Source organism: Silene latifolia, chromosome 10, assembly GCF_048544455.1.
Source record: "Silene latifolia isolate original U9 population chromosome 10, ASM4854445v1, whole genome shotgun sequence".
Lineage (NCBI taxonomy): Eukaryota > Viridiplantae > Streptophyta > Magnoliopsida > Caryophyllales > Caryophyllaceae > Silene > Silene latifolia.
Genome location: NC_133535.1, coordinates 27,815,522 through 27,887,610, shown reverse-complemented (window position 1 = coordinate 27,887,610; position 72,089 = coordinate 27,815,522). Strand labels below are relative to the sequence as shown.

Genomic DNA, 72,089 nt, shown 5'->3' with positions numbered 1-72,089 from the left:
TAAAATCTTTGTGTCTTTATTTATTAGCTGTTATTTCATTTAATAATACTAGTCAGGCGAGTTGTTTGAGTTAGATCACCCTACTTATAAATCCCTGGCAGGATATCCTAGATCAGTGAAATCCCTGCCAAAACAGTGTGTATATTAATAAACACAACAAAATAAGGTCCTATTTTTTTGGACTGAAATTGTCTGAACTGAACTGAACTGAACTTAATAGAGCTGAACTGAACTGAACTGAACTTAATGGAGCTGAGTTGAACTGAACCGAACCAAACCGAACTGAAATAATAATAATAATAATAATAATAATAATAATAATAATAATAATAATAATAATAATAATAATAATAATAATAATAATAATAATAATAATAATAATAATAATAATAATAATAATAATAATAATAATAATAATAATAATAATAATAATAATAATAATAATAATAATAATAATAATAATAATAATAATAATAATAATAATAATAATAATAATAATAATAATAATAATAATAATAATAATAATAATAATAAGGTTATAATAATAATAAGAGTAATAATATATAATAATTAAAATAATAATAATAATAATAATAATAAATATTATAATAATATTATTCATTAATAATATATAATAATTCCTTACACGTCTACCTCATTATGCAGGAAATGGGATGAGAGAGATTTTAGAGAGAGGAAAAGCTCTAAAATCTAATTAGGGATCTTAATTACTGCAATGGCAAAAAATAAGAACCCTAAATCAAACAATCCTAAATCAATTAGTAATAATAATAGATCATCAAGTACTAATAATAATATTAATAATAATACAAAAACACAAAAACACGTAGTAGATTCTTCTGTTGCGAGTACGAGTAAGGGTAAATCTAAATCACCACATGTTGCTCGAAAGATCAATCTCAGTCTCACGCCGTTAGACTTGGATGTGATCCTAGAGGACAGTGAAGAGGAGGAGGAGGAAGCGCCTGAGAATGATGCTGTACTGCAGAAGCCGCGTCTTCAATTGACATCGGCGGATGTTGAAGGTGAGATTACTTATTGGTCTTCGGCTGTATACTGCTATACTTTAGGGGCAAATCCTCCACCTAGTGTGATTTCTGGATATGTTAAGAGAATTTGGCAATCGTATGGTATTGATCGAGTCTCGTTCTTACCTAATGGTATTTTTTTGGTTCGTTTTAAAACGAAGGAGAAACAAATGGAAGTAGTTAACAATGGACACCTAATTTTTGATAACAAACCTGTCATCGTTAAGGAATGGAGCCCAGATTCTGAATTAATTAAACATGATGTGAAATTAATTCCCATCTGGATGAAGTTGTATGGTTTGGACATTAAATTTTGGGGTACTGAGTGTCTCAGGAAGATTTGTGGCTTAGTTGGCAAGATGTTGCGTTGTGATGAAGCTACCAGTCACAGAACCTTCTTGGGGTATGCCAAAATTATGGTGGAGGTCCAAATTGGACAACAGTTTCCTACTCACCTTGAGTTCCTTGAGAATTAGGGAAGACTCAGAGGGTTTCTGTTGTTTATGACTGGTTGCCTCTGTCATGTACCAAATGTAATGGAATGGGTCATATTGCTGTGAATTGTAGGAAGGTTGAGGGAGGCCAGAGGAAGGTGTGGAAACCTAAGGCTAAACCAGCTACTACAAAAGTGGTAAAACCTATTCAAAAGACTTTTCAGAAGCCAGTTTCCCCTGCTGTTACCACCCCTGTGGCTCAGCATACAACTTCAGGCCCTCAGGTGCAGCAAGCTACTCCAGGGGTTCAGACCCATGTACCTGTTACTCCTGTGGTTGCTTCTGAATCTGGAGACTGTTCTGACCAGAGTGTGAGGCCTGTTGAGGGGGGACCTTCCTTCCCTCGAAGGTTTATTAGCAAGATGCTTAAGAATGATAATGGGGAGGCCAGGATGTTCACTCCCAGGGGGCTTACTTTTATGGATGCTCTGACCTTATCTCTTCAAAAAGCACGAACTGAGGGTAAGAAATTGTTAACTCCTGGCCCAGCTTCTGATCATGGGTAGTTTGGGTTTTTGGAATGTAAGGGGTCTGAATAATCCAACTAAGCAACTAGAAATAAGGTGGTTCTTACACCAGAATAAGCTTGGGTTATTTGGTTTACTAGAGACTAAAATAAAAGGTAGTAATTGGCTTAAGGTAAGGAATAATATTTGTGAGGATTGGTCAATCTGCACAAATAATAGTACTCATAAAGGGGGAGAAGAGTGTGGTTGTTATGGGATCCTACTCTTTATCAGGTGGATATTTTGAATGTCACTGCTCAATGTATTCATTCCAAAGTGGTTGATAAATCTAGGAAGGTTGTTTTCTGGTACACTCTGGTTTATGGGTTCAATAAAAGTCAGGAGAGGGAACCTCTTTGGAAAGCTCTGAAAGGTTTTTCTGCTTTGATTTCTGGGCCTTGGCTGGTGTGTGGTGATTTTAACAGTGTCACTGAAACTAAGGATAGAATTGGAGGCTCTGAAGTGGTTTGGCCTGAGATGGCTCCTATGAGAAGCATGATGTCTGATTGCCAGTTATATGACATGAAGGCCTCTGGCTCTTATTATACCTGGAATAACAAGCATGAGAATGAGTCTAAGGTTTACAGCAGGATTGATAGAGTGTTGATGAATGATCAGTGGTTGAGCACATTCCCTGAGGCTGTTGCTACTTTCCTACCAGAGGGCTTATATGATCATTGCCCTTGCTTGATCAGGACTGATGCAATGTATGTTAATAGGAAGGCTTCATTCAAATACTACAATATGTGGGCTTTGTCTGATGATTTTGCCTCTACTGTGGAGAGTAGCTGGCACACTGAAGTTGAGGGTACACCTATGTTTAGGGTGGTACAGAAACTGAAGAAGTTAAACCCAGTATTACAGCAATTAAATAGAGAACAGTTTAGTGATATTGAGAACCTTACTCATGTCACTGAGTTGGCTCTCAAACATTTCCAGCAGCAGCTTAGCCTGGATCCGTTGAATGAGTTGTTGTGTCATGCTGAAAAAGCGTGTGCTACTGAGTTGAAGGTTTTGATTAAGGCAAGGAACAGTTACCTAGCTCAGAAGTCCAAAGAGAATTGGGTAAAGGAAGGTGATGCTAATACTTCTGTTCCGGGTGTAATTCCAGAGCAGTTACTTGTTACCACCCGTGCTTGTAGAATGACCTCTTTGATTGAATCTTCCTTTCGGTCTCCTGAAACAATGAACAAGCTGAGGGCTCGGCTTTGTACCGAGCGAACTCACTCCGACGCTCAAGTCAGTAAACTTAAAGGGATTAAGCTATGTGTTACTTGGCGAAGTATGTATTGTAGAGAGATAAGAAAGATATTACCAGATGAATAGTGATTCTTAGGTTAAAATGTGGATCCTTTCCTCAATGAGGGTTGAGGAGTATTTATAGACTTTCACCTTTTGTCACGTAGTGGCCAAGTGGCCAAGTGGCTAGCAGGTGGAAAGACTGATCTACCCTCGGCCGAGGGACACATGGCAAGCCGGCGGGCTCTGTTGGCTCGCCGCCGAGGGGTCTTGGATATGAGTTCGCGGATATGTGCCCCGGCTGGCTAGTTGTCCTAGCCGAGGTACAAGAGACAGGCCGACAGGCTGCGTCGGTTAGGCTGTCTAAGTCGTTGACTTGCTGTGGATATCTTTGACCTTGCTCAGTATGTTGACTCGGTCAGCGGGTGCAGAATATGCCCCATCAATTTGCCCCCAGCGTAGTCTATGCCGTGGTATGGACCTTCGATGAGTGTTGAGCGTATTCTGTGCAAGCTTGAAAAATATTCTGCCCCGGCTTCAGCTACCTCGGCTTGGTTCTGCTTAGGCCATACCGTATCATATCCCCTCTCCACATGGATGTGTAATGGACATCAGATGTGAAAAAGAAAGTGGCGCTGGCCGAGACCGAGGTTGTGAGTGCCGTGTGCTTTTGATTTCCCCCAGTCGGTGCTGCCAAGCTTGGTTGAATCAGCGGGCTGTTTGGAAAGTAGATACCAAGGGGTGTGTTGAATAAGATATGTCGATTGGCATTCTGTCAAGGAGCGTGTTGAAGAAGTTTTGTAACTGTTTGTCGATTGACCTTCCATGGCTGCATGCTTGACATGTGTCCCGTTGCTGATTGGTTGACGCTTCATGGGCTTTGCCCTGATTGGTCGGATTGAGTGGGCTTTGCCCTATAAATAGGAGAGTTAGCCCTTGAATTTGGCCTTCCAAATTCATTTTCTCAAAAAAATTTCTTCTTTCTAGCCCTCTTTGACGAAAACTTCTCTCTAGTTATCGAATTACTTTGGCGCAAAGACTTTTCTTCAAGGTAAACAAACAAATTTTTCAACTTTTACCTTTTAAGTTTTTGTTGTGAACATATCTTCTGCTGATGCCGGTCCTAGTAACCGTGCGCCGGGGGGTTCCCCGTCGCGTCTTGATGAGGAGGAGAAACTAGACGCCATCCCGATAAGGTCTGGGGGCCCTAGGTCTCCTTCTCCCGAAGTTGATCCAAAAGCTTTGGAGGATTGGGAGGATGATGATGATGTTGATGTTGACGGCGATGATGTTGGAAGGACTCGTCCTAATGAGGGGAGGCAGTACATCATGGATCACGGCGACGCCTGTAAGGTCTGCCCTGACCGTGCTTGGACCCATAAGTTCGCCAGTTGTTCCGGCGAAACACTTTTCGAGGGCCATTTCTACTTCGGCAGGGGATACAAAATTGTTATCCCTGAAGAGGGTCAGGCCATCTGTTGCCCTCCCCCGGGTTGCACCGGCATATACATCCGGCACCTGGAGTACGGGCTCCGGTTTCCGCTGAATGAATACGTTATAGCCATCATTAGAGCTATGAATGTTACCGTGGCCCAACTGCACCCGTTGGCCATTAGGACTATAGTCGGCTTTGTGTGGCTCTGCCTCTTCAAGGGGGAGGTCCCGACGGTTAATTTATTCCGTCGGCTTCATCACCTTCGGCCGTCATTTCCTTGTCGCGTTGGGTGGTATAGCGTGCAGACGGAGCCGGGTTACGTCTCCGTTGATAAGCTTTCCTCCTGCAAGGACTGGAAAGATCGGTGGGTGTACGTTGAGGTTCCGGAGGATTATCCGCTTCCCCGGTCCTTCCAGCACCAAGTTAATTTGCGGTGCGAGAGTAAGGCAGAGCATGACAAATGGGTCACCCGGAGTAAGCTTAAGATGGATGCCAGCAAGGTCCCTCTTAATGCGGATGAGAAGCTGGCGATGAGGCTTTTTGAGGCGGAGAAGAATGGGGTGCCGAAGAGATGGATTCCCGACGCGAGATCATTCTTCAGGATGAGCTCTGCCATGTCGGCCTCATACCGGCCCTAGCACAGGGTGAGTGGGGTCGGTGTGAGGCCCATCTCTGCTCTCAATGTTTCTGCTTTTTGAATTTTGATTATTTCTTTCACTTAACTCTTGCTTCGTTTCCTTTGCAGACCATTTTGGCCCGGATCTGTCTGAAGATATCCTCCGGAGAATAGGGCTTGCCAAGGACAAGACATTTGTTGATATGCATCCCAAGGCCCTGGCTCGTGATCGCAGAACGTCACCGAATGATCTCATGGATCAGCAGCTGAAGGGCTTAAACGTGGAGGCGACCCAGGCAAAGGTTGCTGGTAACATGCCGCGGCGATGACGGCGTCAACATCAGTTCCACCTCCACTCCCTTCAGTCGAAAAGGAGACGGTGGAGGTCGTTGATATCACCGCCGAGGACGTGGTCACTTTGGTAGTGGAAACCCCTCTCTTCCGTAAGAGGAAAGAGCCCACCGCTGCCGCTGATGCTTCTGCTTCTGTTGCTGCTACTGCTTCTACTGCTGCCGGCAAGGAAATGCGAGCTCCGACCAAGAAGGCCAAGCATGGTACAGATCTATCCTGTGGCTCAGATTTAGCCGGTTCATTAGGCGTTCCTGATGACAGGCTCTCTGGTATGTCCATGTATGTTGACACGGATGCTTTAATTGAATTTTTTATAGATCAACCGCCGTCGTCTACCGGGCACGCTGTTGAACGGCGTGCGAGAAGAAAAGCTGCGCAGGCAAGTGGTCAAGATGCCACCGTTGTCACCTCCTTCCCGAAGCCTACCCCCCTCCAGATTAAGTCGGAGGGCCTAAGTTTGGCCAGGTTGCTGTCGAAGTGGGCTGATACGGCCGGTGCTCTTATTGTGGAGCAAGAGAAGGCCATTGCTGAAGCTGCCCCACAGCTCGAGCGGCTCAGGCTTGAACTCGACGCTGCGAACAAGGAAGCTGAGAGGGCCAAGGCTGAGGCCGAAGAGGCAGTCCGTGCTGAGAGAAAATTTAGGGAGGCCCTGAAAAGGAAGTCCTCGCTGAGAGAGCCAAGGCCGAGGCTGCGGCGGCTGAAGCTGCTAAGCTGCTGGAGGGGCGTGACCACCTTCAGAAAGTCGCCGACTTTCATGCTAAGCAGAGGGACGAATGGAGGGGCATGTTTCAGTCCCAGGGGAAGGTGGTTCGGAATAATGATGTTATCATCGCCCAAAGGGAGGAGGATATTGAGACGCTCCAAACCGTTATCCTCCCTAACATGTGCGCCCAATACCGGGACCTGGCCGAAGAAGCTGCCAGGGAAGTGATTGGGGAGCTCTTTCCTCTTGATGGCTCCTTTCCGTGGCCAAAATTTGACGAGATGCTTGATGACAAGCTTGAAGCTAAGGAGAATGCCGCGGAGGAGAAGGCCAAGGAGGAGGCAAGGGTGAAGAAGGAGGAAGAGGTGGCCGCGGAGAAGGCGGCCCGTGCTGAAATTGCGAAGGCGGCCAAGGAGGAGGCTGAGAGACTGAGGGCAGCTGAGGCTGCTGAGGCTGAAGCTTCCAAGACGGCTTCTGGGTCGCCTACCAAGGATGATGCTGCTAACGTCGCTGATGGCGAGCAACAGCAGCAACAGGCATAGGGAGACGGGCGGTTGTCACCAGGTTCCCCCGGCATCTCGGATAGCTTCAGCTGTTCGGGGGCCAATTATTAAGCCTTTCCTCCCTGCCATCTTTTGGCGCTTCAAATGCTATGTCTGTAACCTTTTGCTTTTCTTTTCCTTGTTTTTAATAAAACTTTGGTAGGTTGTGTTTTGGCTTATCCCTATGGGGACGGCCGTCGTACGTATTCTCCTCACTTGTAATCATTTTTAATAAAACTTGTTATCTTTTTGGGCCCTCGGCTTTGGCCGGGGCTTTGATCACAATCCTTCACTTGTCTTCTTGCGTTATTAATTGAGTGCTTTTTCGTTTTTACCCTCGGCCTGGCCGAGGCAGTTAGAATGCATAACTCAACTGTGTTTAACGTCTTTTTAAACATGTTGGCATGTTGGTCGCTTCCTCTTTCACTCTCGGTCTAGCCGAGGCGTCGAAATTGCGCTTCCCAACCGCCGCTGTGAACATGTTAGCGTATCGACCGTTGTGTCCTCTGCCAGGCCTTCGGTTGGCCGAGGCGGCTAGAGGTTACGGCGCGACAGCGTTCGTATCTGTAGACATATTGATCGCTTCCTCTGCCAGGCCTTCGGTTGGCCGAGGCGGCTAGATTTGCGTCTCAACTGTACTTATACGTTCCTATGGCATGTTGGTCACTTTCGCGAGTACCAACTGCGCTGGTAGTGACTGCCGTGGCGTCTACTTCCTGGGGTGACTGCCCGGCTTGGGCTGTGGCGTCTACCTCGATATGACTACGGAGGGGATAAACACTTTGATGGAAAAATTGGGTGATTCTTCATTAGATATAAACATGCGTTGGGGTGCCAACAATTGTTTTGGACACCTCCGCCGCTACACAAAGTATTTCCTGAGATTGTCAGTGTTCCAATGGCTCATCAAAGGCACACCCTCCATGTCGGTCAGCCGGTATGTACCCGGCCTCATTTCTTCAACCACTTTGTAGGGACCCTCCCAGTTAGCCGTCAATTTACCATGAATGTTTCCTTTGTTGGTGGCGGCCGACTTTCTTAGGACTAGATCTCCTACTTTTAAGTCCCTTTTGGGGACTCTTCGGTTGTAGGCTCTTCTCATTCGGTTTTGATATACTGCTAAGTTGAGGCGTGCTGTATCTCGGCTTTCTTCGACCAGGTCTAGGGAGGTTCTTAAACCTTCCTCATTTTCAACCGGGTTAAAGGTGGCTGTTCTGAATGTCGGCACCGTTGCTTCAATTGGCAACACTGCCTCGGACCCGTAGACTAAGTGGAATGGACTGTACCCCGTTACTTCTTTCTCCGTGGTTCGCAGGGACCACAGGACGCCGGGTAGTTCATCGGCCCATCTTCCCTTTAGGTCTTCAACTGTCTTCTTCAAACCGTTGAGGATTGTTTTATTGGCTGCCTGCCTGTCCGTTGCTCTGTGGGTGGCAGACGGAGGAGTATGCAAATTTGATACCAAGCTCTTCCAACCAGTTCATTATTGTGTCACTCCAAAACTCTCGGCCGTGGTCAAATACCATGACTTGGGGTAACCCAAAACGAGTTATGACATTTTCCCAGATTACCTTTCTTACGGTTGCTGTCGTCTTCGCTGGTACTGCTACAGCTTCAACCCATTTGGTGAAGTAGTCAACGGCGACAATCAAGTACTTTCTTACTCCGGATGCCGTTGGAAATGGCCCTAGTAGATCCATCCCCCACTGTGCAAAAGAAAGGGGACTGAGTACCGGCTGCAGGTCTCGGGAAGGTGCATGTATCACCGGAGCATGCATTTGACAGATGTTGCACTTTTTGGTTTTGGCCCTGGAATCCGCAAGCATGGTGGGCCAGAAGTAGCCGGCTCGGAGAGCTTTGTGGGCTAGTGTTCTTGCCCCCATGTGATGGCCGCAGATGCCTTCGTGAATTTCAAGACAAGTATTAGCTCCGCGTCGGCCGGGCCGACACATTTCAAGAGTGGCCTTATCACGGACCTCTGTACAATTCCCCTTCAAACACCAAGTACCTTCTTTGCGATCCTCTTTATCTTCTGCGAGAGACTGCGGTCCTCCGGTAATTCATTTGTCAATTTGTATTTCATTATCGGAGTCATCCACGTCGTCTCGGTCTCTATGTTACCCACCATGCCGACGGCCTCAGTAATGCTCTTGGCATTCCTGATGTCCACCAAAGACGGTTGGTGACATTCTTGATGGTCGGCGGCAAGTTTTGAGAGAGCGTCGGCTCGGTTGTTCTCGGACACTGGGAATGCATTGTATCGAAAAGATTTCAACTTTGAAGTGTCAGCTTTTACCCTTTCCAGGTATCTTACCATCCCGTCGTCTCGAGTCTCGTACTCTCCTCTGATTTGATTAGCCACTAAAAGTGAATCTGTTTTCAAAATGATGTGCTCCGCCCCGGCAGCCCTAGCTAGCTCGACTCCGGTTATCACCGCCTCGTATTGAGATTCGTTGTTCGAGGCCGAGAAGGTAAATTTCAAGGCATACTCAAACTCGTCCCCGTTTGGGCTGATGATAAGGATGTCGGCTCCTGAGCTGTTCGCCGTGGAGGACCTGTCGGTGTATACTTCCCATACCCCAGGGTGTGATTCTTCTTGGTAAGTGCACTCGGCAAGGAAGTCTGCAAGTGCCTGCCCCTTTATCGAGGGCCTCGGCTTGTATTGAATGCCGAAGCCGGATAGCTCTACTGCCCATTTGATGAGCCTGCCGGATTGCTCAAATTTTTCCAATGCTTTCTCCAATGGTTGGTCGGTTAAGACCGTCACGGGATGTGCGTCGAAGTAGGGTTTCAGTTTCCTTGCGGCGACGACGACAAAGAAAGGCGCTTTTTCAATCGCGGGTAATTTCTCTCGGCGGGCAACAACGTATGGTGACAAAGTAGATTGGGTGTTCTTGTTTGTCTTCTTCCACGATGATCACGACGACGACCGTGGCCGAGGTAATCGCTATGTACGGATATAGCGTCTCCCAAAGATCGGCTGGACGGGGTTGGGAGAGTCGAAGATGAGCTTTCGGTTGCTTGAAAGTTGTGCTCGCTCCTCCCCCAGTGAAGTCCTTATTCCCCTTCAACACTTTGAAGAATGGGGTGCTCTTGTCGGTTGACCGAGAGATGAAACGGGCTAGAGCCGCCATCCTCCCGGTCAACATCATAACCTCTTTTCGATTCCTCGGCTCCGGCAGGTCCAGGATTGCTTGGACTTTGTGCGGATTGGCATCAATTCCCGGCGCCGACAAGTACGCCGAGGAACTTACCCTGCCGGACACCGAAGTTGCATTTCATTGGGTTGAGCTTCATCTTGTATTTCCTTAGTGAACAAAATGTCTCGTGTAAATCGGCTAAGTGCTCATTTGTCGGACTTGCTTTTTACAATAGCATCGTCGACGTAAGCCTCAATGTTTCGCCCTTTTTGATTTTGGAACACTTTGTCCACCAGTCTTGTGTAAGTTGCGCCGGCGTTCTTCAAACCAAACGGCATCATTTTATACATGTATGTGCCGTTAGCAGTGATGAATGCCCATTTAGGCATGTCTTCCTCGGCCATGAATACCTGATGATACCCTGAGAAGGCGTCCAGCAGGCTCAGCATAGTGTAGCCTGCCGTCGCGTCGATTAAACTATCTATTCGAGGTAAGGGATAGCAATCTTTGGGGCACGCTTTATTAAGATTGGTAAAATCTACACACATCCTCCACGCCCCCGATGATTTCCTCACCATTACAACATTAGCTAACCACTCAGGATAAGTACAAGGCATGATAATGCCCGCCGCTAGTAATTTATCTACCTCGGCTTTGATGGCCTCATCCTTCTCGGCTAAGGAGTTCCTCATCCTTTGCTTGACAGGGCGAGCGGTGGGGAGTACGTTCAGCTTGTGAACAATTACCTCCCGGCTCACGCCTGGCATCTCGGCCGCTGAGTAGGCGAAGACGTCTTTGTTCCTCTTCAGCAGGTCTAAGAGAGCGGCCCTGAATTTTGGCTCCAGGTTGACACCGATAGTTACGGTGCGCCCTGGGTCAATTTCCACCTCTTCAGTCTCGACTCCGTCGACCATGCCGACAGTTGCATCCATGTGGTCGCCCTCCTGTTGTAAGGATGGGCTCTTCCCCTTCTCGGACTTCTTTGCCACTTTGAGGGATGGCATGTTGCACCCTCTGGCAGATATCTGGACGTTGACCACCTCGTCCTTCTCGTCCTTTGAGACGAGCTTATGCGCTTCCCCCCGGTCCGAGACATACATCAGTGTCAGGGCCCGGATGGACATTACTGCATCGGCCTCGCTCAGAGTGACTCGGCCTATGAGAACGTTGTAGGCGGACGAGCCGTCAATGACCACGAATTCAGCTAGGACATTCTTAGCCGCATTCCCCTCGCCGAATGTCACTGGCAGTCTGATTGACCCCAGGGGTACCAGGCCGGCCCCGGAAAAGCTGTACAACGGATTGGTGCAGGGGCTCAAGTCCTCAACCTTTCAACCGAGGTTGAGAAAGCACTCTCTGAACATGATGTTCGTGTAGGCGCCTGTGTCAATCAGGCACCTCTTGACCAGGTGGTTGGCTATGTCCAAGTGGACTACAAGTGGGTCGCTGTGAGGGGCGATGACTCCCTCGTAGTCCTTCTTTCCAATTGTCATGTCGGGGATGTTGGAAGCGGGGATCGCTGTTTTGGGCACAAAGTTGATGGCCCGATACTGGCTCGTTCAGTGCCGTTTGTGCCCATGAGCGGACCCACCGTTCTCGTTGCCCCCGATGACAACATGGATCACTCCTATCCGTTCAAAGACGAATTTCTTGTTTGAGCGCCGGCATCGTCTTTTGGCCTTTGGCAACATATTTGCCGAGGCTCCCCTTCCGGATCAGCTCTTCAATGGCATTCTTCGATGCCGGCGAGTTGTCGATTAGGTGGCCGGTGTGGCCGTGGTACTCGCGATCGGCTCGTGTCACCGTCCCCCTCGGCCGGGAGGCCTTTCCCACTCGACCCTCGTTCTTGCTCGGGCGAAGACCTCGGCGGCGAGATACAACCGGGGGTGTGATCATTGTACCGCTTTTGGTAGTACGGTCCCGAACTCCCCGTCCGTCCGGGTTACGCTTCTGGCGGACTGTCGTTTGACCGTGACCTATTATTGTCACGGCGTCTTTCATCGGGTTGTCCTCCGGCGCTCTTACTCTCTGAGTGCCCGGCCTCGCTGGGGCCTACCCAGGTTTTGTGGTATTCCTCCACCTTTATGGCTTGGTCGGCCATCTTCCTGGCGGAGTCTAGGTTTAGGCCGCCGCACTTGATGAGCTCATTTTTTAAGTCTCCTCTCGGGAGGCCTTTCATCAGCGCGAAGGCCGCCAGTTCGCTGTTCAGCTCACGAATCTGCTGAACCTTGGCGTCGAACCTCTTCACATAACTCCGGAGAGACTCGCCTCCCTCGTCGATAGTCGGGAGGTCCGATGTCTCGACGGCCCTCCTTTATTGCAAGAATACTGGGCTAAAAAGGTGTCCCTTAGGTCGGCATAACAGTATACCGACCCATCGGGTAGCCCCTTGTACCAACTTTGTGCCATCCCATGCAGTGTCGTTGGGAAGACTCAGCACCAAACCTCATCAGGTTGCTCCCAAACCGACATGTAAGACTCGAAAGCCTCGGCGTGGTCGGTTGGGTCGCCTTCTCCTTTGTATGATATGGGTGGCAACTTTAGCTTAGTCGGCACCGGGGTCTCTAAGACATAGGGGTTGAGGGGCTGTCTGACCACATGTCGAACGACACGCGGCGATCGGCTTCTCGCACCCCTAGTTCGGCTCCTCTCCCCGTGGCGGGAAGGGCTTCTTCTCCGACTCTGGTGAGTCAGGCTTCTTCTCCGACTCTGGTGAGTCGGACTTCTTTCACTCCTCTGGGGCATGCCTCGTCGGTGCTGCGGCGACGCCGTCCTTCCGCGAGTGCGGGAAGGACTCAGGTCTACCACTAGCACTCTGGGCTCCCCCGGCGTCTTGACAGGGCCAACTTCTTCCAGTGCTCCGTTCAAGTCTCTCGGAGTCACATTCTGGGCCCTGGTCTTCTGGACGGGTGCCACCGCTCTTGTCGGAGTGACAGTGTGAGCCGGCGTGCTACCTATTAGGTCCAGGAGTAGCTTCAGTTTAGCTGCATCAACCACATGTCCCATGATGGTGACTTGGTCGGCGGGCAGCGGCGTGTCTGGTATTATTGGCATCCCGTACTCCGGTTGAATTACTCGGCCGGTGGAGGGCTGCGCAACCCCAGAATTGTGGACGGTATCATCTTGGCAGAACTCGGTTTCGTCGGTCACGAATACTTCTTGTTGTTTCGACATCTTCTTAGCTTTTTGGGTGGGTTTTTGTTTTGTGTTTTTTTTTTTTTTTTTTTTTTTTGTTTGGGAATGAATGTGACTAGCTTCTAGTATCTTTCCCCACAGACGGCGCCAATTGTTCCGGGTGTAATTCCAGAGCAGTTACTTGTTACCACCCGTGCTTGTAGAATGACGTCTTTGATTGAATCTTCCTTTCGGTCTCCTGAAACAATGAACAAACTGAGGGCTCGGCTTTGTACCGAGCGAACTCACTCCGACGCTCAAGTCAGTAAACTTAAAGGGATTAAGCTATGTGTTACTTGGCGAAGTATGTATTGTAGAGAGATAAGGAAGATATTACCAGATGAATAGTGATTCTTAGGTTAAAATGTGGATCCTTTCCTCAATGAGGGTTGAGGAGTATTTATAGACTTTCACCTTTTGTCACGTAGTGGCCAAGTGGCCAAGTGGCTAGCAGGTTGAAAGACTGATCTACCCTCGGCCAGGGACACATGGCAGGCCGGCGGGCCCTGTTGGCTCGCCGCCGAGGGGTCTTGGATATGAGTTCGCGGATATGTGCCCCGGCTGGCTAGTTGTCCTAGCCGAGGTACAAGAGACAGGCCGACAGGCTGCGTCGGTTAGGCTGTCTAAGTCGTTGACTTGTTGTGGATATCTTTGACCTTGCTCAGTATGTTGACTCGGTCAGCGGGTGCAGAATATGCCCCATCAACTTCCTTTCTCCATTCCAGTATAAAGAAGAGAAGAATGAGAAATTGGGTTTTTAATGTTAAGGACATGGATGGGAAGTTATGCTCCACTCCTGAGGATATTAGGTCTGCCTTTGAGAATTACTATCTGAAGTTGTTGGGCACTTCTACTACTGTGCAACATGTGTCAAAGAAAGTGGTGAAGACTGGTAAGCTTTCGATCGTTGTACATCGGATATCCTCCTTAAACTCGTGGATCGATGAAGAGGTTAAGGAAGCAATGTTCTCTATCCCTGGTGGAAAAGCACCAGGCCCTGATGGATTTAACAGTCAGTTCTTTAAGGATTCTTGGAGTATTGTGGGGAAGGAGGTGTACCATGCTATTAGGAATGTTTTTAGGACTGGGAAAGTTCTAAAAGAGCTCAATACTATTGTGCTCACCCTTGTGCCCAAAACTGATATCCCTGATAGTGTGTTACAGTTCAGGCCTATTGCCTGCTGTAATACAGTATACAAATGTCTCACTAAAGTGCTGTGTAATAGACTTAGCTCTATTTTACCTGATATCATCAGTCCTTCACAGGGGGCTTTTATTCAAAATAGAGATATTGTGGGTAATATTCTTATCTGCCAGGACCTCATTAAGCTTTACAAGAGGAAGGTCTGCTCACCAAGGATTATGATGAAAGTTGACTTGCAGAAAGCTTATGACTCTATTGAATGGAGCTTTCTCAAGGATATGTTGTGTGCCTTGAATTTCCCTCCTCTTAGCATTGAGCTTATCATGAGTTGTGTGTCTTCAACCTCCTTCTCATTAGCTCTCAATGGTGAAGTCTTTGGGTTTTTTAAGGGTCAAAGGGGCTTAAGACAGGGGGATCCCCTCTCCCCCCTGCTTTTTACAATCTGCCTAGAGTACCTCAGTAGGCTCTTAGGGGTCCTTGATAGGTATAAAGGTTTCAAGTATCATCCACTCTGCTCAAAAATGAAGTTGACACATTTGTGTTTTGCTGATGATCTGCTCATGTTTAGCAGAGGTGACCTTCAATCTGTTACTCTTATGTTGAGGGCATTTGAGACCTTCTCTATTTCTTCTGGACTGAAGATGAACAATGGTAAGTCAAACTTCTATACTAATGGGATTAGTGAAGCTATTGTGAGTAGTATTGAATCTGCTTCTGGTATGAAAAGAGGAGGGATTCCTTTTAGGTATTTAGGGGTTAAAATTGCCCCCAAAAGGCTGGGGATCCTGGACTGTCAGAGCCTGGTGGACAAGGTTACAGCTAGGATCACTAGCTTGGGTACAAAGCACCTCTCTTATGCTGGAAGAATCACTTTGATTAAATCTGTCCTTAGTAACCTGCACAATTACTGGGCACGGATCTTCATTCTCCCTAAAGCAGTGCTCAATCAAATTGATGCTATTTGTCGAGCATTTCTTTGGCATGGTCAGGAAAACAAAGAGACTCCTGCACTTGTGTCTTGGAAGCAGATTTGTAAACCCAGGAGGAAAGGTGGGTTGGGTCTTAAGAATTTGCACTTATGGAATGTTGCCCTGATGGGTAAATACGTGTGGTGGATTGAGAAGAAGACTGACCATCTATGGGTTAAATGGGTGCACTCCATTTATATTAAACATTCAGCTTGGATTGATTATGAACCTTCTATCTCTACAAGTTGGTCTTGGCGCAGGATTTGTGCTGTTAAAAATCAACTCAAGCCCTGGATGTTTGAGGAGCAATGGAGACAGTCTAACTGTGATTATACTGTCAAGGTGGGTTATAATTGGCTTGTTGATGATGGAGCTGATGTCCGGTGGCATCACTGGACTAGGAACGGGCTGATTTTACCTAAACATGCTTTCTTTATCTGGCTGGTAGCTCATAAGAGAATACTCACTCAGGATAGGTTAATGAAGAGCTGATTGCTGCAAGAAATAGGTGCTTGCTATCTGATACAGATGAAGAAAATATTGAACACTTATTCTTTCAGTGCTCTTACAGTAAGAGGTGTATGAGGTTGTTGGAGGAGTGGCTGCAAGTCAGCATTCCTTTGCACGGTATTATTGACTGGTGGATTAAGCTCAGGGAACGTTCCCTTTTGAAGAAACAAGTGGTGGCTGCTGCAGTTGCACATCTTATGTATCTCATTTGGTATGGAAGGAATAGATGCAGGTTACAGTATGGGCTTCCTTTCCCTGTTGCTTTGATAAAAACAGGTGAAGGAATGTTTGTTAATGAATTTGAGAGGTAGAAAACTTGTTATAGGAACTAATGTAACTAGAGAGTGGTTAACGAGTGTGTGTCCAAATTGTATTTAACTAGAGAGGTTGATAATCTCTAGTTAGCTCTTGTATGATGGGATTTTATTAATATATACACTTACTTTCCCCAAAATAATTCGTTACACCAAAAAAAATATAAGGGATATTCGACGTGGTACCCTCATTTTTTTTTTTTTCTAAGGGGTACCACTCTTTTGCACTAAAAAACTTTGACAGCCAATAATTCGTGGTCATGAGTTCGAAATGCGAAGATTCTTTTCTTTTCAATTTGATCGCGTTTACGAGATATTCGATTTGAAAAAAAAAATATTGTTGCTTTCGAAATTTATTGCAAGAGTTACGGTCGGTCAAACGTTTTTAACCAAATATATTTTGACTGGCTATATTTAATCGCTACGAGTTCATAAAGTAACGATTATTTTTTTCACATTGATCGTCTTTACAAAATCTTTATTTTGAAAAAAAAATTGTAGTTTTCGAGTTCATGACCAAGAGTTATAGATAGTCAAAGCTTTTTAGCTCAAAAGAGGGGTGCCCTATACAATATGAAAAAAAAAAATAGGGGTATCATTAGAATATCCCAAAATATAATAATAAATTAATAAATGTATACAACAACAACAACAACAACAACAACAACAACAACAACAACAACAACAACAACAACAACAACAACAACAACAACAACAACAACAACAACAACAACAACAACAACAACAACAACAACAACAACAACAACAACAACAACAACAACAACAACAACAACAACAACAACAACAACAACAACAACAACAACAACAACAACAACAACAACAACAACAACAACAACAACAACAACAACAACAACAACAACAACAACAACAACAACAACAACAACAACAACAACAACAACAACAACAACAACAACAACAACAACAACAACAACAACAACAACAACAACAACAACAACAACAACAACAACAACAACAACAACAACAACAACAACAACAACAACAATAACAACAACAACAACAACAACAACAACAACAACAACAACAACAACAACAACAACAACAACAACAACAACAACAACAACAACAACTTCACTGCATACACCCTAAATCCACACTCATTTTTCACAGGACATTTACATTTGGGAAGTCTAGATCTCTTACTATCCCAAGGACATTTGCATCTAAGTCTACAATATGCACTCACCTTACCAGCTTCATTATGACACTACCAAAAATCTAGATGCTAAATACACTATGCCTAATCAAAGCTACCCTAAACAGTTGAACATTTCCAAATTTCAAACCTTTACTAAGTACAACAGATTTTTTAAATTCGAAGTGAGGATTAAAAGTTGAATAAGGGTCTACCTCATTATCTGAACCTTACAAGCTTCTTAAATCATCTAAATCATACTCATGTTATGAATCCAAATCTACTTCTAGCTCATCCACGCCCCAGATATGTTGTGCAAGTGGCTGACTTGGTCCTGCTTGTTCTCGAGGATCAGAAACATTCAAGCTATGCTCAACATTATCCAATATGTCACTTCTTCCATTATCATTGAACAATTATTCCACAATATTGCCATTTTCATCACCAACTTGCCACTCAATATGTAGCACCCCCATACTCTAAGTGCCTTACCAGGACCACTTAAGGCATGGAAGTGTTACCATCTCGGTTACCCGAGGCAATGATAATCAAATAGACAATAACGAAACGTACTTTAATAGTAATAAGGTTTAAAGCGATACAACCAAAACTGAAACTGATAAAAGAAAATACAAAGGTTCTCAAATGGTAAACCAACTAGCTAAAGAACAACGTTCGACACAAATGGAAGACTTCTACAATGACTCGTGGCCGACTCAACCCAGCTATCCCATGCGCATCAACCAAACCTGCTCAATAACTGCTCACCACCCCCGAATAGATCACCACAGTTTTTAAAACATTTAAACGGGGTCAGTACTGATTACATAAAAACAACAACAACCACAATGAAACAGAAACACAGACAACTCATACAGCTCAAACCAATCTCCAATCTCCATCTCCAATCTCTATATAATTGACTACACACGAAGGTGTGTAGCCCTGCCAGAGTACCCATCGCAACAAGTACTCATCGCCGCCAGTGGGGGACCGCAGTCGTTCCCACCTAAGCCCCGCTCATCTCCATCGAGCGATAAACCCATGTTCATTAATCTGCGCATCCCTTCTGTGGCGGGTTTCACAGAAGGCGAATCAAAGGCGTGAAGCCACTCCCGCAAGTGACTCCACTCAGCCAGGGACGCACCCCGAAGATCACAAACAGTTATACAACCAATCAACATTATACCATCAACAATCACCAAAACCAATCCAACACCGATATGAGATACAACAACAACAACAACAACAACAACAACAACAACAACAACAACAACAACAACAACAACAACAACAACAACAACAACAACAACAACAACAACAACAACAACAACAACAACAACAACAACAACAACAACAACAACAACAACAACAACAACAACAACAACAACAACAACAACAACAACAACAACAACAACAACAACAACAACAACAACAACAACAACAACAACAACAACAACAACAACAACAACAACAACAACAACAACAACAACAACAACAACAACAACAACAACAACAACAACAACAACAACAACAACAACAACAACAACAACAACAACAACAACAACAACAATAATAATAATAATAACAATAATAATAAGCCCAAATTGTTGATTACACCCTAATATGTTACAAAACTTGAAAATTACCCCCTAATAATTTTTTTTAAAAACTTACCACCTAATACCAAGGTGCCCTGGTATCCTTTGATTTGGAACAAAGTTAACTCACCTAAACATGCCTTTATTGGCTGGATTGCTATCCAGCAGAAGCTTCTGACCAAAGGTAGATTAATTAAGTATGGGCAATGTGAGTTATGCTTGACTCATATTTAGACTCATCAGCATATCTTATATGACTGTGTGTTCAGTGCAATGTGTTGGAGTCCTCTGAAAAGATGGCTGGGGATCAATATGCCTAGTGTGGGCATTCTGGAATGGAGCATACAATGGAGGTGCAGATCACTGATGAAGAAACAGATAGTTCGTTTTTGCTGTTATCCTTGCTTTGGTATATCATATATGGCATGCACGGAATCTTTGTAAAGTAGAACTCAGGGTTTCCCTGCCTGCTCTGGTCATTGCTAGGGTGAAGTTTGATGTAGCTGCGTGGGCAATGCATTACATAGGGGACTAAATTTCAGCAGATGGCTTGGACACCGTGGACTAGTATGTGTTAATGGTCTAAGTTAGATGGTGTCATAGTAATTTGATGTAATGGTGACTATGTACTCCAAACTTTTATATTTATTCTAATATAATTCACATTTTACCAAAAAAAATATGTCTTTTTTTCTTCAATATCAACACCAGAACTGGATTCCGGTGATAAATTCTAGTGAACTTGTGCAATTCTGTCCAAAAGTGATGCTACTTGACTATTATACCCTTTTATTATGTATTCCAATTCACTCTTTACCATTCATTCTTTTTCTATTCATTTTCTCTCTTATTTTTCTTCTTCTTCTTCTTCTTCTTCTTCTCTCCCTTCTCTCACCTGTGATTGCTTGTCTTACAATAAATTTAAAAGGCTCAAATTATGCTTTTATGGTAAAGAAGTGAAGCTATTAACCTCTTGGACGAAAAAGAATCGTGGAAGAAGATTTGAAGCATGCTCCATGATGCGTGTCTTTTATATGATGTTTTACGCCCTATTTTACACGCATTTCAGAGCTCATTCATGTAGTTTATGCTACATTTCTCCCTATTTCCGTCTACTTCTGTATTTTTGTACATTATTGCAGAAATGTGAAGAATCCAGCGGAAATCGAGCTAAATCCGTCCCCGAGTATCCTGCATTGCATTTGACGTGAAGTATTCACCCGAGGAATGAGCTTGGTGCGCAAACCAAGGCCCAAAAGACAAGTCCACGAGATTAAAGAAGTCATGTAGCAGCTCAAGCAGTCGATCGACTACCCACATCAGTCGATCAACCAACCTGCGGGTTCCAGAAGCTACTATTTACTGAAGACCAGTCGATCGACCAGTCCCAGCAGTCGATCGACCAATCTGCTATTCCAGACGAGAATTAAAATACCGTGAATCTTGAAGCCCAAAGTTATGTTAGGTTTAGGAAATAAGGTTACGTTAGTTGCTATATAACGTAACCTAGAAACATCAGATTAATCATCAAGTTTTATCAGTTACATTAGGGTTTATCATTCAGTTCAAATACAATTCTTCATTGTTAGTTTAGTTTTTCAATAAAGTTTACTTTCTTGCAATCGGATTCGGATCCTTTCTCTGCAATTTCTACTAGTATTCTTTCGCTTCATAATTTCAGTCTTATTATCATCCGTAATATAGAAATTGCTAGGTAGTTTCCCAAAGCCGATATTGTCGTTTATGTTATTTATTTGTTTATTCGCTTTTATCATGAATTCCGTAGACTTAATGATGAATCTTATTATTGTTATCGTTCTTAGTATGAGTAGCTAAATCGATTGTGCTAGAATGTAGGCGAATTATGGCGTAGGCGGCATAGTATTAAATTGGACTGAATTCGCGTGTCAGTCGATCGACTGACATACTTGGTTGATCGACTGACCTCGTGAGGTTACCTTTCGTTTTAATTGATTTTAATGTTGTATTTAACGAATCGAATGCATGCGACCAGTTAGATGCTTAATTTATGACTGACCCATTAGATCGAAAGATAGGGAAAGTTGTTTGATCACCAATTAAGATGACTAAACTGTGCTGAGATCGGAAGATAGGTATAGTTTAGACCGTTAGTCACTTCTCTGGACGAGAGTCAGTATTAGTGATATTAGGGACCTATAGCGAGATCGAAAGATGCTATTTGTTAAGAGTGGACCGAGAGGACCTCTTGTTTTCCCGCCTCACTCGTGTTCGATTCAGACCGACTTAATATGCTGCCGCCGAAGCTGTAATGAACCGACCATCCTAATACCCCTTCTTTATATGTTTAATCCGTCTTTCTAGTTTATTGTCTTTATTTACTCTTAGCTGTAGACCAATTCAACTCAACCCCCACAATCGTTACCTTAGACTATAATTAGACAGCTATAAATTACGTCTGCCTCCTTGTGGTTCGACCCTGTTACCACTAGCCTAGGTTAGTCTTAATAGGAAATTATAAATCTTATTTTTAGTACTCACAACGACGGGTATCAAATTTTGGCGCCGTTGCCGGGGAGGCAATAGTTCTAATTTTTAGTTGTTTTAATTTTAGTCTTTCTTAGTTTAAGGGACTTCTGTTCCTTAAACTTTTCTTATATTCTTTTTGTAGTTTCTTCTTATGCGCAGGTCACAGGGTGGTGAACTAGTACCATTCGATCCTGAGATAGAGAAATCTTTGCGCGAGTTGAGACGATCACAAAGGGTATTACCGACAGAGGAAGAGCTGAGTACTCTGTCAAGCTATTACGAGAACGAGCTGTTCGAGGAAGACCTGATCTTCACTGTTTCCACCTCTTGGTACCGAGACGATTACTTCTCCGAAATTCCAGTCATGGCCGAGGAAGCGAGTATAGCAAGTCATTACGAGCCCGACAATTTGCAAACTTATATAACGGGTTCGAATTACCAGGAGATGCCAGGAAGTTCGAACCAAAGCCTCCATACATCAATATGGTTGAGAGAAACCAGTTCGGGGGAGCTGCAAATGAAGATGCAGCTAAGCATATGGAGACGTTTATTGACTACTGCTGTTCCATACCCCCACCAGCCGGTGTGACCCAAGACCAGATCAAGGAGACCATGTTTATCTTCTCCTTCGTGATCTTTGCAAGGGAGTGGTATAGAGATCTGAACCGAGCCGCTCATGGGATCACCGACTGGAATTCCTTGGCATTGGCATTCTACAAGAAGTACTTTTCTGCTTCAAACACGATTGCTATTAGAGCCCAAATCACGAGTTTCAAACAAGGGCCGGATGAGAACTTCCACGAGGCATGGGTCCGATTTAAGAAGCTGGTGCGAACCATACCGCACCATGGTTTCGAAAAATGGAGCTTGTGCAATCATTTCTATAATGGGCTGTATGACGATTAGAGGGCTATTTTGGATGCTGCAGCCAATGGCCAGTTTGCTGAGAACTTGGGAGAGACCAAGGGGTGGAAGATCATCGACGATCTAGCCACCCACAAGGCTGAGTATGGGAATTCGGAGGGAACCAGAGGAGAGCTGCTGAATCTTCCTCTGTTCTTCGCACTTGAAGCTCTCACTGCGAGATTTGACAAATATGAATTAGGAGGAGTTTCAAAGAGGGGTATGTATCAAGTAAATCTTTGTGTCGGGACGGTCCTTTCGTGCGTGAAAGGTGTGGAGCCGAGGGACACGTTTGAAGAATTGCCCTAGTCCCTTTGAGTCTTGTGTCGCCTTTCAACATTATAGGCAGACAAACACCTACTATGAGCCTAATGTTCATCCCAACCCGAGGTGGAGTAGCCAGAATGTCCTAAATCCAACTCCACCTCCGCAAAGAAGAACCCTATGTGCCCCCTCATCAAAAGTAACAACAATATCAAAAACCTCCTTATGTGCCGCAGCAGCAACAACAATCCCATAGTTCTGATTTTGCTGAGTTTAAGAACTTGTTGATGAAGGAGTCCCAAGCAAGAGAGGCCGGGATGAAGCTACTAGAGAGCCAAATTGCTCATATGGCTAGTAAGAGTACCTCACGAGCTCCGGGACCCTTACCGACTCAAACCGACCAAAAGGAGACCTTGAACGCCATCACATTGAGGAGTGGGTCAACCCTGGAGGGGCCTGCCATGGTCGAGGATGCTGTTGAAAAGAATGAGGCAGATCCGAGTCAAAAGAAAGCTAAAACGAATAATTCAAAGAAAAGGGCGTCTACCAGGTACATCAGTCGATCGACTGATACACCAGGTCGATCGACTGATATGCGGGTTACAGCAGCTTCTGGAACTGTACACCTTGGTCGATCGACTGAGGATAGTGGTCGATCGACCAAGATTACTGCTGATAGCGAGATTGTTCGTCCTCCGATGCCCGATAACTTGAGGGACTATTTGTTTCGGGGCACGATGACTCGAAGGTGTTAGGGCGGACCGAGTCTTTGATGGGTCCGTCCCAATTCCGAAGTTCGATCCGATGATGGTTAATGGATCACATTTGAGACGGTCTGAGGAGGATTCGAGCTCTAACAAGGAGAAAGCAGTGGACTTCCAACCTAAGTCCACGGATGCCGGCATGCGCAACTTAGAGGAGAGGGCTAAGGTACTTCTTACAGCCCCATACCCGGAGAGACTAGTGCCAACAAAGGAACAGGTATCTTTCAGTAAGTTTGAAAAAGTTATTCGTAGCTTGAATGTACAAGTACCCTTCCTTGAGTTAGTCAATCAAGTGCCAGCATACACTAAATTCATGAAACAACTCCTGTCTAAGAAAAAGTCGCTTGAACATGTTCACACTGTCGCATTAACTAAAGAGTCATGCTCTTACTTGTCTCACACTGCACCCCATAAGCTAGAGGACACGGGTAGCTTTTCTGTTCCTTGCAATATAGGTACCTTCTCTATTGAGAAGGCATTATGTGACTTAGGAGCTAGTATAAGCGTCATGCCTTTGAGTCTAGCTAGGAAGCTCAAATTGACTAGGTTCGTAGTGACAGATATGACAGTTCAGATGGCTGACCGATCTGCGGTCCAGCCAATAGGAGTCTTAGAGGACATCCCTGTCAAAATAGGGAAGTTCTTCTTTCTCGTCGACTTTGTTGTACTTGACATGCCTGAGGATGCTCATATACCCATTATTTTGGGTAGGCCATTTCTGCACACTGCTGGTGCAGTCATAGATGTCGGTCTAGGAACCTTGACTTTCAAGGTGGGAAAACATTCTATTGTTTTTGCCCAACCTGCTAAGAAAAAGGACCCCATGTGGCCTGTAACTTGTAATACGGTTTCTGAAAATAAATCGTACTTTGTGCTTCCTGAATTGCCTGTCTTTATTACTACTTCTGTGTTAACCCCTCCGCCCCAAACTGGGAGCAAAAAGGAGGAAGAATCTGTTGTTTTAGATGTTGCAGGAGCTGGTTTGGGGAAGGAAGTGCTGCAAGTTGCTCCAGCTGTAAAGAAGCCGATCATACAAAGAGGAGGTCTTGGTTGCCTGAGCTATGGAATTGATGAGGTAGTTGATGACGAGCCGGTCAAAGCCAGAAAGTCTGATTTGGATTCTGACAAGCCCGAAGAGATCCTTGACTGGGGAGATGATGAGAATGTTGATCCGTTGAGCCATACGGACGTGGAAGCTAAGAAGGGTGCGGCTGCTCCAATAAGCACCGTTGAGGCTACCTCTAGTAGCCAAAAGCCGACGAAGTGGGCCATACCTTGGTCATTCTTGATCAACTATTAGTTGATCGAGCTCTTTATAAACTTCATTTTATTTGCTTTTGTTAAGACACTTTTTATTGCTTTTGTGTGCGCGAAAACTTCGCATTTTATTTTGCTTGCTTAGAATTTCATACGTTTGAGACTTTATTTTGGGTTTTTGCGCAATTTTGGGCGCGTATTATTGTGCACTTGCAGGTTTTTAGACCTCATTAGCTCAAGTAATTGAGCAAATATGAAGAAATAAGGAGTACAGCAGCATTTTCAGTCGATCGACCGGCTACATTGGTCGATCGACTGAGTTGCACTTTCCAGGAGCTACTGTTCCTGAAGCAGTGGTCGATCGACTGCCCCTTCTGGTCGATCGACTAGGGACGCTGTTGTACCTATTCACGACCTCTCCCCTGCTGTGTTTGGTCGATGTGCGGACTTAAGGGAGTTTTCTACTCCACTTTATTTTCCGTCCAATTATTTATTTCTTCTATTTTCTCAATTGTGCACAATTCTCCCGCTTCAAAATTGTCTTCTCGATTTTATGCGCGGGTTTTGTTTGTCTTTTCAGGTACTTATTAGTAGCACTGCTGGCTACTGAAACCTCCTAGCTCACGCTGGTTTGGGGAGGTTTCCTTTGCTGCGCTTAAAGTCTTGTAAATTCCCGATTTCCACTTCACGTCATGTTTATTTATTTCAATTTACGCAAATTCCCATTTCTCTTTTCTTCATTACATGATTTTGCACAATGGGGACATTGTGCGATTTGGTTTGGGGAAGGGTTTTGCGTCGCATATCATTTGCTTGCATTCACGTTTATATTTTTGTTTTGCATTGTTTATTTCATTTCTCTCATATATACAGAAAATATCAAAAAAAAAATTGAAAAATTTCAAAAATTTCAAAAAATGCACATTTATTTTAGCATATAGGTCGAGTCGGAACGGTAGTATTTCAAGGATGATATTGCATTTTGCACCTGTTTTGCCTAAGCCTTGCTAGATTGACATGTTATTAGTAGAATCATATATGCATAGTCTACGAGTTTTCGTTAACTTATTTGCTGAACTTGATAACTTGACTTTGGAAATTGGCAAACTACATCATATTTCTGAGATTTAGAGCCTATAACTGGTGACATCTATGACCGGTTTATTTAGGAATGTGAGTAGTACTCCTTATGAGGCATGTCACATAAATGTGCATAAATATGAACTTAATCTGCTTAATACCTGTACGCAGTCGGTTTGTGGTTAGTTGACACATGTGGTAGAGGGTTCCCTTTTCTCGTTTCACCCATAAGCTCCACACTGCCAAAAATATCCTTTTTGTCCTAATTACTACATCCTACATTTAGCTTGTCCTTTGTCAAGCTAGTAGTCTGTGTTCTTGGGGTTGTTACTCATTTTTGGTGGCATATGCTCTGTTGAGACGTTATTGGGAAGATGAAAGAGAGGAAAGAAAGAAATAGAAAAGAAGAAGAAAAAAAAAAGATGAAAAAAAATGATTCGAAAAAGAGAAAAAAAGAGTTATGTACTGTTTAAGCAGTCGATCGACTGCCTCTTTTGGTCGATCGACTGAGGTTCGAGGAAAAGAGAAAGAATCAATTCGCATAATTCAAACCTTTATCTTTTGGCGATTTTTGCTCCCATGTATTATTCATATTTTATAGGGAGTTAGTTGATTACCTTTATACCTGGAGACTGTGAGATTTGTGCTTGCTATAGCACCGTTCCATTCGTTTTTGAGCAAGAAGTTGGATGTTGCCATATGGTTCCGTTTTGGTACTAGCTTGATCACCTGTACCTCCACTTTTCCATAAATGTTTTGCCTCTTCTTACCCATAGCCTCACATATCCATATATACCTCGGCATGTGTCATGGTCTTTTGTTGGTTGGAATGCGTATGTACGGTTGTAGAGATTGTTTTCATATTAGACTGCAGGCATGTTCTTATAGGTCGTAGTTAGGTGAGCATCATCACATTTACTTTTTTTTTATCTTACATATACTGACCTGTGTTTATTGAGTGATTTGAGCGACTCGTGAGAGTCCGATTTGATAAGTCTCTACAGTTGACGGTTCAGTAGTTTTAACGACTTTATAACTCGTTTGCATGATTCATTTGCTAATTGATTGTTGGTTGTGCATTAAATTGGTTTAGGCTTTACATGTTGCATTTCGCTCTGAGATTGAACTCGTTCCATTAGGTTTTAGGATCGAGTCTAGTTCTTGCTTGGGGACAAGCAAGGGTTTGGTTTGGGGAAGTTTGATGCGTGTCTTTTATATGATGTTTTACGCCCTATTTTACACGCATTTCAGAGCTCATTCATGTAGTTTATGCTACATTTCTCCCTATTTCCGTCTACTTCTGTATTTTTGTACATTATTGCAGAAATGTGAAGAATCCAGCGGAAATCGAGCTAAATCCGTCCCCGAGTATCCTGTATTGCATTTGACGTGAAGTATTCACCCGAGGAACGAGCTTGGTGCGCAAACCAAGGCCCAAAAGACAAGTTCACGAGATTAAAGAAGTCATGTAGCAGCTCAAGCAGTCGATCGACTACCCACATCAGTCGATCGACCAACATGCGGGTTCGAAGCTATCTGATATCGAAGACCGATCGATCGACCGGTCAATGATCGATCAACCAATTGCTATGCAGACGAGAATTAATAGACCGTGAATCTTGAAGCCCAAAGTTATGTTAGGTTTAGGAAATAAGGTTACGTTAGTTGCTATATAACGTAACCTAGATACATCAGATTAATCATCAAGTTTTATCAGTTACATTAGGGTTTATCATTCAGTTCAAATACAATTCTTCATTGTTAGTTTAGTTTTTCAATAAAGTTTACTTTCTTGCAATCGGATTCGGATCCTTTCTCTGCAATTTCTACTGGTATTCTTTCGCTTCATAATTTCAGTCTTATTATCATCCGTAATATAGAAATTGCTAGGTAGTTTCCCAAAGCCGATATTATCGTTTATGTTATTTATTTGTTTAATCGCTTTTATCATGAATTTCGTAGACTTAATGATGAATATTATTGTTGTTATCGTTCTTAGTATGAGTAGCTAAATCGATTGTGCTAGGATGTAGGCGAATTATGGCGTAGGCGGCATAGTATTAAATTGGACTGAATTCGCGTGTCAGTCGATCGACTGACATACTTGGTCGATCGACTGACCTCGTAAGGTTACCTTTCGTTTTAATTGATTTTAATGTTGTATTTAACGAATCGAATGCATGCGACCAGTTAGATGCTTAATTTATGACTGACCCATTAGATCAAAAGATAGGGAAAGTTGTTTGATCACCAATTAAGATGACTAAACTGTGCTGAGATCGGAAGATAGGTATAGTTTAGACCGTTAGTCACTTCTCATGACGAGAGTCAGTATTAGTGATATTAGGGACCTATAGCGAGATCGAAAGATGCTATTTGTTAAGAGTGGACCGAGAGGACCTCTTGTTTTCCCGCCTCACTCGTGTTCGATTCAGACCGACTTAATATGCTGCCGCCGAAGCTGTAATGAACCGACCATCCTAGTACCCCTTCTTTATCTGTTTAATCCGTCTTTCTAGTTTATTGTCTTTATTTACTCTTAGCTGTAGATCAATTCAACTCAACCCCCACAATCGTTACCTTAGACTATAATTAGACAGCTAGAAATTACGTCTGCCTCCTTGTGGTTCGACCCTGTTACCACTAGCCTAGGTTAGTCTTAATAGGAAATTATAAATCTTATTTTTGGTACTCACAACGACGGGTATCACTCCATTTTCGCCCCATGGAAACAAATTCGTGGTTGCAATTATTTTTCCTCGGTTGATAAAAATTAAATTGGAATGAAAAAAGCAATTTTATGTGACATCAATTTGTACCCATTGCCATTTGAGTCTGAAATACCATTAACATTCAAATACCATACACAAATAGGATTTATAACAACTTAAGTTAGATCAAACTGAAATTTAAAACTGAAATTACACAAGTCTAACATCGATAGTTGTCTGAAATTACACACACATTACGACAAAGAGGATCCTATTCTTTTGCCCATGCTGGTATGAGAGTACTTGACTGAGATGAGACTTCATTAAAGAGAAAAGTTGTAGACAGATGCTTGAATGAATGAGCATGGTTGAGTCATAAAATCTGGTTGATGTGTAGCAGCATAAGTTGCCTGATGTGTCTTTCTCCTTGAAGCAGCCAACTTTCCTTCTTTTGCCCGTTCAGAATTGCTCTCACGTCTTCCTCCAATATTCTTTGGCTTTGGTGGAGCTGCTGGATTTTTACAAGTTCTTTTAGAATGGCCAGATTGTCCACAATGGCTACATTTATTTGACCTTATAGGTCTTTTCACATACTTGCTTTCATCAACTTCTCTCCTTCTCTTCTTGGATGAAGGCCTTCCTGGCATCTTTTTTATTGGAGGTGGCAATGGTTCAGGAAGTTCAGTCCTCTCCATTATTGCACTCCTGGCATTGGAGATACAATAGGCTCATCATATGCCTTCAAATATTTCTGCTTTCTATAAGCTTCATCAACAAAATCTATAAGAGTCCTACGTTGTTGTAAAATTACTCCCGTTTCATGAGGATATGGGAGTCCAGTTAAATCCCAATGGAAGCAATTACAAGCTCTCTCCTTCAAATTCACCGACCAACTTTTGCCTTTTAAGTCCACCTCAAACTTCTCATTATTTGATGATGACACTTTTGCATACCTTGATTCATCCCCAGCCCACTTGATATATTTTCAAGCATATGGCATCAAATTCTCGTTATACTTAGACACACCCTCCTTCTTCTCACAGTTTCTTTTCATGACATAACGTCTCATCCACTCCATATGAGTTAAGATAGGCTTGTTTCTGACTTCTTTCAAAACAGAATTGGAAGTTTCATAAAGGTTGTTCAATAACATGTTTGACTTACTTTGTGTTGAAAATGCATGTCTGGACCAGTGTTGTCCTGGGATTGCATTTAAGTAAGAACATGCTTCATTTGACAAGGATTTAATGTCTTCCAAATGGGAGGTAAATTCAACCTACATAAACAACAAAAGTCAGAGTTTAATAAATACAGGAATATGGATATAGTTTAATATGACTGTTAGTTTGTTTACCTTTGTTGTAGCTTTAGCAGCCTTCTAGAGGCTCTCCTTGAACAGTTGCCCTCCAAAGCTAAGCTTAAAATTAGCCCATATGTGTCTCACACAATACCTAATCTCTAACTTTGGCACAACATACGTCAAAGCATCAATAAGGCCTTTCTGCCTATCAGACATGAAGGTCAAACCTTCACCTTCATCTTTTCCAATGTCACTTACCAGAAGCTCAATAAACCACTTATAAGTTTGAGCATTTTCCACTTCTACCACTGCCGAAGCCACAGGGTAGATGTTATTGGCAGATGTTATTGTTGCCATCTTTGCTAACAGCTACTAGACACCTTCCTGGATATGCTCCCTTCAAATGGCAGCCATCTATCCCTATTATTGGTCTGCACCCCTCTTTAAAACCCTTATTATAAGCTTCTAAACATATGTAAATCCTCTTGGAGAACACTGGTGGTCTCTCTATGTTCTCACTAACAACAAATGCTGAAAACCCTTGGTTGTATTTCTTTAATTTTATAGCATAATCCCATTTCCTAGCATATTGGACTCTTCCATTACCATAGATAACCAACTTTGCTCTACATCTAGCTCGTCAACATTTGGAATAACTCACATGTACATTTAACTCTTTTAGCACATGTTCTTGACAGTGTTCCAATTTCTTGTCAATATTTGTCCTAAACATTTTAAGAAATCTAGATGCTAAATACTCTGATGTCACTTTTCTATTGTATTTTGACATTGGACAATTATGCTTAAGGTTTAAAGTCTTGATCTGAAAGGTATCTTCACCATCCAACTTCACTGCATACACCCTAAATCCACACTCATTTTTCACAGGACATTTACATTTGGGAAGTCTAGATCTCTTACTATCCCAAGGACATTTGCATCTAAGTCTACAATATGCACTCACCTTACCAGCTTCATTATGACACTACCAAAAATCTAGATGCTAAATACACTATGCCTAATCAAAGCTACCCTAAACAGTTGAACATTTCCAAATTTCAAACCTTTACTAAGTACAACAGATTTTTTAAATTCGAAGTGAGGATTAAAAGTTGAATAAGGGTCTACCTCATTATCTGAACCTTACAAGCTTCTTAAATCATCTAAATCATACTCATGTTATGAATCCAAATCTACTTCTAGCTCATCCACGCCCCAGATATGTTGTGCAAGTAGCTGACTTGGTCCTGCTTGTTCTCGAGGATCAGAAACATTCAAGCTATGCTCAACATTATCCAATATGTCACTTCTTCCATTATCATTGAACAATTCTTCCACAATATTGCCATTTTCATCACCAACTTGCCACTCAATATGTAGCACCCCCATACTCTAAGTGCCTTACCAGGACCACTTAAGGCATGGAAGTGCTACCATCTCGGTTACCCGAGGCAATGATAATCAAATAGACAATAACGAAACGTACTTTAATAGTAATAAGGTTTAAAGCGATACAACCAAAACTGAAACTGATAAAAGAAAATACAAAGGTTCTCAAATGGTAAACCAACTAGCTGAAGAACAACGTTCGACACAATGAAGACTTCTACAATGTACTCGTCTTGACTCAACCCGACTATCCCATGCGCATCAACCAAACTCGCTTTCAATAATCGCTCACCACCCCCGAATGGATCACCACAGTTTTTAAAACATTTAAACGGGGTCAGTACTGATTACATAAAAACAACAACAACCACAATGAAACAGAAACACAGACAACTCATACAGCTCAAACCAATCTCCAATCTCCATCTCCAATCTCCACATAATAACCCTGCCAGAGTACCCATTGCAACAAGTACTCACCGCCGCCAGTGGGGGACCGCAGTCGTTCCCACCTAAGCCCCGCTCATCTCCATCGAGCGATAAACCCATGTTCATTAATCTGCGCATCCCTTCTGTGGCGGGTTTCACAGAAGGCGAATCAAGGGCGTGAAGCCACTCCCGCAAGTGACTCCACTCAGCCAGGGACGCACCCCGAAGATCACAAACAGTTATACAACCAATCAACTTTATACCATCAACAATCACCAAAACCAATCCAACACCGATATGAGATACAACAACAACAACAACAACAACAACAACAACAACAACAACAACAACAACAACAACAACAACAACAACAACAACAACAACAACAACAACAACAACAACAACAACAACAACAACAACAACAACAACAACAACAACAACAACAACAACAAGAACAACAACAACAACAACAAGAACAAGAACAACAAGAACAAAGAATAAAGAATAACAATAAAGAATAAAGAATAAAGAATAACAAAGAATAAAGAATAAAGAATAAAGAATAAAGAATAAAGAATAAAGAATAAAGAATAAAGAATAAAGAATAAAGAAACAACAACAACAACAACAACAACAACAACAACAACAACAACAACAACAACAACAACAACAACAACAACAACAACAACAACAACAACAACAACAACAACAACAACAACAACAACAACAACAACAACAACAACAACAACAACAACAACAACAACAACAACAACAACAACAACAACAACAACAACAACAACAACAACAACAACAACAACAACAACAACAACAACAACAACAACAACAACAACAACAACAACAACAACAACAACAACAACAACAACAACAACAACAACAACAACAACAACAACAACAACAACAACAACAACAACAACAACAACAACAACAACAACAACAACAACAACAACAACAACAACAACAACAACAACAACAACAACAACAACAACAACAACAACAACAACAACAACAACAACAACAACAACAACAACATTATGCGACCAATACTGAGTAGGGAAACTCTACCTGAAATAAGCCATCACAAGACCGTCACAAGCAGCTAATCAAAATGCTTTTCTACGAAATCTCCTCCTATAACAAACATACATACAATTACCACCACATACATACTAATCACCCAAAACCCCAAAAAATCAACCAATTAGGGTTTTAAAGAAACTCAACGAAACCCAATATAAATGGTACAAGGAACTTACCCTCGACACGACGATCGCAACGATATAAAGAATAAGATGATCCGACGAACGTAGCCTTGGGGATTTGCTAATGATGCGACGAAAGCAACTTACATAACTCCTCTACTTCTCAATTAGGTTTTTAGGATGTTAAAAAGATTAGGAAAAGTGACGGTCATCAATATATATTAATCCCGCATCATTAACAAAACCCGTCAAAACTCATCCCGTAAACTCACTTACTCGATCGAGTAAGGCACTTACTCGATCGAGTGTCGCTTACTCGATCGAGTACCCAACTTACTCGATCGATTACCCTACAGGCGATCTACTGTTTTGCGTCAAAAACTACTTACTCGGCAGAGTAAGCCCCACTCGATAGAGTATCCAAAGACTCATAAAATCGTAGTATTATAGTCTTCCCTCCTTAAAAAGGAACTTCGTCCCCGAAGTTCAACCCATACATAAAAACAAACATACTTACTCGATCAAGACACAACAATGCAACTAAGAACTCAAAACAAAACCAACCTATAAAACATGAAAACATGAACTCTTAACACCAACTCCACCAACTATTCCTACCTCCACAACATGGTTCACGATATCGTATCAATTACATTATAGTCTCTCTCGACACTAACTCCATACACTACCAAGTACCATCCACAAACACTGTTAGCTCCGTTTCACTAACATATTATCCACTAGAAAATCCAGTATCAAGACACTCATAAACATCAAACGGAATGTTACATTCTACAACCCTTAAAAGGAACGTTGTCCTCGAAGTTTACTCACACTTATAAACATCATCATCCCACTATCAACACTCTCGAACTCCTAAACATCATCATTCAACTGTCAACACTATCGAAGTATTCTCCCATTTCTAGCATCGAACTACTACAAGCACGGTCATGGCCTTTTAACAATATCAACCACAATATATACAAGTCCATTTACTATGCTACATCAATACTCTACTTCCAAATAGACTACAACATGCACAACCATGAAACTCGCTTTTATCGCACCCTACTCCTCTTAAGACAAATGTTACGTCCTCGTAACTCAATAATACTAAATCCTTAGCTATATCTTCTCATTATCCTCATCACCACCGCATATAATCTAAACACTCACCATTCCTATATCCAAGGCTCACTTAGTTAAACAGTTCTCATACTTTAATTCACTCGGCACACCACCAAACTTATGCCACAAAATCTTTAGATTAACCAAAACTTCAACTATTCCCTATTACCGCCAAAGTGACATAGTCCTTTATACATGCTCCTATCTCCATACTCATAACTCACGATCCGCAATTATTACATACACTCACACTAGATCCTCAAGTTCTCCCTTTTATTACCACAAACTCATCTACAACTTACCATGATACTAATGTCCAACACTCTATACTCACCGTCTCAATAAAATATGATTGACCACCTGCAGCTTTCAGATCTGTACAACACATGTTCCACGAATCACTTGTCATTACTAAGTCAACCAATGCCTCCTCTAAAAGGACATCACAAGTACTCCAACAACCTCTCGCAACTGTCTCCCATCAAGAGGATATCACTATACCATGACGACAACGGAAACTACACAACTCTCTTCCATATCATACTCTACCCTCACTCCCAAGCTGAAACTAGTAAGAAACATCAATAAACAAAAAAACCTTCTATATGTACAACCTGAAACTCACAGGAAGCAACATCAAACTAAACAACAATATATGTATAACTAATATGTACTTTCGAAACTCGAATCGTAATCATCCCGCCTACTCCACCACAACCGGTGACGGCATCACAACACTGCCACCAACAACCACACCGCAGTGCGAAAATACCCGCATCACAACACGAAGTACCGTGCCCGGATCACCACCCGAGGCACAACAACCACATCGATAGACATCACAACCACATACAATTCCCTCAAACACTGACTCAGTATAACTTTCCGGACAAGAAAACTTACCCAAAACTGCATTACTAGATCCCAACACAATATATTATATGGAATTAACAGACAAAAATCTTATGAATATCATCCATACTTTTTCACCGAAAAAACATATATCATGAATACGCATGCCAGTATAACTAGCCATGCCAGATCACCCAAACTATCACTTTTAAACATCATTCCATTAGATTAGCGTACCCAACATGCATTACAGAACATTCAAATAACAACTTTATAACAATCACATCATACCACTTCTTGTGAGGTCAGAACCTCACACAAACATTTATACACATCACAGACCTGTAATCACATCCAACCAGTCAATCCTGATCACGTAAGTTACCACCTGATAAAAGTTACCTCTCACCCGAGCTGAACTCGTATGCCCCTCATAACATATTCTCCCATTCGCATATCCATCACTCCTTGCCAAATGTAACCATACCATTAATACTCAACTACTAACAACCGCCTCATATAACCACATCTTATACTCTCTCACAACCATACATATCAATCTAGTCTCTACAAAATCAACCTCTTTAGAATTGTTACCTTTCTTATCTATCATCACCCTTAATCACTAGTGACAACACCACAATACCACCACTGCTCGTACAACGAACCTCTTACACTCATCTCTAAACATCACGGTTTCTTTCCTATCTTTGGTTAACGTCCCAAATAACGAACATCAAATCCGTTAACTAAATTACCTCAACACTATTTCCAATTCCATCCTTAATTGTATCGTCACCCAACTCACCACTAAGATCTCATATCGTGCAAATACTCCACCAACTTCTTACTCCCTTAATTCCTCGAAACTCATGATTAATCATGTTGTCCTGAAACTCCTATATAACCATTATCTAACATCCTCATGATAATATCACACATCTCGATGATTCCTTACTTTTATATCACATAAGTCCGGTGAACATTCTCCTAGTTTACTCCCAGCTTATTCTTTTCTTTTTACACTCGACAAAATCAATTAACAATTCAACTCCTTATTACCTCCACCTAACTCTTTAGTATTCTGGTTACCCTCCCACTGCTCCAAAACTCAAATCTCATTATTTCATGTCAGTATCATTTCACTCTTTCTTACCATTGACTTTCTCTTATCATGCAATCACTCACACTTATCACCAATCACCTTTTTTTTTGAATCCCAAAACTCATTTCATACTGTTAATTGCCCAAGGAAATCACTCATTAGTTTCACCTCTTGATAATACAAATTCTCAAACTCACTCACTATCTGCAAATCCACGTCGCGACATGTCTCCATTAAGTTCACTATATACCACTCTTCTCAACCCCTCTACAACGATCTTTCATTACATATATTCTTAACCAACACAATTCCTAACCATCTCCCTCCATAGTTCTTTACACATCTCAAGTTGCCACCATCCACATCCTTCCTTTCAATCTTTTCATTCTCACGTTCCTTAGACTCACATCATCCCTTGCCCATATTCACTTACTTTTACATTACTCAACACACAATCATATCATTCATCTCATCTCACAAAACATACTCCAAGCCTCAATCAGATCATCAAAGTTCCTTTCCTTTTTCCACTATCTATCAGAACCACATATAACTCATATCCTCCCACCGAACTCATACTCACCACAGGTGTCACTCCTTACATCATAAGATTGGGTAACTTACGCATCAGGACCAATACATACGTAAAACAATGCTTAAAGAAGCTAAAAAATCACCTTTGAATCAAACATAATAGGCAACGAAGTCAAAAGATAAGCATATGACCCAAAACAGGGGTTACTAGATCGAGTACAGGTCACTCGATCGAGTGAGTGACTTACTCGATCGAGTAGGTGAAGGTCAGAAGCAAGTAAAACAAATTACCAGGGCTACTCGATCGAGTAACAAGAGGTGCACTCGATCGAGTGGTCACTCGATCGAGTACCCTACGCATTTCTCAGCACTGTCCAATTTTCGTAAAATGGTCATAACTCACTCTTTCTTGGCCGTTTTGGGCGTGTGACCTATCGTTAGAATCGTAACAGAACAAGCTATCAACTCCAATTGGAATCACATCAAAATAATATATACATCCCAAGTTATAACAGTTTAAAGGCAACCTCTCAATAATAAAAAAAACACAACTACTTGATTTTTACTTCCAAACAACTTAAACGACAACAAGGTAAACAAAAACAACTCAATACTCATAAAACCAGTATTCCTAATCACATGTTACTATCTTCAAAACCCAAGCAACAACATTCATCATGCACATAGATTATTTAACTTGTCAATCATGATTTACCCACATACTTTTATTCTATACCTTTACATACAACAATCATAATATACGACATAAAATCCCCTATTCACATGTTACTAACATAGTATAAAATCCACTTCCATCACATAAGCATGTTCTCCACATGAACTTCATATTCTCATGCAATTCCGTACTTCATCTTTTCAAACCAATTCATCCATTACAATTACATACTTCATACAACATATACATATGAACAATAGTAGACAAGTACATAAACTTATTATACATCTTTACGCAAACAAAATATACGTATACGACACAACCTTCCTATTCACATGTTACCATTATGTCACATTATAAATCATCCATCGTGCAACATCATTATTCATCACATATTATTATCATATATGAACTACTTCCTTTTTTCACCACGTCATTCATCATTCTCAAATACTTTTCCAACAATTCCTACCAACATTGTAAACCAACTATCATGCAGCATGCTTTCAACCAACAACATACAAAATCACATCACCACCATATTTCTCTACACATTCCCCATTCTCCACATACATACATCCACCGATTCATGCCACACATCACTATATAGGTACACAATTCACAAAATAAACATATAGCGATCCCGACTCATATCCCATGGTGACCGGTTCAAAATTGTAGGGCGAGTTCACGACTTTAGGGCGTCTCCCAAATCTTTGCATTAGCTCCTACAACTTCTACCCGGGTTCATTTTAGTCTGACTCCCTATGTTCATTAGGTTCATTGGTCACAGGTTTCAGGATCGTCGCTCTGATACCACTTTGTAACACCCCCATACTCCAAGTGCCTTACCAGGACCACTGAAGGCATGGAAGTGCTACCATCTCGGTTACCCGAGGCAATGATAATCAAATAGACAATAACGAAACGTATTTTAATAGTAATAAGGTTTAAAGCGATGCAACCAAAACCGAAACTGATAAAAGAAAATACAAAGGTTCTCAAATGGTAAACCAACTAGCTAAAGAACAACGTTCGACACAGCGGAAGACTTCTACAACAGCCCGTGCTGACTCAACCCACCTATCCCATGCGCATCAACCATACCTACTCAATAACTACTCACCACCCCCGAATGGATCACCACAGTTTTTAAAACATTTAAACGGGGTCAGTACTGATTACATAAAAACAACAACAACCACAATGAAACAGAAACACAGACAACTCATACAGCTCAAACCAATCTCCATCTCCAATCTCCACATAACTGACTACACACGAAGGTGTGTAGCCCTGCCAGAATACCCATCGCAACAAGTACTCCTCGCCGCCAGTGGGGGCCGCAGCCGTTCCCACCTAAGCCTCGCTTATCTCCATCGAGCGATAAACTCATGTTCATTAATGTGACATCCCTTCTGTGGCGGGTTCCGCAAAAAGCGAATCAAGGGCGTGAAGTCACTCCCGCAAGTGACTCCACTCATCCAGGGACGCACCCCGAAGATCACAAATAGTTATACAACCAATCAACATTATACCATCAACAATCACCAAAACCAATCCAACACCGATATGAGATACAACAACAACAACAACAACAACAACAACAACAACAACAACAACAACAACAACAACAACAACAACAACAACAACAACAACAACAACAACAACAACAACAACAACAACAACAACAACAACAACAACAACAACAACAACAACAACAACAACAACAACAACAACAACAACAACAACAACAACAACAACAACAACAACAACAACAACAACAACAACAACAACAACAACAACAACAACAACAACAACAACAACAACAACAACAACAACAACAACAACAACAACAACAACAACAACAACAACAACAACAACAACAACAACAACAACAACAACAACAACAACAACAACAACAACAACAACAACAACAACAACAACAACAACAACAACATTATGCGACCAATACTGAGTAGGGAAACCCTACCTGAAATAAGTCATCACAAGACCGTCACAAGCAACTAATCAAAATGCTCTTCTACGAAATCTCCTCCTATAACAAACATACATATAATAATTACCACCACATACATACTAATCACCCAAAACCCCCAAAAATCACCCAATTAGGGTTTTAAAGAAACTCAACGAAACCCAATATAAATGGTACAAGGAACTTACCCTTTCGCAACGATATAAAGAATAAGATGATCCGACGAACGTAGCCTTGGGGATTTGCTAATGATTTGACGAAAGCAACTTACATAACTCCTCTACTTCTCAATTAGGTTTTTAGGATGTTAAAAATATTAGGAAAAGTGACGGTCATCAATATATATTAATCCCGCATCATTAACAAAACCCGTCAAAACTCATCCCGTAAACTCACTTACTCGATCGAGTAAGGAACTTACTCGATCGAGTGCCGCTTACTCGATCGAGTACCCAACTTACTCGATCGAGTACCCTACAGGCAGTCTACTGCCTTGCGTCAAAAACTACTTACTCGACAGAGTAAGCCCCACTGGATAGAGTACCCAAAGACTCATAAAACCGTAGTATTACACAATATCACTTATATTAAATTCACTAGCCTCAGAATCAGTACACTCAAACCCTTCTTCATCACCTAAAATATGCTCTCTTGTTGAACCTTCAGCTCTGTTCTCTCCTTTTTTTTCTCCTAACTTCAAATGCAGTTTTATTATTCACCTTCTTAGACCTGACTGTTGATGTTTTTTTCTTTTTTCTTTCCCTGATCTAGATCTCCATTTTTATTAGTGTTAGCTGACCTGCCATGCTCATACCCACCACCGTCATTAAAGCTTATATGCCTCTTACAAGGTATCTTCTCACGAAGCCTTAATGAGTTTCCAAGTAGTCTTCGTATTTCAAAAACTGGTTCAAAAGAAGATGTTGTGTTTCTAGGGCTTTTTCTAAGGGTAACACCAGCTCCTTGAGAAAAAGGATCAAGCTCTCTTGGACTTGAGGAGTTGGGCTTTTGATTGGGCTTCTTAAAAGGACCACGAGCTACATTTGGCCTTTTGGTCATTTGAGAAGGTATCAGATGTTATGTCACTATTTCAGTATAAGGTAATTGTGATAAATGAATTAAATATAGATACACCATTGAATGTCTATCCTTTGACTTCATATTAACCACATCATACTTCCCAACTATCCTCCTTTTTCCCAGCAGGTGACCTATACCACAACTCAACATCATTTCCCATCAAAATTTATGAGCTACATTTCTCACATATTCCAAATTTACCTTTCTAATTAACACCCCACATTGCAAGTTCAAAGCTCCACCAACATATTCAGTTTTACCTTTCTTAAACTCGAATTTTCCATTGTAATATACTCTTAGGCTAACCTCGTAGTCACTCATTCCTACAATCAAAAATAATGTAGTAAAAACAGTTGGCAAATCTTGATAAACATGACCCTAAATGACCCGATCGTAACCATCCAACCCGAAGTGATAAGTACTCTGAATAATCCAAAAAGAAGTGCAAAGTTGTAAACAAAACCCAAACACAAATTATGGTATAAGACGGACTCACACCTTGAGACGGTCTATTTTTATGAAAAAGTTGATTTATTTATTGCTAATAAATGAATTATCTTTTTACACAATAAGCACATTACCATCTCACAATGTAAGACCGTCTTACACAATGAAAAGTCAATCTAACTGTGTGTTTCGCTCAAATTTTCCTTTTTATGTGATTTATAATGCTTTTTCGATCAAGTACTAAACATGATGGTTAGCTTTTGTCCATCAGCAATGTGTTAATCACTTCAAGTTGCTGATTACACACATAAGCATGACCTCACCTCAGATATACGACTAAAATATGGTATTGTGTGCTTATATTAACACTGTGAAATTACTAGTTAATAAACAAAGAATTAACAAATTCAATTACTAAAATTAGGGTTTTGATGAAAGAATTAACAAATTCAATTACTAAAATTAGGGTTTTGATAAAAAAAAACAAATTCAATTATTGAAATCAGGGTTGTGATGAAGACAAATCAAAGTAAAACAATTATGCATTGATGGTTAAGTAAATAGAGTAAACTTATTGAAATTAAGATGATGATATTGATGATGACGACACACGCGCGGCAGTACAAATTGATGATGAATGGTGAAAGTGTTGGTGACGGATAGTGTGAAAGTGTGGGGTAAAAAACAATGGGTAGATCAAATTAAGTTAGATTGAGTAATGGATACGGAGTATAAGGCAAGGGCATATCTGACCTAAAAAACCTTCTCTCACCGAAAAAGACTAAAAATGTTGAAATTGAAGAAAAAAAAGACATATTAGGTGGTAAGTTTTTTTTTAAAAAAAAAATAATTAATTAGGGGGTAATTTTTCAAGTTTTGTAATATATTAGGGTGTAATCAACAATTTGGGCTAATAATAATGTTGAACATCATTCATCTAAACCGAACTGAACTGGACTAAACTAAACTAAACTGAACTGAACCGAACTTAACTTAATAGAGCTGAACTGAACTGAACTTAACTGAACTGAACTTAGACCATCCCCAAGCAAAAGGTCGACTTAATCGGGTCAATTAGAATTTTACTCTTAATCACTCCTTATTAACTTGACCCATGTTCACCCTCCCAAGCAAAAGATCACGACCTGGGTCAATTAATCCAATCATTTTCCACTTTCTAACATTTCCAATCATTTTCTACACTCTACCCCACTAAAACCTCTCTCTTACTTTTTTCAATTATTATTTACTAACTAATTATACAGAAGTTTTTATTTTAATTTTAAAAAAATAAAAGTACTCCAATATATTAAACATTAATTTAATGACGTACACTTCGAAAAAAAATTATTAAATAACAAAGTTAAAATTTAATAATCGAAAAGCCGATTTCATTGACAATAAAAAACCGCATACATAATTAAAAAAACCGCATACATAATTTGAGCAATTAAAAAAAGCCGCATACATTAAAAAAAACCGTATAAATAATTAAAAAAACCGCATACATAATTAAAAAAACCGCATACATTAAAAAAACCGCATACTCTTTGTACTTTTAATGCTAATATATTAGTTTTCTTTTTTTTTATTGGATTTTAAATATTGTAACCAATTACAATTTGACACATGTAAGGTCAATTCTTGGGTCAATTTGAGCAAGTGAAGGTCACCAATTGACCTCTTCTCACCTTTTCAACCCTTGGGTCATCCTAATCTTTTGCTTAAATGTGGATTAAGGTGACCTTTCACCAATTGACTCTTCTAACTTTCTAAGGATTCAGTCCAAAACGAGCCGCATTCTGCAAAGCCCGATCCTGCAAAAGTCTAATCCTTTGATATTGTCTGGTATATATTGTATATTAGTTTTGGCAATGTATTTTTTTCTTATCCTTTCTATAGGTCATGAGTTCATGACTATTGCTTCATTGGTTATAACTTACAATGTAAACGAGGTTATTTAACGTAAATATATTAATTAATATTGTCTACTGATTTTAGACAGGAGAATGAATATGAAGGTAGACAGAATATATAAAATGGTAGATGGACAAAATGTATCATATGATTAAAGTGATAAATAAGGAGGGAGAACATGAATGAAAACTGAAATAATGGAGGGAAGAAAATAAAGAAATTTATTTATGTTTGCAAAACTCATGTGACCCGAACAGTCAAGGGTGAAAATTGATTTTTTTTGTAGGTTCTTTAGACTTCTGTAAGGACATGATGTGAAGAGTTTCAAGGACAATAATCCAGATGAATTTGAACCTGAGGACTGTTTGGCTGGTGCGAGACCGGAAAACTCATTTGGACATTCACGGTTTCTGAGGCAAAAGAAGTTCAAGTGATCTTGTGGTGTATATATAAGGCTTTCTCAAGCCCCACCTCTACTAGACATGGGCGGATCTAAGGGAGGGCCCGGGTGGGCACGTGCCCACCATGAATTTTTAGGGATATATTTTATAAGTAACAAAAATGTTCAATAGGTTTATGTGGTTCAGTTGGTAAGCTCTTTAGTTGACCGTTGAAAGTTGCTAGGTTCGATTCCTGGTGCCTTAGGTTCTTAACCTCAATGTTACATACCATCTTCTCTACCATTGAACCACTTGTGTTTAGTGTTCATTTATATATTAGAATATAATATATCTTATCATAGGAGATATTATTTATTATTAATTACAAAGTACATTTATTTCATAAAAAAGTTCAAAATAAAATACTAATTTTTAAACTAAAAAATTATTAAAATTAGTTATTTTTATATTTTTTGGGAGGAAAAAAAATCCGTAATAATGCGGTTTAAAATAAAAAAATAATGTATTGGAAAAAAATTTGTGCCCCCTTTTAAATTTGTTCAAAAAAATAAATAAATAAATGATCATTTTGCCCAACTTTGGTGTTAAAAATTGAAATCTGTAATTTCGTATAATAATCAGTTATCAATTTTACGTAGTTCGCCTGTAAGCTAGCATAGTTTTCCAGAAATACACCATATGACATAAGAAGCACCAATGTTTGAACTATGAAATTCACACAGTTCCAAAACTGGATTTACATTGGTTTAAACAAAAGCCGCTTTCTGGAAGAGAGAATTTTCAAAGCAAACTTAAAGCGATGGAGAATCCGTTCTGTGGCAGCACCTGTAGGGACACCCTCAGGCCACATTGGGATAAGAATAGGAAAAATTGACGGGAATAATCCCACCTTTATGTCATCTTCCAAAAATAGTCCCACCTTTCAATAATTCGAAAATAATCCCAACTTTTAACCCGATCTTCTTTAAATACTCTCTTTTACTTATTACCTGATTAAAAGGTTTATCAAGTCTCTTTACTTATATTTTTATTTTATTTTTCTCTCCATCTCCCACTGTTAACCCAGTAAACCCACAAACTATTCTAGACAAAGTTCCAGAAAAATGAACTATCAAAAACATTCTCAAACCGCGGTGGCTCTTCTGGTTGTGCATCATGGTGGTCGACGGAGATGCGGGTGATTATTGGACGATGTGGTGGGCGAAGATGAAGAGGGGAGGTGGAATTGGTGAACGATGGTGGCTCACTACTTGTATATGCAAATCAACTCGGGTTTCGATTCCGAGTTCAAAATTGGTGAAGATGGGCTCGGTTGATGTTGCTTTTGGTGTCGAGCTGACACTGGGTTGCTCGATGGTAGAGGTGTGATGCGTTGTTCGTCAATTTGTCGTGGCTTGGCAGCAGTTGTGGCGGAGGAGAAGCAGCTGCTGCGTTGGCATTCACGGAGGAGAAGTGGAGGCGAGCCACTGATGGTTGCAGGAATGCAAGATCAGGCCATGGATGATGGAGGTTGATGGATTTAATATAGGTTAATAATTGGTGATATTTAATGGTGTTTTAGGTGATTGACGAGGGAAATAGATAGGGTGATGGATGATGGATGATGGATGTTGGATGTATATTAGTAAAGTAACCAAAACAAAACAACAATTTTAAGACATTCACATTACCTGCTATACCAAGTCATTCTTATGGTGGGATTGTTTAAAGAAGATAAGGTTAAGAGATGGGTCTATTTTCGGATTATTGAAAGGTAGGATTATTCTTGGAAGATGTCACAAAGGTGGGATTATTCCCGTCAATTCTTCCGATAAGAATATATGCAGCAAATCTCTCTCATGAGCTCTGATCTTTTCAGCTCCTGTACTCTTAACAATATACATCAGTAAAAGGAGCTTATTTATTATACAAGAAATAGTAATAAATTGATTGGCGGGTTCAAACCTTTAGCTCAGATTCGTCCTTTGTAACTCATACAACAACTACTATACATCAGTATAAGGCCAGCAGTCAAGCTGTTTCGGAAAGGTCTACTCATAGTAAAAACATATACAAAAGGGAAATAATCGATGAATACCCAATATATACATGTAACAGTTTACATATCCAGAGAGAAGCAAAACTTAAAGTGTGCTGCAGATGTGCCTAAGATTTTAGATCACACCGCATCACGATAGGATTATAAGAAGACCATTAGAGATTCTGAGATACGAGTACAGATGGTCCCTTTAATCTTAAACCTCTAAGAAAGTAAATAGGCAGAAACTGTTCAGAACATAGCAAGTAGCAACCACACCAAACAGTTTTGTAAGCTTTTTTTACGACAACCTCTAACCTAAGTCTCTGTTGGCACCCCAATTGTATGAAGAACCTATGAAATACTGATTCTTAATATAAATGTAGTGCTGAGCAGATTGACATATGCTGCATGTATGTTCATATCGATCAGCACAATTTTCCAACAAACCAAATTCTGCAAATTTATTTAATCAACTATAAGTAGCATAAAAGGCATTTCACTTAAAGGCAAAAAGAAGCAAAAGTAAGTATCTAAGAGAAGTTGGTAAGAAATTTTCACCCACCCTGCTGATACTTTTGGATTCTTCGTAAATCCTACCGTAGAATTGGAATCGATCGACCGAAAAACCTGTTGGAAAGAGTTAAGTTCTCCACTTCTCCTTAGACACAGCTCACAAGCATGACACACATACAAGAAAAAGAAAAAAGAAATTCAGAGCTACCTGCACATGGCAGGATTCAGGATCATCCTCAGTAAAGCTAGAAACTTGTCTATCTGAATTATATCAGACAAGCGCTCAATTCTTCATAAAGAATAATCGTACGACATTTTCAACTTCTTGATCCCATGCGGTTTTGATGCCTTTAACCAGCGGTCCTTGAAGTTAGTAAGAACATCATATGGTGCAGGGCCGTCTATTTTACAATGCAGATCAAATTTTTTATTGCATCGCCTATCTGAAATATATAAGTCATATCTCCGTTTAATTTTTTTTCATCATCTAGGGTATGTAGTCGGTCTTACAATAATAGCTGAAAACTTGCCACCCACACACCCAACCACATTCATCGCCAAATCAATCTTTTCTGTCTCTAAACTGTAAGAAGCCATATTGCAAATTAAATTGCAATCAAATGAAATCCAATAAAAAGCATAAGTTAAGGGTGATATCGTCCTATATGCACATTCTAGGTCTACTATAATAAAACATTTGGTTATGCTGTCAAAACATTTTTTGAATTAATGATGATGTCAAATTTCAGAGCATTGAAGAAAATTCAGTACGCACCTGAACTTTCTGTTACGAAACAGAGAAAAGACGCAGTTATACCAAACTCAACCAAAGGAAACCCACAAGTGCCATGAAAAAAAATGCATATGGGAAAGGAACATAGAACATATATAAAGCAAAGCAACAAAGAACATATATCTTAATATCAGACGAATTCAGTTGTCTGTCTGAAATTAGAATTTGTGTTTCAAGTAAAGCAACAACATTCACCTATTGTATAAGGCTCTTTACAGATGTTGGCCCGAAAAAAGGGGACATACATTTTATTTTTTATGAACCTTGGGTAGCCTGAATTCGAAATCCACAGTCCTGCACATATCTGTGATATTGATTGATTGATGTTCATGAATGAAGTTGCAGAACAAACCAAATGTTAAACTGCCTGTAACATTCCGAGAAGATGGCATTTTTTGATTTTCATACATTTATAAGAGTTCAAGATATTGAAGCTTACTGTATCGGGTGTCAGAAAGTTGAAAAGTTGGCCACGACGGATAACCAAATAGAACGGTCAAAGTAACAGGTAAAAGGTCTCACGTTTACCTATTTTCCAAATTTTAGCAGCCAGTCACCCACTCTACTTTTCCTCTCATATATCTTTGTGGGCAATTTTGGACATGAATGGAGAAACTCAGTTTTATTTCCACCTAAATTCATTTATATATGGGGAAGACCATGCCTCTAATTACGGAGGAAACCGAAACAAGAACCGCAGAAGAAAAAAAATGGTGCAACTGCAAACTGATAAGATACCTGTCTTTGGTGCTATCCGTCCTCTTATTGAAGGTCCAGTTTTCGAAGAAGTACAAGCCTCATGTCAATGTAAACCATTCACATTGTAGTTGAATAAACACTTTAGGTATTCCCGATCCGCAAACTCTTATGCCTCAAGTTTGTAAGGGAAATTCCACCCAAAATACAATTGGAACTTACACAAATAGCAGGAACAGGACGCATGCTCAGAAGCACGAATAGGACTCGTGCTTTGAAGCACGAATACAAACAGCAATTAGCGATCAAATTTAGGTTGATATTAAGGGAATCATCAAGCCAAAATGCATATGTAAATAAAGTATACTACAGTAAAAAGATGTACCTGATAGCATTTACTCAAATTATAGCCATCATCATCATCTTACCAGATGGTTCAGACCACATGAGTGACACACTAAAGATACACAAGTACAAATATTGGAAAATTATGGTTAAGAAAACCTTAGACATCTATGGAACAACAAAGGATTTATTTCTAACAATCGTCCGGTCACCTCCCTTGCAAATAATGTCCGTAGATAACAAACCAGTAAACATGATCAAGAACAATCAGTCAGCTTTAAGCCGTAACAAGACAAGAGCAAACCACGTACCAATCGCAAGAAAATACTAACAAATTAACCAACGCTTGGAAATTAAACCTTGTTAATTAGATAATTATAATATTAAAAGTTTTACATTTCTATTACATAACTACTTCTCATAGCTACTCTCTAAACAACAACAGTGGCGCTTTTCACAAATCTTCGCCAGACTCTATGTGAACTCCAAACCTCATTAATATTAGTCTTAGTTGTCTCGGGAACTAGTTCGAGAATAAAACAGACAACAATAAAATCAAATACTAAGTAAATGTAGAAGACTTTTCCACCAAAATGACAAAGTACTAGTGTTGAGATGAAACTCATCAGAGTATTTTGCAACAGACCTACCACCGCGGAAAGGACGTCTCCTATGACTTTCGATTCCTCTGAAAATGGCGTCTCCAACCACCCAAACGAGGCCGTCAAACAGGCATCCGCGGCAACATATATACAACCTGGGATGAGTATATTCATCGGGTGCTTGAAAAACGTGAAACGGGTTGATGTTTCAACGAAGATACCCGTCATCAAAGCCTACAAATCATAAAATTCACCACAATTAAAAAAATAAGAACATTGCTTACTTTAAAAAGACTCGTAACTTCTAATTGAGAGAATAAATAACGAATTTCAATAATGAGAAAGACTTGAAAAATAGAATACCTCTGCGATAATCTTGGTCAATGCAGCAACCACAATGAATTCCTTTCGAGCCCGAAACATCCTCACAATTACAAGTGATATTAGTCGGGATATTACTTGTATGACAGATATGAGAAGGGTGGGCATGTATGGTAAACTGGAAAATAAGTTTGCTGAAATGAACAGTAGAGGCCCATAAAATTGGATGACCCCGACTACTGAAAAAACAGTTGTCATACCTGAAAAGGTTGTGATAATGATAGAGGGAATACTTGAGCGTTTTAAAAAGGCAGATAATGAAACAGGTTTTGATTTTGATGTCGATTGTGGAGTTTTTGGTAGGAAAAGGGAAAGGACAAAAATCACACATATTAAAACTCCTATGCTCCCAAATGCCACCCTCCAAGCCCAAGTTTGCTTATCAATAGTCAAATAAACCACTAAAACAGGCAAGGACCCCCCAATCCAGGATCCTAGGTCATACAGGATTGAGTATTTTTGGAGTGAGTGTCGGGAAAGAAGGAGTGGAAAGACCTGTTAATCATATAAAAAACGTTTGTGAACAAAAAATTAACAACTCAAAATAAGCTATGTGCAATACTTAACGAGAAAGAAAATCGTTAATTGGCAAATAAAACTCTTAACTTTAACAAATGGTGCAATCAACCTCCTAAAATTTTCTCCATATCAATTAGCCCCTTAAATATAACTAAATGTAATATGTGATTAAATTTTACATTTAATCATTCTTTAGAGGGTTAATTGTTACGAGTTACGGCTTTAATTACACCATTAGTTAAAATTACTTTGATTACAACTCTCGCAAAAAATCAACAAAGAGTAAAATCTAAGTGACTTTCAATTTATTATATTCGAATGTTTGATCATATTTACATGATACATTTGTTAGAGTTAAAAAAACTCATACTCTAGTCATAATATGGAATCTGTTTCTAAAATGGCCGATTTTCACTAATTATTTAACGAAATAGGTCGATTCCCAAAATAATTGTCGAAAATGGGTCCACGTAAGCTTGGAATTTAAGAAGCTAGGGTCAAGGGTCAAATCGCCACGGCGCTTGGCGACTTACTTCGAAGACATACTCACCAAATTATCAAATTCTGCCACATTTCAAGTAGCCAAGGTGCATGGCTACTTTAGGCCAAATAGCCAGCCCCATGGCTACTTGAATCTGAGACATACTCACCAAATTATCAAATTCTGCCACATTTCAAGTCGCCAAGGTGCATGGCTACTTTAGGGCAAGTCGCCAGCCCCCATGGCGTTTTCATGCTGAGTTATCAAAACAACAAAATTTATGTTTGGTTGCAATTTGGGTATGGTCGCCACGACTTAAATACAAACCTAGGTTCGGGTATGACGTGGACCCATTTTGGGTAATTAATTTCAAGGTCGACCCATTTCGTTAAATAATTAGTCAAAATCGCCCATTTTAGCAAAAAATTCCATAATATGACATACATCATAAATTATCTATTTTATAATATTCATGTTGATTAGTATAGGAAGTAGAAGAAACAATCAAGAACAGGCTTGAAATATACATACCCGACTAGCAAGTCCAATGCCAAAATTTAAGATCAAGAAAGCTATTATGGCTACCATAGTGCTCGGTAGCCATATTAGCAATCCTATCCCAATCATCACCAACATCAGAGCACCATGTAAAGTCAGCATCGTCCTAAACCGTGAGAACAGGAAGGGTGTGATGAGAACGGCTGCGAGTTGTGTTAGATGTTGGGATGACAAGACTAATTGGAGTCGGGCGTCAAAGAAGTCGCAGTAGTTGTTAACATCTGCATGTTGACGCCGATTCCAGAGATGTCGTGCAACTCTAATCAAGAAGCCGTCCGAGCCAACCACTTGCCCTGGATAATAACATAAGAATGATGGAGAGAAAAAAAAAAAAAAAAAAAAACAAATATATACTATCAGTATAGGCTATCAGTTTCTTACCCGGTAGGGCATTGAGATAACCAATGCTAAAGCCTCCGAGGAAACAAAGTAGAAGGCAGAGACATGGATGATAAGACTTGTTTGTTCTATGGGTTGTATTTACCACAGTCTCCTGTAATATAAGAAATCACTCATTACAATTTAAAACGGTATATATATATGATGAATCAGTTCATTAGCCGTCATTTGGTTTAACAAGTTGGAATGAAATGGAATGGAGTTTGATAGTGTGATAATATAGGATTTTAGATTCATACTTGCGTAATCTTATTTGGTGTTCATCATAATTTATAGAAGGGCGGGGATGGAGTTTGAATCCAAGGGGAAAGGTGGGTATGGGATTCTAAGGAGTTGGGGTAGAGTTAAAATTCTTTGGGTATCAAACCCCATTCTAAATCACTCCAACCAAACAATGGAATTAACTAAATCCATTTCATCGCATTCTAAGATACCCAACCAAATACCCCTTAAATAGAAGGCTCTAACATATCTAAATAAGAATTCGAAGTATGAGAGGATTTTTACTCAAGAAGAAAATTAAGGAGATTTGGGGATTCATTTGATAAAACTATGGTCCATCTAATATTTATCAAGTGGATAATAACTAAATGGTATATCCATAAAGTATTTGTTTATTAAAGCGCGGGACTGAGATTTCTGGCTAAATTGGTAGACTTTTTGTCCCTTACAGAGGGTACTCCCATTTACCTTCGTGTCCAACAAGCCAAGTCATCAGCCACCATACCTTAATCAATCAATATTTATTGAGGATCTTAGTTGTCATGATAACATTATACAAAACATATATATCATGCGAACAATCAAGTTTCTGAAAATTGAAACTTTTATTCACACGAAATTTAAGAACTTAGTTCAAGTACACATGTTTTGATAAAACCATTAATAAAATTAATGGTTCAAATTAGTCATAAACTAAAAAATGCATTATTCTCAAAAATGTTAATTGCTATCTCAGGTAAGTTCGCTATTATAAGTTTATAACCAATAGCTCGATTAAAAACAATCACTAAACATAAACAGCCTTCAAATCTCGCTAAACGCCTTTTGTTCTTCATAGACTTGTCGTTGTACTGCCACAATTCTAAATTACCGACTAATTTTCACTGTTTGCGCTTTATTTCTTTCTCCCTGAATTTTGTGAATTGGAAGATTTTAGCTTAAATATTAAACTCTGTCCCTTAACCGTCAAAATCAAGATTTTTCAAGTCCAACAACAGCTTGAAGTAGTTGATACTTGATACCATGGGTGATTACAAACACACACAATCTAACATGAAAGGACATTCTACGTAAGCCTATTACGTATATTAGAATGAAGGACATGTGTGAGTAATTTGATAGATTAAAATAAACATCTTTATTAGTACGAATTGACATAGCAAGTTCAAGGCTTCACAAAACAACTTGCAGAATTTCGTAACTTTTTTCCACAAACATCCTTGGATCTCACAACTTAGAGTACTCCACAACTTATTACATTTGACCCTTTCTGATCCACCTTTGCGTATCATAAAACTCTTATTCAATACTCCCTACTAGAGAACATACCACATGTAAAATGACTAATTACTACTGTTGATAATTTTTGTTACCACATCAACATACTAATGATTTCCTCAACCAAATATAAACACAAAGCATCACCCCTTTATTAAGTTTCTCAAACCTACAATTTAAAATATGGAACTTCAACAATCTACGAAACAAAAAGAGTAGAGTGAATCACTCATCACTAAAATCATACAAACAACACTCAAGTTTACGCAATATACCCTTGGCTAAGACCATCGTTAATCTTGGTAATCACCCATCAGGCCATTGCCATCTCCTTTGCGATGGTATTGTAATACACGCACTCACGTTCATACCTTAAAACCTTCTGGCCATGTCAAACATATCATGTGAAAAAATAAAAGTCTAACGATGTCCATGTCCATGGTAAAAACTTAACCTCAACGCTATCAGAATGAAACCACGTCAAACTTAGCTCACTATTCTCCACTTCGCAAGCCATTGCCATCTCCTTTACGATGGTATTGAAATACACACACTCACGTTCATACCTTAAAACCTTCTGACTACATTGTCCTTGACCAGGCCATGTCAAACATATCATGTGAAAAATAAGTCTAACGATGTTTCTGTCCATGGTAAAAACTTAACCTCAACGCTATCAGAATGAAACCCCGTCAAACTTAGCTCACTATTCTCCACTTCGCAAGCCATTGCCATCTCCTTTACGATGGTATTGAAATACACACACTCACGTTCATACCTTAAAACCTTCTGACTACATTGTCCTTGACCAGGCCATGTCAAACATATCATGTGAAAAATAAGTCTAACGATGTTTCTGTCCATGGTAAAAACTTAACCTCAACGCTATCGTAATGAAACCACGTCAAACTTAGCTCACTATTCTCCAAACTGCGACATTGAATATTGCCTTAATGTCACACGTGAGGAAAACCTAAATACTAATAACTACAACAACATAATTAAAATTGGCTAAGAAATATACTAGGACAAAATCTAGAACTTTCTCAATCAGATTGGTAACCTTAGGAATATAACTAAGGATGAAGTAACTAAACATCCAACCTACAATCAATTTCGTATAAATAAGCCCAGCTAAATATACCTTTATCTCAAATAACCAAATTTAATTAACCATAATAGAACATGTATAATTTATTGATTCTTACTTGCCGAAGTAGCTCAAACAGATGCCCTCCATATGTAGATGGATCACTATGTGGACGTGTCAAATCTCGCACCTTCACAAATAATAACCTCAAAATTAATAGCATGATCGAAAAATGTTAGATATTCATATGAAATATTTTGTAAAATGTGTTTTTCTTAATCTGTACTTAAATAACTATATAACCACGAATTTTCATTCAATTACTACTATGGTACTATTGAAAAAACTTGTAAAACGATTTTATCAAGATCAATTGCGCCGAGTTAATTTGAACTGCGCTGAAATTAAGTCCAAAAGAACATGACCTAAACATTAGTTCCTCACTTTCACTACTTACCCAAGTTCTAATCTATTCTTTATTATAAGTATGCTTAACTCTTAGAGGTATCACCTCAAAAAAAAAAAAAGAAAAAAAAAAAAAAAAAAAAAAAAAAAAAAAAAAAAAAAAAAAAGAAAAAAAAAACTCTTAGAGGTAAGCCTACCCAAAGCCTGAAAAAGAAAAAGATAACTTAAATGCTCTTTTCAAACTAATTTGGAAAAGAATCCTAATAGAAGAATTTTTATTAAACCAATCTTCTGATCACAAAGTTAAAGATTTTAACTTATATATAGGTTAGTATACGTTTGAACTACTACACAAATGAACTTACGTCGTGACCTTTGTTACTCGGTCCCTCAAGCTAGCAAATAGCTTACATCAAAAGTTATATGGTCCACCGGGTGTACAACAATCTCGTACACCCTACCACTGAGATGCCTTGGTTTTATTTTATTAAGATTATATTCTATTATTTATGGAGAATTTATTCAATTCTAATATTCTCATTGGGTAGGGTGTACGATGACATAATACACCCGGTGTATCCAAAAATTTCTTACATAGCTAGCAAAGTAGATTAGAAATCACATTGAAAAGTTGGTTGACTAAAATTTGTTTCTAATCGCAACTTTCATTCTAATAGTGATTGTCTTTGCGAAATCTTTGGTTTGGGAAAAATAATAAAAAATTGGTTGAGAAATATACATGAGCAAATTCTTGATCTATAGGAGACTCTTCAGGCATCTCATTGATTTCAGAAGTGAAGCTTGAAACTGGAGGTTGATATAGCTCAAAATTCTCCTGTGAATATTCATGCAAACAAGTTTCTTGAATACGCTGAAATTAGAAAACATATAGTAATATAGGCCTATTTAGCTAATTTTTTAACCGTGGAGACAAAATTGTTATGTATGTGAACATATATTCAGCACGTGCAGTTAGCCTATTTTCAATATTGTTCATTGACTATACACGTTCTTAATCTCACTTATACTAAAAGAATAAGAGATTTATTAAGCAGCTACTTATTTATTAGGTAGTTGTTGAGTCGCATAACAAACGAGCTAGGTATTTTTGGAGCTCGTATAGTCGTACCCTTATAAAGATTCACTTTGACATATTTCATCCCTATGAATACAATTGTTCTTAACTAGTCAATGAGCAACTTGGTAGTCGATCATTATGCCAATCAACAACTACTAAGCAATTTAATAGGCAGCTACTTATTTTTGGAACTCGTATGGTGTACACTTGTAAAGATCCACTTTGACAAATTTCATCCCTATAAATACAATTGTTCTTATCTAGACTATTTTATTCAACCAAATTAGAATAGATATATGCCAACTAGCAAAAAGGACCAATATCTACTAAATAAACCAAATTATTCAAACCCACACCAAACAGTAATTTATCATTAACTGAGTTTCTTACCTCCTCAAACTGGGGAGGAGAAAGACTCTCGGGTGGTGTGGAGTACGTAGTAGGAGTGCTACGTGGTATGTCTACGGTAGATACCTGCACGATTAAATTCATTAATGGATCAGTGTAATATACATTCTTAAAGTAAAATCTTTATGTATCAAAACATGAAAATTTATTTTAATGTGGTAGATAAACTTTGTATAATCTTGATACACTAAATTAGAAAGTCACCTCCCTTATTACTAGCATTATGATGAATAATTGATGTGACTATCTTTTTAAATACATCGTCCTAGCTAAAACTTAGAACGTGACGATTTATGAAATTAAGCAATTCGCAAAATCACATATCATATGTCTAACGTTAAATTATAATTTTATTATGACATTGATGAAATCAAATAAAGGAGCGCGCTCTCTTCCCAGGATGACAAGAACCAAAAATCATCCCTTAAATAATATATAAGCATCTTTTTAAGCATCATTTGTATTGCAGTTGACATGTATCCTAACTTGGAAACCAAATAACCCAAGTTCGAATTCAGTATTTGTTGGTGATTTAAGTGTAAATTGTTGGTCGTTTAAGTGTAGTCGGGATTTATGCAAAGTTTAGTAATGATACCACATTATAATATGAGTTAGGGAGTGCGGAGTGGACACTTATTTATGGTCGTACACTTGTAAAGATCCACTTTCACCTATTTTGTCCCTATAAATATAGTTGTTCTTAACTGGTGAATGAACAACTTGGTCGTCGATCATTATGCCACTGAACAACTACTGTACTAAATAATTTATTAGACACCTACTTATTTTTGGAACTCATATGGTCGTACACTTGCGAAGATCCACTTTGAAATATTTTGTCCCTATGATTACAATTGCTCTTAACTCGACTATTTTATTTAATGAAATAAAATAAATATATGTCAACTAGCTAAACAAACCAAATTATCTAAACCCACACCAAACAAATTTATCATTAACTGATTTTCTTACCTCCTCAAACTGGGGAGGAGAAAGACTCTCGGGCGGTGTGAAGTACGTAGTAGAAGTGCTACGTGGCATGTCTACGGTAGATACCTGCACGATTAAATTCATTAATGGATCAGTGTAATAATTCACATTCTCAAAGTAAAATCTTTATTTGTCAAAACATGAAAATTTATTTTAATGTGGTAGATAAACTTTGTATTATCTTGATACACTAAATTAGAAATTCACCTCCCTTATTACTAGCATTATGATAAATAATTGATGTGACTATCTTTTTAAGTACACCGTCCTAGCTAAAACTTAGAACGTGACCATTTATGAAATTAAGCAATTCGCAAAATCACATATCATATGTCTAACGTTAAATTATAATTTTATTATGACATTGATGAAAACAAATTTTAAAGGAGCGCGCCCTCTTCCCAGGATGACAATAACCAAAAATCATCCTTCAAATAATATATAAGCATCTTTTTTAAGCATCATTTGTATTGCAGTTGATATGTATCCTAACTTGGAAACCAAATAACCCAAGTTCGAATTCAGTATTTGTTGGTGATTTAAGTGTAAATTATTGGTCGTTTAAGTGTAGTCGGGATTTATGCAAAGTTTAGTAACGATACGACATTATAATATCAGTTAGGGAGCGCGGAGTGGACACTTATTTATGGTCGTACACTTGTAAAGATCCACTTTCACCTATTTTGTCCCTATAAATATAGTTGTTCTTAACTAGTGAATGAACAACTTGGTCGTCGATCATTATGCCGTCATTTGATCATTCACACTCAATCAATTGTTGTTCTTTTACATTTTTGGGTGTCTCAATCAATTGTTGGCCTTTCTATTTTAAGAATAAACTTATTGATGAACAATTTGATCATTCACACTCAATTTGTATCACTTGTCATTTAGTAACTGACCCCTCCTCTCCTCTTTCTTTGGTCTTTATGCCAAAACCAAACAATATAGGTTATGCTTGAAGTTGCCTCCATTTAATTTCTGAAAGCTCATCTTTTAGATTACCTTAGGCCATTAATAGTGTCTACTACTAACTTTTTAACACAATCATTAACGAAACGGATAGTGATAGGGCGCTACCGGGTGACGTCCAAATTGGGTGTCATCCTCTCACAACCATTCTCAATTGAAGGGGTCCTCACTTATCCAATGTGAGAGGATGACGCCCAAATTGAGTGTCACCCGGTGACGCCCTTTCATTTTCCTTAACGAATATAACATACAATACCCCAAACCTTTCAAACTTAGAATTAAAGGAATCTAACTAATATCAGAGTATTCAAATTTAGTGTGTTCAATTTAGTAGGTATTACAATTGAACCAACACTAGGAATAATCACGTTGGTGTTTGCATGTAGTTAGTGTAACAAGCAATTGGGCCACTAATTAACACATTTCAATCATACCCTCTTTAAAGAAACAAACTAATATTCTCTTACAATAAAAGGCAATTTAATAAAGCACACACTACATAATGAAGACAGAAGTAGTAACATTTGTACCAAAAAAAACATAATGAAGTTATATAAATTATTTTGTACCTGTTCCGTAGTTTCACGTCTGTCTTGATTCTTCATGTCCTTTGGCACAAAGAAAAAAAATTAATTTCAAACGTAAGACTACTCCAAATTTAGCACATAAGCTACACATTACTTAATTAGTTGACTTTAGAAAAAAGTTTCTAATCATATAGAAAGAAATATTAAACGAGTAACTTATTGTATATATGAGCATAAATCATGGATAACAACAATAAGACCAGTGGATGGGTACGTAATGGCATATATCATGATATCCTACGCAATGGCAAAAGAATTGTATAAGACTATCATATGTATGTGAGAATGCCAATGGTAATGACAATTAATACTAGGAAGTACTCTGTACTATTAGCACTATTTCAATAACTATAAAGGTAGAGACGGTAAGTTATATAAATGACCTTTTGTAATTATTTTAGCATAGAAAAATTGAGATTCTAGTGAAAAAAGTAGTAGCCGGATAATTGAGCTCTGTGGCTAAAAGTACAAGAACATCTATCCATCCATGGCTTATTTTTAAGTAGAAGTAAGGCCTTCACTTGCTACTACATCCGCGTTTCTTGCTGGTTATCGATTTGTTTTAAATATATGCACTTTCAAACTCTTCATCAATATGGTAGCTAGTAAGAAAGTTGCAAGACTATCAATTAATTTAACTTGACATGAAATGAGGGGAAAAAAAATTTCGTTCGGGTGTTAATTTACGAAACAAATTAATACACTGGTGTTCGTTTCAAACTAATTACAAAATGATGGCACTGAAGAATAAAATTGGTGGCTTACTGAGCCATTCCTTACTGAATTTCTAGTTACCACAAGACCGCACTTAGCACACCCCCGAAAAAGGGAGACATACGAACGTCAATGTAGTGCGGCCGCCGTATCACGAAACTGCTGGCAACACGTTACCCATTCAACTAATTAAACCATAGTATGAAATGCTCAATTCTCTCACTCCATTTTCAAGATCACACTTGTTCTTTATTTCAATTTTATCACCCATTATATTTTTTTCAATGTTTTTTTCATTTTGGAGACCAAAAACGACTAATATATTTGCCTCTCAATCTCATAATAATAACTAGTGTAGATTCCCGTGCTACAGCACGATACTTTTTAGTTTTGTTTTATAAAGAGACATTCTCATTAAATTAATTGCATAAATTAATTGTACATTTAATGATATAATATACTAATATAATCTTAGTAAGAGATAAAAAATGAAAGATATTTATTTTTGTCTTAAACCATTTTTATATTACCTTACTATAAAAATTAACTCTATAATGCTATATCATTTCATGAAACTAAATCATGACATTAAATTGCAATTAAGTGATGTAAAAATGTAATCTAATTAAACCGCATATAAACCTTATAAAAAAAAGGTAAAAACAGTATACCACGTACTTAAAAAAGCGATTTACGAATAAGTAGATTAATATATTTTTTTTTAATTAAAAAAATACATTAGAATTGTTACGTCCTTTAAATTATATACACCATATTTAGAGTGTAACTGTTTAATGATAATATAAGAAACAAATTTGCGTAATTTTAAGATGTAAATGATGACTACATTTATGTTAAAGACTGCATACGAAGTATGTTTGCATAATTTTAAAGTGTAACTGATAAAGAATAATACTTATGGAAATGGAAATGATTGAATAATAAATTATGGATTTTAATGAAAGTCATAAATATGAATTTTAATTAAAAGATTAGAGTTTAATTATATTAATTGAAAAGATAATAATGTAATGAAAAAAAAATATTTGTTACCTTATTTAGCTAGATGCTTTTTTTAGGGAAAAAAAAATTCTCTTAGTAGTAGGTGAGATTAATAAAGGGGTTAATTAATAAAGGGGTCTGCTTTTTCACATACGCATTTTACTTTTTTCACATACGCTTTTTACAATTATACCCTTTTCATTTTTTCCTTCCCCCAATCAATTGGTCTCCCTTGTGACGGGTTACCATTTGTGGCGGATATTTTGTGAGTTAAAATGGTAACAAAATGGGTTAGTGGAGAAAGGGGACCACATGAATAGTGTTGCAGAGAGAGAAAAAGTGGGTACTTTGTGAGGTAAAATGGTATCCGTCACTCAAGAGTGACGGATATGTGCCGTCACAAACAAGAATTTGTGTCCCCCAATCAATTTTTTTCATCTCCCTCTCCTTCCCCTTCTGACAACCCACCTCGTTCAACCTTACTCCGGCGGACCTCGGCTTCCCCTTTCTCCAACTACGCCTTAACCCTTTGTCAACAATGCAACGAAACGGTTTCATAATGGCACAATATAAAGTCTGCGTTTTTTTTGGGGATAGTTATACATTCGAGTATTAATGTCGTAGATGATAGTTCTTGGCCATATATATATATGATACTCAGCGAGTCAGCGTTCAATTCTTTCGAATTGGAAAATTACCCAGGAAACTTTTAAAGTTTGTTATTCATCTTCGTCCTGTATTGTTGGTTCATTGAATACTAGAGTTTGTATGTGATTCATGGTTATTCATGGGTTAGATATATTAAGAGTAGGTCTTATGAAAGACAGTCTCTTATTAATTTAGTGAGAGATATAATAGGGAAAAAAGAAATTTAATGGGCCCCTCACTCCCATCATGTGAGAGGTCCCTCAATAATGTTATTTTTTTTTTTGTCAATCGAAGCGCGCACTTAGTCACATTACAATAAAGGGGAGGGGGGATTCGAACCTGGAACCTTACCTCCGTCTTAACCACTTAGACTAAGACATTTTTGGTTCCCTCAATAATATTATTGAGAGACCGTCTCTCCAAAATTTTTGTGTCTTTGAAATATTGAGACTCACCATGGTCTCAACTTAAACGCGGCAATTTTTTTCATGAGAGACAGAATTTCTTGTATTTTTTTGGCATGTATTTAGGATGGGAAGCAAGGCATATTAACTTTAAACAAAAAAAAAAAAACCAACTCACACACAAACACAATCATACAATTATCAATCTTGCATCTTCCCAAGCCCAGACGAAGACGACGACACTTCGACCACCACCGCCGACCACCTGAATGCTTGTACGAAATTTCTCTCTCCTCTCTATTTTATTTGAAAGAATTGAAAGTGTTGATTGGTAGGTATCCTAGTATTTTGGGGATTTTATTTGTGTAATGAATTCAAGTAATGACATTTTTTTTGGGGGATAGTTATACATCCGAGAGTACTAATGTCGTTGATGAGGATAGTTATATAGGGAAAGTTAAGACTCCAGAGAGTGATTAATTATTGGTACATTTTGTGAGGTATGAGGATGATAGGTTGGGAGATGTTGTATTTCTGCTATATAGATGCGAAACTGGTCCCCATTGATGCAAAGTGAAGTAATAAATACACTTATTTAGGCTTTATAGTCATAATACTGGTAGTTGTATGAGAAAATGATACCCATTAATGCTTACCTTACGTACTCAGACCTTTGTAGTAATGTACATTGTTTCAAATTATAATGCTTAGAGGTTAAACTTGCAGCTACTTTCCTCAGTTTCGTGCCATGTATGTGTGTTTCTAAAGAGATTTGATTGATTGATTGTTGTGGGTTGCTTGGCTAAGCTGGTGGTGACGATGGATATCTAAGTTATTAACGCAGACCCATCTTGTTAAGGACTCACCCACGCGGCCTTGTTCAACTTAGATCACTAATTTTTCTTTCACACTCTCTCAAGTGGTGGGCTAGGTTGTAGTTTGTTTCTCTAAAAATGACCCTTGAAATGTCATCCACAAAGATTAAGATTCTGATTAGTTCATATCTTTGAAATCTATATATTGCATGAAAATGCTTGTTGATTGTCTGAAAGTAGACCCATGTGAAGGCAGTGAAGCTTTGATCAACTTTGTACAAGGGTGACCCTCCATTGCCAAAACCTTGTCGTCTTACCCGAGTGTTGAATAATGGGTCAACATATATTTCATGTTGCCTGCATTTATCTGATTCAAGTTGTAACTTGATTATTAAGTCCAACATACCAAGTTGTAACTTGATTATCAAGTCCAACATCCTCCGTCTTTTTCTAATTGCCTTACCATTCTTTCTATTGGTCTTCCTAATACTATTATTAGCTTGTAATTAGAGACCTAACTAGTTGGAACCATGTTGCCATAAGACTGAAACATGCTCAATGCGCCTGGCACAGTTAAAAATAGAATCAAAAGCAAAATTATTTATCCTGTTAGTTCGAAAGATAAAAATTGGCTGTGTAGATTGGATAATTAGCACTTTCTAAATCAAAGAAAGACAAATAAGTTTATATGAGTACGCCTTTAAATTGTTAGATATTTATCGCCTTATATTTATTGTGCTTATATACCTATTAACCTGCGTTTTGGTAGGGGACATATAATGAGAAGCTCAATGAAGCCGGAGAGAATGAAGACGAAGAGCTAGAGAAATAAACTATTTTTTCAAATGTGTACCCTAAGGACTAAGGGCACACGATAAGAAATCAGTTAAGTAAATATTTTAAGATTCAATCATGCAAAATTGAAATATACACTCGTTGTTATTATTTTTATCGAACTTTCAAATATACTACCTTATATAACTTCTTATGAAAAACCCATACTAAATAAACACAAATATTTTTTCAAGCTTGTAAAACAAGGTTTCATTTGGTTGTTTCCAGAAACTAATTTGTGATATCCTAAATGTTTGTACTCGTATCAATTTTGTGGGTCTTCGCTATTCATAAATTGTCAACTTTCCGCATAAGGCCGACAATAAGAATTTGCTCTGCTCCAAGATTTTCCCATGATTTCTTTGTCCTATTTTGGTACACTATACTTATTACTCTCTTTTTATTTGTACAAAATCTCATTGAAGACGGCGATATCCGTCACAAGCTTGTGACGGATACCATTTCCTCTCACAAAATACTCATGAGATGTGAGTGGGGAGCACATGGGGGGTGCCCCACCTTGCCCCCTCTCCCTTTTTGTGAGAGGTCTTCAGCTTGTGACAGGATTAGCCCGTCACAAGCAAGACGCTTTGTTTTATTTGTCCTTTTTGGTACAGTGTACTTATTAGACTGCATTTATAGGTTGGGCCAGATAGGTCTAGGTCTTGATTAAGGACAAAAAAAAACTACAAAATAAATAAAAGGAAAATAAATTAAAAACACAGCCCACATTGAGCAAAAGGCGTTCCACCAGTTCCTGCACAGACCGCATGGAACGCATAGAGGAACGATGCAATTGCATGAAAATTTCACCAACAAGATGTGGTTTCTCTACTTTTAGCCAGGTGGCATAAATTGGTTGGGGAAGATGTCTCATCATTTTTGTTATAACACTTTATTTAAATTTTACGAGTTAAAACAAAAAAAGTTATTATATCAATATTCATAATTTTTCATAATCTACCCCTGGAGACCACATTTGATACATTAACCTCATTTAATTTATCAACAAATTACCTTCTACATGTAAGTGATACTTTTCCGCATTAATTTTTATTTCGGCATATTTATATAAGCATTAAATTTTAATATCAAGTTAAATATAATATATAGTGGGGTATATTAAAAATTATGAGAAATAATGTAAGTAGGTTAAGAAAGGGCTTGATAAAACATCAAAAATGAAAACTAGATCCAGGAAGGAATAATTGTGGATTTTAGATACTAATCTACTGATAAAAATATTGAAACAAAAAATATATGAATTTATATTTTAAAACCAAAAAATAAGATTAAACTTGAAATATTGACACAAATCTTAAGCAACTATCTCACGATTAAAAATTATTCCTCCAATTTTCTCCTCTGACCTTGCTCTTTTTTTTTAAAAAAATTCATATCATCATCATCGTTGGTTTTTGAATTGATGAAGATATATTCCTCCATTTACGAACAAATATTGTATCTCTTCTTCCTTGTGCTCTAAAGCAAAATAATGTCTCAAAATCAAGAAAAATTTGCCGAATTACTTTATCCATGTGCCCAGGTGTGATTCATTATAGCAAGAGCTATAATCCCAAATTTGTTGGCAAATTTCACAAAAATTGCAATCCCTAATTAACAATTAGGGTTCCACTTCAAAAAATAAATATCTGACGAGAAGCCACAATAGGTAAACAACGTATAATTGATTTTCTACGATAATTAATTCGAAGACGAGAATGTCGGACGATGTTTGCAATGGATGAAAAGATGAATGAGAATGAACCTTACTGTGAACAAAGGTGAAGGAAGATTTAGGGGGTAACATTTGAAATGACTTAAATATAATGGGCTGAGATTTAGGCTGAGATTTGAACAAAATCCAATCCAAATACAGTATACTGCCAAACAATGAATTTGAGAGAAATATGGATTTCAAAATGAAATCCAATCTCCCAAACTGGCTGTAACTTACTTCAATTATTATCTACAATATGATACTAAAAGAATTGGATTTACATAGTTAGGATCAAAATACGTACCTAATTACTTATATTTGCATGCCAAATCCACCAATGATGGTCTTGATACCTTGCCCTAGTACTACTAGTAGCTACTTGAATAATTTTCTACATGAGTTTCTGTTTTTTGTTATCTATATTTGTGAATGTCTTAAAAATAAAATAAAATTGAAGCTTAGTACAGGATAATTAGAGGATATAGTTTGGTGGAGTTGAAAGAATATAATTTGTTAGTAATTTTAGTTCTCTCTTCTTAATTGGAGAAGGAAAAATATTTGATAACAAGAGTATCAACGACACTCACCTATGTTTTGGCTAGAGTCTAGAGAAAACCTCCAACATTAAATCTTACCCCAGTTCTAACTTCTGATCACTTCTAGATGTGGCAATTATTGACACGGAAATACGACACGAACTCGACACGAAATTAGCGGGTTAGGGTTAAGACTTTGTTACCAATTTAAGTAATTGGGTCGACACGGACACGACACGAAATATAAATGGGTCGGGTCAGGGTTGAGCTCTTTTGACACGAACCCGACACAAATAACCCGTTTATTTAAAAGTGTCATAATATATTTGAGTTAAATCAATAATCCAAACAAACAACTTAAAATATGCAATTCCATTCATCATTTTTGGGATAATAGGACTATAAAGCTTAATTTAGTTTATTAGTTTATTGGGTTAAATGGGTTAAGCGGCTTAAAAATGACCTGCTAAAAGATAAACGGGTTAAACAGGTCGGGTTGGGTTATGGAAAAATTAAATGGGTTGGGTTAGGGTTGAGACAAATGACCCGTTGATGTAATTGGGTCGGGTTAGGGTTGGGGTGGTGATGACCTGTTTAAAGTTGACACGAACACGAATACGACACGACCTGATATGTTTCTTCTTTATCGGCACAATCTAAGTATACTTGTGAATTTCTACATTTCTTGCAAAAAAATTCAGATTTTATCGTATGAGCATAAGCGGCTCACATTCAAAATAATTAAGACAGAAATGAGACATGGGGGCTAAGTATAGACTTCCAAATGCTTCAATATTTGTGTTGGAATAACTTAGTGTGACATCTTGGGTTATTGGTGATATATGTGTTGACATACCTATCAACTTCCTTCCTTAGGTTCAATTCACTACAAAGTTTTTATGAAACTAAAGTTAACAACAAAGTTTTCGAGAGATTCACTTTAGTAATGGCATATTGGCATGTCATATGTGAGCAATTTAATTTCTTACATAACTTTCTACTAAAAATATTTAAAAATTTATTTCCTTATATTATTTATATATGCCCGTGCATTTTTGTACGCGTCCTAAGCTAGTTATGTGTATATTAAGTAACAGTTTAATGATAATTGAGGTTATTTGTATGATAAATATATCAATAATCAATTACGGAGTTAGAAATAATAAAAGGGAAGTAAAATAAAAGAAATGAAACTAGAAGAGTAAAAGGAAGAGATCAAAAGAAACAAGGCCAGGTACTTGAAATGACGGTGTGATGATGATGTTGGTACGTTGTTAGCTAGCGCGGTTGTAGTGATGAGTTTAATGGAGGTTAATGGTACGTTACCGTGATGAAGATGTAAAAATGTTAGTGAGTTTAATAATTAATTAGGACGAACTTGACCATGGAAGATGAGAGTGTAGCAATAATAATAGAGGAGTGTAATGTTCGACAGACGAGCAAGCCAATGCATATGAGTGAGCAAGTTTTAATTGTTTTTGTTTTCATTTGATAAGAGCATCCACAATGGTAAGCTAGTTGCTACTAGCTTACCTTTGCCACATCAACTTTTTAAGCCACAACAATTTCAAGCTACAATTTGCTCCAATGGTTAAGCTAATTTACTAGTAGCTTAATTGAACCCACTTAACACACCCTCTATTTTTCTATTGGTTAATTCTTCTTGTAGGACCATTTGAGCTACTAGCTCCATGGAGCTAGTAGCTCAATTTAAGCTAGTTCAATAGAAGTGCTCCAATGGTCAAGCAAGTAGTTTGAAATTTTTTTTATTTGCAAGCAAGTCCTTTTGGGAAACCATTGGAGATGCTCTAAGTGTATAGTATAGGAGTGAGTTTTTTTGGTGATGGTCAATTAATAATTGGTTGGGATCAATTAATGATTAGCTATTTTTGGGATTGAGTTGTATTATTAACGTCTTGTATTTCATGTCTGTAAAAAAGAGTTCAAAAATTTAAATGTTTTCGAGTTTATTATCGTTGAAGGTTGATTCACGAGGATCGAAGAGAGCGAGTATGCAAGTGTTGATTTTCGACGTTACTTAAAAATAATTAGTGTCTTTGATATTTAGTTATAATCAAGTCGATAAAGGAAAAACTATAATTAAAATAATTAGTGTCTTTGACTTTTATAATTTTTTGCAAATACGTAGCTGAAGATATTTATCGCGTAAAACACGCGTTGGCAAACGTGAAAAAGCAAACTTGTAATGTGGAGTTGAATGAAGGGAGTATAGTTCAGGTTAATTTCAAGTTTCAAGACAGTCTATTTAAGTCGGGTTAGTAGAGGGTTGATTTTACCCGTTGTAGGCGTGAACAAGCTAAGTAGCTAGCTGAAGAGGTCACAACTCACAAGTGAAAGTCAGTATAAATTACTTCGTCCATTCAACTCTACTCTATCACTTTTAATTTTCTACACTATTGACAAATAAACATTCAATTTCAATTTTCTCTCTTTACGAGTACTTTAAAAATATATTTTTATAAATTTTGCAAATACGTAACTAACGATATCTATCGTGTAAAATATGCGTTGGCAAATGTGATAAAGTAAAATGGTAGAGTGGAGTAGAATAGAGGAAGTACAAGTGGAAATTCGTATAATTTGAAAGCGCAGCGCGTGTCCCCAAAGCTACGTTACAAAAATTCAAATTATGAATGTCACTGTCAAGTATCTGTACAACACATGAACACAATGCGTTTTGTAGGAGAAGTGTATAGGCCGTGTATTTAATTCAACTGCCTGAGAAGATATTGTGGGCCCCCACATTTAATTGGATGTCAGGAAAAAAAACTGAGGACTATATCTGAGACTTGAGAGTATATTTGTTGGTTGAAAACTTGAAACATAGTCGTAATAGTTCATCTTATTGAAGACGTCTACTATCCGTTATAAGCTGAAGACGGATAGAAGTCCTCTCACAAAATGTAGGTGGATGGAGAAGTGGGTATCCATTTTCCCCCACTTGCACTATCCATTTGCATGTTGTGAGAGGGACACTATCCGTCTTCACCTTATGACGTCCGTCTTCAATGAGAATTTGTGTAGTCGTAAAGACATTTTTCTTTATTTTATTTTACCTTTTCTAATTTTCTTATGACCTTTTCATAAATTGGGAAACACTACTAATATTGGTCCATGGCTCCTTGATATATGGTTCTTCGCCACACTTTCTCATTTATTTGAAAATCCATATACCTTGTCAATAAACTCCACATAGCAGTTGATACATCATCTTCTTGTTATGTACGGACTATATATGTGAAAGTTTCATCCGTTTTTGTCTCAGTTGTGTATCTGGGACGGTGCGTTTGGGTGTGAGAGGGCTGGAGTGGGTGGTGCCGCTAAGACGGTGTGGTTGGGAGTCAGGACGGTTGGAGTGTGTACGAGTGAGAGGTCACTGGTCAGGTTGTCGGTTGGGAAGGGGTGGCAGTTGATAGTGAGCTCTTGTCGCCTAAGCCTATCAAACAAATTAACCGTACAACCAAACTATGCAGTAGGGAAGTAGGGTGTCGAATCCACAAGGATGGTGTGTTAGAAATTCCGTTTTAGTCTGGTCGATCAAGAATGTTGAAAATATTCTAAAAGTAACTAAAACAAGAAATGAATGAATAACTAACAAGTAAACAATGAAGGTAGATATAAAATGACTATTTAAGGGAGAGTTAGGGGGATTAAGGGGGTTCATGTATCTAATAGAGTTCTCAATGGGGTTTAAAGATTCATTAATCGACAAAGTGTAAGTGCTAAAATGAGGTCTTAATACTCTCTCGAGTCACTAAGTACCCAACCACCCTATTACTCACTCTCGTGACAATAATAAGAAACGGTCTCACCCTAAATGCGCCTACTCAAGTCTCGGGTCTCCCACATCGACTCAATAACAAGGTCAAATAACACTAATCGTCATTAGGGTTACATAACACATTAAAGTACCAATTAAGTGACAAATTAACACAAATGACTTAATGATTAACGATAATAATGACTACCCATTAAATAAAATCTCAACTTAATACACTAATCCCTGGAAAAGATGATACTCATACACGAGGTGTATGAATTTTTTCATACACGACCAATGAAAATGCGCCACATTGACAAACTAGAGTTAACTTGTAGAGGTTAGAGTAAGGTTAGATTAGTAATTTAACATATTGGGTTAATAAGTTAACTATAGTAGTTAACTGTTTTTATGGAAGTTTTTTAATTTGTTTTGACTTTCTTTAATTTCTTTTAATTACTTAAATTTATGTTATTATTTATACTTTTTTTGTTATTTAGCTTTTATAATTAGGAAAATCGGTTTTTTAAAAACAATAAAATAAAATAGATAAAAATTGAATTCAATTAATCAAACCCTAATTTAATTTATTAATCAAATTGATGAATACCCTAATTCCCAATTTCGTTTTCAATAATCAAATCGAATTCAAATTTTCGATTTCATTTATCAAATTGATGAAAACCCTAATTGTAAATTTTGATTTCATATAATTGATGAACCCTAATTGTAATCGTCAAAATTCAATTAATCAATTTTAATTGAAAATTTCCAATTCATATAATTGATGAACCCTAATGCAATAAACCCAAATTGAATTCAATTAATCAAACCCTAATTTAATTTATTAATCAAATTGATGAATACCCTAATTCCCAATTTCGATTTCAATAATCAAATCGAATTCAAATTTTCGATTTCATTTATCAAATTGATGAAAACCCTAATTGTAAATTTCGATTTCATATAATTGATGAACCCTAATTGTAATCGTCAAAATTCAATTAATCAACTTTAATTGAAAATTTCCAATTCATATAATTGATGAACCCTAATGCAATAAACTCAAATTGATTAATCGATTCCGTAATGAAATTGTAGATAAATATTTTGCCTTAATCAAAATCAAAATGAAAATGTTTATGAAATGATTAATCAAAAAAAATGAAAAAAAAAAATCAAAATCGAAATGAAAAAAAAAGCAAAAAAATTTGCTGGTAAGGAGATTCGAGCACGGGTTGTTGTTAGTAGAGGGCTATTGTTTGCAAAGAGTGTAGTAACCATCTAACCTAGGGGTATCAGCACGTCAAAGTACCCATTTCAATTCATTATATTGTTAAAAGTAAACCCTAATTCGGTTTTTAACCGTTTAATCAAGATAATTGTTTCCACGATTTTTAAAACTTCCTTATTTAAAAAACTACCTCATTTACAAATTGCCTTATTTTAAATTTTGAATTTCACATTTCCTTATTAGAAAAGATTTTTGATTGATTTGTGGAATATTTATTTAAATATTTTATCTTATTGTTGAGAGATTTTAGAAAAGATCTTTCAATATTTTATCTTATTGTTGAGAAATTTTAGAAAAGATATTCAATATTTTTTTGTGGTAGCAATAACAGTAGAATATTAAAAAAAAAAAAAATCAATCAGTTTATAAGAAATTTCACGTTTTGATGATAAAATTGCTATAATTTGATCGAAAAAAAAAACTTACACTAAAATGGATTTTGATTTGAATGTTTCTTGGGAAGAACAAAACAATGAATCAAGTAGTGATGTCGTTATTATCGATGATGATGTTAGTAACGATGCTGCCAATGCAGACGATATTGACGATGGTCCTGCAATTGTTGAAGGAGGATGGGTTGAAAAGGTCGGAAATATGTTAAACACGGGCGGTAATGGCGATTCTTTAGAAGTTAATACTCCAACCAGAGGAATGTCTTTCGTGAATGGTGACGAGTTTGCTGCGTTTGCGTACCTATATTCGTATAAAAACGCCTTTCAACTTTTTTGTAGGTGTACTGAACTAGTGAAGATGTACCAGGAAAGAGGTGTCAAGCGCAATGGTATGGGGAAGAAGCAACCTCGTTTCTATATGATGAAGTGAATAAGATTATGTTGCACAATGGGGGCCAATCCGAACAAACAAAACGGGTTTAAAGACATTGCAAATTTTGAGAAATGCAAATTTGCAATAGAAGCATCGTTACAAAACGATTTTATTGTCATCGGTGCGTGTTCGTTGGAACACAATCACGTTTTAAAACGTGAAAATACTCGTCACATGGTAAGTTACCGGATGTTTGACGAATATTTCAAAAGATGGGCCTTATTGAACGACGCTGCCGGTATTTCTATTGCCAATAACTTCCAAATTCTCGTTAGAGAAGCGGGTGGGCATGAAAATTTAAAAATCAACAAGCGTGACATACGGAATTTTCTTAATCAAGAACGAAGACGTAGTAGAATTAACGGGGATGCAGCGGCTTTGGAGGCTAGATTTATTAAACTTAAGGAAGTCGATCCAGATTTTTACTATGCCATTCAGACGGATTTTGAAGGCAAGGTACTAAATGTGTTTTGGGCTGACGGACGTTGTAGAGGAATGGCAAAGGCATTTGGTGATGCAATTTCTTACGATGCTACATTTTGTGTTAACAGGTGACCAAATTTACATAATTTACTTAAGACGTTATTATTTTTTAATTAATGTCGATTAAAAACTAAGTTAGCTAGGGTTTAGAAATTGGCCAATTCACTCTATTTTGAAATCAATAGCTTTAGAAATTAATCAATTGGCTAGGGTTTGCTTCTTTAGCAATTATTGTTGTGCTTTTGAATAATTAGGGCATTTTAGTAATTCGAAATAATTAAGGCAATTTTCGAAATCAGTAGCTTAAATAATTTGATTTAAGAAAATATTTTATTTATTTTCGAAATAATTTTAGTAATTCGAAATAATTAGCTTAACTAATTCGAAATCAATAGCTTTACTAATTTTCGAAATCAGTAGTTTTGTTAATTTTCGAAATCAGTACGGTTTAGAAATTTAAGGTTATTGAAATAGTAACATATATTTTCCTTTTTAATTTCATTCACGCAATATTCTTTCTTCCTTTTAACTTGATTCACGCAATATTATATTATCTTATATATAATTATTAAAATCTAATTATTTCTATCATATCTACTTATAATATTTTTTTTAATAATATTCAATTTCAATATCCTAAATAATAGGATCAAGGTGATTTGGTGGGAAATAATGGCGGGAAAAAAAAGGAGGGAAAATTTTGGAGGGAAACATTTCAATTGGACCCTATATAAATAACCCTAATTGCTAGATGTTACCTCCATTCCCAAATCAAATTCATAAGAAACATAAAACTCGTTCCATTAAATCAAAATTTTAACCTACTGTCATGGCTAATCATATTCAATATGCAATGTTAAATAGAGAGATTGCGATGGAAAAGAAGGCTCGCGCTAGGGATTTGTTGGAGACAAGGATGTTTGTAAGGGAAATGTTAGACGTTGTCAAAGACAAAAGTAAAATTGAGGATGCTATAGCCCGTGCTCGGTGTAAAACCATAGAATACATATATGAAGAAGAGTTCAATGCCAAATATTCGACGTTCCTACCCGATGAACACCTGAAATGGCGCCAAGTGGGGCAACGTGAGTACCTACCAATGCCGGTTCCCGATGATGTACTCGTTCGGGTTGAAGGAGGGGACGATAATTTTGATGCCCCTACTACTCCCCCTCCAACGAATCCTCAATGGAGGACGAGAGGAAGATATGGTTTGGTTGGAAACAGCATAAGGCGCTTACAATTCTAGTGCTTAGTTAATTTTTAGCATTTTGTTTTATAATTTTCAAGTCTGATTACCACGATTTTTAGTTTCAATTTACATTTTCTTGTAATCGTTTCATTTTATTCCAATAAATTATATCTTATTTAGTTATATTCTTTTACATTATTGGTTTTTTTTGTTTACAAACCCTAATGACCAGTTCTGAATTAGAGTAACTCATAATTTACAATTACAAAATCAATTAGCCAAATTTGAAGAAAAACTAGTCTGCTAAACTTGTGTCAATCAAATGTATGAACCCTAGTTGAGGTATTTTAGCAGTTAATCGAAATAATTAGGGGATTAAGAAAAAAAAAAAACAAAGTTGTGGCTATACAGATTCGAACACGGGTTTTCTTGACTTAGCCTAAATCTAATCCTAAAAAATAAATAATCCCAAAATCTCTCAAAAAAAAAAAATATTCCTAAAATCAAGTTAACAATATTTTTTTTAAAAACAAAAGATATTTTATGAAATAAAAACGAAATTTTATAAATAAGGCAA

The 72,089-nt window shown here is 38.4% G+C and overlaps 2 protein-coding genes across 2 annotated transcripts; one reads left to right on the top strand and one right to left on the bottom strand.

Annotated features, from left to right (window-relative positions):
• The first annotated feature begins 1,590 nt into the window (after positions 1-1,590).
• Positions 1,591-5,668, top strand: LOC141607350 (uncharacterized). Its single transcript, XM_074426699.1, has 4 exons — positions 1,591-2,005; positions 2,151-2,182; positions 2,284-3,124; positions 5,514-5,668. The coding sequence occupies exons 1-4, from the start codon at positions 1,591-1,593 to the stop codon at positions 5,666-5,668; spliced, it is 1,443 nt and encodes a 480-aa protein (XP_074282800.1).
• A 42,032-nt stretch (positions 5,669-47,700) lies between these two features.
• Positions 47,701-60,523, bottom strand: LOC141608901 (sugar transport protein 8-like). Its single transcript, XM_074428230.1, has 10 exons — positions 60,229-60,523; positions 57,247-57,285; positions 55,688-55,771; positions 54,698-54,781; positions 53,969-54,064; positions 52,943-53,014; positions 50,217-50,328; positions 49,809-50,128; positions 48,260-48,772; positions 47,701-48,130 (listed from the first exon to the last, which is right to left on the bottom strand). The coding sequence occupies exons 2-10, from the start codon at positions 57,280-57,282 to the stop codon at positions 47,726-47,728; spliced, it is 1,722 nt and encodes a 573-aa protein (XP_074284331.1). The 5' UTR covers positions 57,283-57,285; positions 60,229-60,523; the 3' UTR covers positions 47,701-47,725.
• Between the last annotated feature and the right edge of the window lie 11,566 nt (positions 60,524-72,089).

Excerpts from the sequence above, each read along its gene's own strand:
- LOC141607350 (XM_074426699.1), top strand. The coding sequence starts at position 1,591 with ATGGGTCATATTGCTGTGAATTGTAGGAAGGTTGAGGGAGGCCAGAGG. Across the intron at positions 2,006-2,150 it reads TCAAAAAGCACGAACTGAGG|AGACTAAAATAAAAGGTAGT; the intron begins GTAAGAAATTGT and ends TTGGTTTACTAG. Across the intron at positions 3,125-5,513 it reads AGAGAATTGGGTAAAGGAAG|GGCTTGCCAAGGACAAGACA; the intron begins GTGATGCTAATA and ends TCCGGAGAATAG.
- LOC141608901 (XM_074428230.1), bottom strand. The coding sequence starts at position 57,282 with ATGAAGAATCAAGACAGACGTGAAACTACGGAACAG. Across the intron at positions 53,015-53,968 it reads TAGATCAAGAATTTGCTCAT|GTGCGAGATTTGACACGTCC; the intron begins GTATATTTCTCA and ends TTATTTGTGAAG. Across the intron at positions 50,329-52,942 it reads TGTTTGAGCTACTTCGGCAA|GAGACTGTGGTAAATACAAC; the intron begins GTAAGAATCAAT and ends CTTATATTACAG.